General features: G+C 44.1%; 4 protein-coding genes across 7 annotated transcripts in view; 1 reads left to right on the top strand and 3 right to left on the bottom strand.

Annotated features, from left to right (window-relative positions):
• Window positions 1-5,462, bottom strand: part of LOC310964004 (phosphatidylinositol-binding clathrin assembly protein) — a 99,130-nt gene extending 93,668 nt beyond the window's left edge. For all 4 annotated transcript variants that reach the window (XM_083936965.1, XM_083936963.1, XM_083936964.1 and 1 more), the window contains exon 1: window positions 4,307-5,462. In XM_083936965.1, coding sequence (XP_083793091.1) covers window positions 4,307-4,436 — 130 coding nt within the window. In that variant the 5' untranslated portion in view covers window positions 4,437-5,462. The remainder of the gene's footprint in view (window positions 1-4,306) is intronic.
• Window positions 5,463-26,159: 20,697 nt separating this feature from the next.
• On the bottom strand, window positions 26,160-33,862 carry LOC310964364 (ras-related protein Rab-38). The gene is made up of 4 exons (XM_083937468.1): window positions 33,432-33,862; window positions 30,384-30,514; window positions 28,151-28,300; window positions 26,160-26,635 (listed from the first exon to the last, which is right to left on the bottom strand). The coding sequence occupies exons 1-4, from the start codon at window positions 33,622-33,624 to the stop codon at window positions 26,408-26,410; spliced, it is 702 nt and encodes a 233-aa protein (XP_083793594.1). The 5' UTR covers window positions 33,625-33,862; the 3' UTR covers window positions 26,160-26,407.
• A 3,563-nt stretch (window positions 33,863-37,425) lies between these two features.
• On the top strand, window positions 37,426-51,312 carry rab39bb (RAB39B, member RAS oncogene family b; the record flags this gene model as incomplete). Its single annotated transcript, XM_083937522.1, has 4 exons — window positions 37,426-37,522; window positions 41,982-42,244; window positions 49,429-49,609; window positions 51,067-51,312. The coding sequence occupies exons 2-4, from the start codon at window positions 42,030-42,032 to the stop codon at window positions 51,310-51,312; spliced, it is 642 nt and encodes a 213-aa protein (XP_083793648.1). The 5' UTR covers window positions 37,426-37,522; window positions 41,982-42,029.
• A 13,073-nt stretch (window positions 51,313-64,385) lies between these two features.
• On the bottom strand, window positions 64,386-70,234 carry vbp1 (von Hippel-Lindau binding protein 1). The gene is made up of 6 exons (XM_083937408.1): window positions 70,144-70,234; window positions 67,835-67,959; window positions 67,366-67,432; window positions 66,633-66,731; window positions 66,301-66,439; window positions 64,386-65,493 (listed from the first exon to the last, which is right to left on the bottom strand). The coding sequence occupies exons 1-6, from the start codon at window positions 70,222-70,224 to the stop codon at window positions 65,417-65,419; spliced, it is 588 nt and encodes a 195-aa protein (XP_083793534.1). The 5' UTR covers window positions 70,225-70,234; the 3' UTR covers window positions 64,386-65,416.
• Window positions 70,235-71,841: the final 1,607 nt, after the last annotated feature.

Genomic DNA, 71,841 nt, shown 5'->3' on the forward strand with positions numbered 1-71,841 from the left:
ACGGCGGACCCCTGAACCCTTGCACGCTGGCTGGCAGCGCTGAAAGGCTTCTGTCAGGGTTATGCAGTTATTGGGTCTGGATGCAAATATGCCGGTGAGATCATTCGCAGCTTGCTGTCAGACAGTCACAGCTGCTTGCGGTGAATTTGTGCCAAGGGGGGAGCTATAGAAAATGATGGTTGTGTGTGTGTGTGTGTGTGTGTGTGTTTGCGTGTGGGCGGGGGCGGCTCCGACTGTGTGAAAGATAGATAAACAGACAAAGTCAGCAGCAACACAGCAACACAGCCTAACCTAGGTTTTAACTGTGGAAGCCTGTCTGGTTTCCAGGTTTCTCTCTTACAAATGGCTCTGCAGGCACTTTCAGTACGCGGGCTGTCTGGAGACTGCCCTCAAACCTGTTGCATCTTGTTACCAGATGTACCTAGATCGTGCCAATATCCAGTATCCGTGGACTGCAGTTCGGCCCTGGCCTCTCCGTGCATCTTAAGCGTGTCTCGATTGACAACTTCTACTTCTCTTCTGTTGTTTTTGATCGTTTCTGAAAGACTGTGGCCGTTATTAGGCAACTCCTCATGGGTGCAGATTTCAAAACCAACTCAGAACAAGAAGGGCGCTCACTCGGAGACCACAGACCTCTCTCACATAGTCAATGCAGTGGGGATATTCACATTTGGGAACTCATTTTTCAGATTATTCCCGACACCATGTGAATGCAGCACAAATGTCTGGCAATGGCGACAAGAGTGAAGAATGATTAGTGAATCAGATCTGCTCTAAAGTCGCTTCATCCTTCCATCTAAATTTCGGTTTCTCTGTGAACACCAACGCTGGTTGTGAAGAAGACATCCGTGCGATAACAATACCTGCGAAGTTGCAACTTGCTTCTTAGCAAAAACAGAAAAACATGTTTAATTTATGGATTATCCACCGATGATTTGCATTGGGAACAAGTTAATTGAATTGTCTTTATTGTCATTGTACCAGTACAACGAAATTTACAGCGCAATCCCTTAATGTGTAGAAATAATTTAACATTAAAAGCATCAAAAAAGAAAAGGCTAGACCTTTAAAAGACACATTTAAAACGACAAGCTTACACACCAACACACACACACACACACACAAACACGCACACCGTAGCAGCTAAAGGAGAAAAAACGGTAGATTGCAGAGACCCTGAGCATCATGTACTGTCATAGGTAAAGGTATTTGCGGTGTACCCAGCTACCTCACATTCTGGGACCATTGACACCTGTTCATCCCATTGTTCATTTAGTATGAATAAGGCTGACTGATTGACTTTTGCACCCAGCTACCTGTGTTCATTACATTACCAGATGTTTCGGCTGGCTGACCAGTTGACGGAGTAATAATCAAACCCAACGCCAGCCCGACTCACAAATTGACTACCCGTCTGAGCAAGTGAACCTATAACCTTCTTTTATTCGTGCCAGCTGCCCGTCCTCCTCCACAATACCAACGCCACAATGAACCCAATGTCCTGGATGTTATCTTCATGGGGGAAATCATCAACCGCACAAACAACACGGCAATCAGGCCTTCGAGCGGTGCGCCGCCTCACTGACCTCTCGCCGCGGCCCCGAGGTCGTTGCTCTCACAGAGCAATCGATACCCTACAATGATTAAGCTTGATGTGGCGTATTGGCTGTGAGGGTCTGGCCAAGTTCACAAAAGGAGCGGGGACAATACGGGACCTTTTGTTGGGGACGTCAGCAGCCGTGTCTCGAGAGCGGGGAGCTGACGGATAGGAGGCGGCTGAGCCGAGCACATCCATCAAACGCGTGCGTCCCATTTCCAGGAAAACGAGAGCTTGAGCGCATTCGGCCCCAGGAATGTCAGACTCTAACGTCCATGCACATTCAAAAAACATTGTAATACATGTGTTCGTTCGTTCATTCTTTGATTGGTGTCCCTCTTGCGTCATTGCCGCCTTTTACGTGACACGGTTTAGTGGGTTTTAACGCCAACTTCATCCACTCTACATTAACAAATGACAACCGGGAATCTAGAGGAATAACATCAGCCGCTAAAGATCCAGGAATTTGCGGTATGCGAGAGGTTTCCCCCAAAAACAAACGCCACCAAGGAATGAAATGTGATGTTTCCTGAGATTTCTTTTTCTACAGTACACAGCCGTCTGCTTTGTGTCTCTCCTTTTGGACATAACGTGAGCACAGTGTGTCCTTCCTGGGCTGCAGGTCTGATGAAAGACCTGCTTTCTGTTGCTTCTGTCACTCGTGTTGTCATCTCTGCGTGTGATTCGCCTTGATGTCTGTACAACAGGAACCTGCTAGGATGGTTTTGTAACCGAGCTCCGGCCCACGGAAAAAACAAGACGCTTTAAGAGCCGTTTGTTTTTCTCGGTTGTGTTTTAATAGGAACTGAATCGGCGGTGGTGATAGATCAAGTCGTTAAGTCGTAAGCCACCTTTGCATGTGCACTGCAGACCTTTAATTATCTAGACATCACCAGGAGGAGCTGTAGGCGAGACTGAAAATGTCTGAATCGGTTGGATCGGACGTCAAACGGACTTTACCCTGCCAGCTCCCCGCTACAAAAATGTGCCCACAATCGCAGTGAGCGTGTGGGCGCGTGAGATGCATAATGACGTGAGATTTACATAATGACGCCAATGAAAATGTCCAAGTGGAGAGACGACCAGATTCAGGAGCTTCTGTGACGCCGAAAACAGCAGAAAAATACAAGGAACGGCGAGAAACTCGGTTGTTTGTGACCAAATTAAGAGCCGGCTACCTGACCGCGGTGTAATCCGCGCCATGCCCTGCCTCCTGTACGCTCTCTCTGGAGTATTTCCAACAGGTGAGCTCTTGTCGTATGCCACCATGGGCTTAGCGGCCAGGCGCGGTACTGCAGCACGCGCCTGTTTGTGGCGGTCCTGTGCCCGAAAGCACATTCTGCCATTCGCTCACATACACGCGGGGAAGAGGATACCAATCATAATTATCTTCAGACCCTCTACTAAAATAAAATGTATGTGGTTATAATTTTAGACCCCACGAGTTATGGGCAGGAGGAGGAGGGTGCGTGGCTAAAAAGAGCCGTAGTGAAAAACCTCCAGCAGCTTAGGTCCCGTCTCCGTAGAGCCCAGTGCAAGGCTCCGGCAGAGCATGACTCTTCTGCTCAAACTTTTTTTGCATTGTGTCCGTTGTTTTTTCTATTAATTTTCGTGTCTTTTCTATTATTTTTCGTGTCGTTTCTATTATTTTTCGTGTTGTTTCTATTATTTTTCGTGTTGTTTCTATTATTTTTCGTGTCGTTTCTATTATTTTTTGTGTCGTTTCTATTATTTTTTTCGTGTCGTTTCGTGCTTGGCGCTCGGGCGTGGACTCGGGAGCGCGAAGATTTCAACATCGAGTAAGCCCTCTCGCGTTCACGAGAACCAAAAATGGCGACGGCCTTAAGGGAGAGCGGGCGACACTTTTCCCGTCCGCTGTCCATTCTTTTTTCTACGTCCGTGGGTGCGAGGGGCAGTTAACTGACGGAGCATGCGCATACGCGTTAACCGATCTTGACCTGGTTAAGGCGTATACATTCGCGAACACTGAGGTTACAAAGGAGATAGAGGTCTATTAATCAGGTTAGGAGAACTCCGACTTTAACCGGGGTGAGGTAAGAAACTGGGGTATTGCCTTAACCCGAACATAATCTGGTTTTTAATTATAATCGATTAGAAAACTTGGATCAATCAACAAAAGAATCATTAGTGGCAGCTTTAATTGAATGCTTAGGGATATTTGGCTGCTTATCGAGCAGTTTTAGGACATCTCTTTGGGGCTTTCGGTAACTTAAAAAGAGGCACTTGTCCTCTTATAGATGGCGTCTGTAGAGAAAATCATTACTGGGATAAAAAGCGTCACCACAGTTACAATTGTTAAAGTGTCACTCACGCAAACAGGCTGAGCTGCATGTTATAAAGGAGCATGAAGGTAAAATATTTTATCTTTGACTGCACAACCAGTCAGGTAGTGTGTGTGTGTGTGTGTGTGTGTGTGTGTGTGTGTGTGTGTGTGTGTGTGTGTGTGTGTGTGTGTGTGTGTGTGTGTGTGTGAAGGAATGTGTGTGAGAGAGAGAGAGAGAGAGAGAGGAGAAAGAGAGAGTGTGTGTGTGTGTGTGTGTGTGTGTGTGTGTGTGTGTGTGTGTGTGTGTGTGTGTGTGTGTGTGTGTGGGCCACTGCATTTGAAGCCCTGCAGCTCCCTGACAGCTAGACCCTCAACTAGACATCTGAAATAAATAAATAACTAAAATAAATAAAAGATGTACTCACAGTCGAGGTGTTTCTTCTTGGGTCCACTGACTTCATGTGTGGTGGCTTTGCACACAGCCTTGCTGATAGCCGACCCGGTCATGCTGTGCTGCGCTGCCGCGATCCGATCCGTGATAGATTGGCCCGACATCTCGCTCCTGTGTCTCTCCTCAATCAAGCTAAAACAGCACAATAACGACACAACTGTACGTGACTTCACTTGTCAAGTGGAGGTAAAGGAGGGGGGGTCGCGATCAGACAGTGTTTTTGTTCCAGGTGCGTTCAAAAAAAACCCGTGCAGTCTGCAGCAATGTCTGGTAGCACCACCAGGGAAAAAGGAAACTCTGCAGGTTTGACAGTGAAAACCACAATCAACAGCTGTTTTGCGATTTTAAAAAAAGAATTGTTTGGCAACTGTTTTGTCCGACTATCTATCTAGGTAGTAAACACAACACGACGTGCACTGATCTGAGTCTGTGTTAGCTAATGTTGCCGTTGCAGTGAAGAGTCCCACTGTGGAAGTTGTTGTAAACACTGGAAATTACTTGATGGCCGCAAATACACATAGCTAAGTTTAGTTATACTTTGTTTTTTTTACCACTTCGGGAGGTTGTTTTTCTTTTTCAACAACAACAACAACAAAAACAAAAAGTAATCCCAAAAAAAAATAACAAATCTCGACAATCCCTCCAAAAAAGTAGTTCCTCCTCCTCCACGTCACTTGGACTGTTCTCACTTAGATATCACTGCTCGCGTGGTGAAGTGTGCGTTAAACCGACCGACCCCCGCGGGTGTGAAAAAAAAGTCACTCACAATTGAACAGCGCATTGTTTTGACTTTATAAGAGGGGGTTTCCGTGTGACTGACAAGCCGGGACAGGTGCCGTTTCCCCCGGTGAGAAGAGACGCGGAGGAGCGGTTGGCGGTTGGGTGTTAGCCGTTAGCTGTCTGTTAGTCTGCGGAGGAATCCGTTAAGTTACGACAAAACAAAACAAATGACAGCTCCGTTGACTTCGGTGTTTCCGGTGACCGTCCTCGGGTTCAGTCGGTGCTTTCCTCCCGCTGTCGACTCCACATTATCGCCGCGTTTGAACACCGACAGCCCCGTCCTCTCTGCTGCTGCTGCCGCCTCACAGAAAGTCTCGCCAGTGGTTTCTCTTTACGGACTGACTGGCTGCTGCTCCGCCGGACAAAATGGCAGCGTAAAAAATCAGCTGATCTCACAACTGTGCTGCCTTCAGGGCCCCCCTGCTAGCCTCGGAATTTAGAGTACTTGAATCCCAAGACTTTCCACCTAGTTTTTTTTACTTTCTGTACATTTCTGTTTTGTTTTTCCACCTTTTTGCAATATTGACTCCCTGTCAGCACTTGTGTATATCATATCGTATATGTACGGTGGAATAAATCCAAGTAAATTTTATTTACAGTAGGCTAGAAGTAGGAAAAAGTGTCCAGAAAGTAATTTTGAGGGATGCACCAATGCTGTTTTTTCCGATCCAATCCGATACCTGGGCTGAGCGTATCGGACGATACTCGATACCGAGCCAATACTACTGTTGCATGAATTAACCGTAAACTTTGCCATGTGAGTGAAGGCATCAGGCTTCAGATAAACATTTAGCCTTAGTTTAAAAAAAGTAACAAATTATCACAGATATATATATTTCATATTCATTCATCTTCAACAGCTTGTCCCTGTCGGGGTCGCGGGGGGGCTGGAGTCGATCCCAGCTGACATCGGGCCTGAGGCGGGGTCCACCCTGGACAGGACGCCAGTCTATCACAGGACACATAGAGACGAACAGAGACAGACAACCATTCACACCTACGGGTGATTTAGAGTCATCAATGAACCGAACACCTGCACGTCTTTGGACTGTGGGAGGAAACCGGAGAACCCGGAGAAAACCCACGCAGACACGGGGACAACATGCAAACTCCACACAGAAGAGCCCCAGACGGGATTTGAACCAGGAATAAAATGTTTATCACCACCCCTCACAACTTTCCCGTTGCAGATATTACATGGTGCAGTCTGAATATCAAATTCTAAACAATAATAAAAACAATAATCATTTCGATCTCCAGTGTATATATATAATTTACAGGCACAGTTGGTGTTACATGGTTATTGCTGTTATAACGTAGTAAATGTGTTGCCAAAACCAAACAAAAAACATTTACATACAGTACAATCCCTCTAAGCGTGCTGTATACACTGTCATATCCATCTACCTTATGTACCTGTTCCCTTAATCATTCTGTATTTCTTCCAGCACCATTTGCAATATTGTCTTACAGCGTAGTTTTCATTGTTTTTATAGCTGGTATGTTTATTGCTTTATAAGCAAAGTAAAAAGTGTCAAACTTCCTGTATATATTCTACACATACCTAGCCAATAAAGTTGATTTTATGTAACAATGTGGTTTCAGAGGCTTTGAGGCCAATCACTGAGTCAAGTGGCAGAAAATGCCTGGGTTACAGTTTCATTATTACATTATTGTGTGTCAAAGTTGACTGATTTATCATGAGCAATACCATAAAGGGCTAAAATAGTGTAAAACTCTAACAAAAAATATCAAACTGTATTAAAAGTGTTAATATTTTAGTACAAAAAAGTCTCTTGAATGACTGCAGGCACATATCGACAACAACAATAGGACAGAAAATAAAAATACAGTGTTTTATGACTGCTTTATGTGATCTTAATGCTGCGTTGCTGTATTTCCGACAGCCCCTGAACGCCTCCGCGGTCCATTGGACGAGAGCTGAGGAGCGAGTGGAGCCTTTAAGGTGTCCCCGTTTAAATTTCAGCGCAATGGATGAAACAAAAGTGGCAAATTTCACGCATATTCACATAATAAGACGTTTCCGCTCCAATAAAACATCAGAGGGACTCTCACCCCCGCGGCCCCGTCTCTGTGCACGCGCCCCTCGCGCCGCACTCATCCACATTTAAGGTCGTATTCAGTGATTCCTCAGACGCCGTGTCCTTGTTTGACTCCAGACTGTGTGGAACACGGTGTGCCGACGGAGTCAGCGGGGAAACCGCACCGTGCGCGACCCCCGTGGGCATCAAAGCGGATCCGAGGGCTGAATAAATCAAATATATCCTCACTGCGTTTCCACGGTTTCACACACACGCGCGTGTACGGGATGTAATTGGATTGCAGGCTGCTGTTTTTCCAGTCATCATATAAGTGGCTTGCATTGATTGCAGCTGCACATGTCATGATGCAATAAATCTCAACTGTGATTTTGTGTGTGTGTGTGTGTGTGCGTGTGTGTGTGTGTGTGTGTGCGTGTGAGGACCTGAAGGTGAGTTATGGGAGAGTGACACCATAACTCGCACATAACTAAAGGTGCATTGGTCCTGTAGGAGGTTTCAAATTCAGCTGCAGTTTGACGAAGGGGCAATTGTTGAAAAATGCGTGCTAATGTGGCCCCTGGGAGACAAAATGTGTGCTAAAGTGCCCCCTGGGAGCCAAAGCGTGTGCTAAAATGCATTCTAGGAGCCAAAACGCGTGTTAAAGGGCCCTCTAGGAGCCAGAGTGTGCCAAGGTGTCCTCATGGGAGCCAAGATGTGTGCTAAAATGCTCTCTAGGAGCCAAGCCGTGTGCTAAAGTGTCCTCATGGGAGCCTAAATGCGTGATAAAGTTCCCTCTAGGAGCCAAAAACACGTGCTAAAATGCTCTCTAAGAGCCTAAATGTGTGCTTAAATGCCCTCGAGGAGCCAAAACGTGTGTTAAAGTGTCATCTAGGAGCCTAAAGTGCCCTCTTTCCGCCCCTGCCCTTCAAAAAGTCTGTGCACGCCACTGCTCACACATAACTGAAGGTGCATTTGTCCTGTAGGAGGTTTCAGTTTCAGCTGCAGTTTGAAGTATTTCCCACCCAGGTGAGGAATACTTCAAACTGCCCCCAGCAGCAGCAGCAGCAGCTGCAGCAGCAGCAGCAGCAGCAGCAGTAACACTAGCAGCAGCAGCAGCAGTAACACTAGCAGCAGCAGCAGCAGCAGCAGTAGTAACACTAGCAGCAGCAGCAGCATCAGCAGCAGTAACAGCAGCAGCAGCAGTAACAGCAGCAGCAGCAGCAGCAGCAGCAGTAACAGCAGCAGCAGCAGCAGCAGCAGCAGTAACACTAGCAGCAGCAGCAGCATCAGCAGCAGCAGCAGCAGCAGCAGTAACACTAGCAGCAGCAGCAGCAGCAGCAGTAACACTAGCAGCAGCAGCAGTAACACTAGCAGCAGCAGCAGCAGCAGCAGCAGCAGTAACACTAGCAGCAGCAGCAGGAGCAGCAGCAGCAGCATCAGCAGCAGCAGCAGCAGCAGCAGCAGCAGCAGCAGCAGTAACACTAGCAGCAGCAGCAGCAGCAGGAGCAGCAGCAGCAGCATCAGCAGCAGCAGCAGCAGCAGCAGCAGCAGCAGCAGCAGTAACACTAGCAGCAGCAGCAGCAGCAGGAGCAGCAGCAGCAGCATCAGCAGCAGCAGCAGCAGCAGCAGCAGCAGCAGCAGCAGTAACACTAGCAGCAGCAGCAGCAGCAGCAGTAACACTAGCAGCAGCAGCAGCAGCAGCAGCAGCAGCAGCAGCATCAGCAGCAGCAGCAGCAGCAGCGGCAGCAGGTGAATTCCTGGAATCCACCGCTGCTTTCGACCTCCAATGACCTCCACTCTTCTTCCCCCCCGACCGGAGAGAAAAGCCTCTCCGAGCTGTGATGATTTATACGATGAACTGTCGAGAGCTAACACTCATTTCTGATCAGCACTTGGACTCTGAAAGTGTGTGTGTGTGTGTGTGTGTGTGTGTGTGTGTGTGTGTGTGTGTGTGTGTGTGTGTGTGTGTGTGTGTGTGTGTGTGTGTGTGTGTGTGTGTGTGTGTATGTAATCCACCTAAAAGCAACTGTCAGCTTAATAACCGGGCTCATCTGGTTTCTGTTTCACATGTGTCTGCTAAAATCTAATGAGGTATGTGTGTGTGTGTGTGTGTGTGTGTGTGTGTGTGTGTGTGTGTGTGTGTGTGTGTGTGTGTGTGTGTGTGTGTGTGTGTGTGTGTGTGTGTGTGTGTGTGTGTGTGTGTGTGTGCAGCAGAAAAGAAGAAAGAGCAACCACAGTAGAGATGGAAGTGGTTAGCGCCTGCACAGGCCACCAAAGAAGGGTTCAGTTCCCCGGTTTTCATGCTCTGTGTCACAGCTGAAGGTACGCCAACACGCAGCCTTTTATGTGCCACCACAGCTGCGACAGTCGACTGCATCCACTGCTTTTCATTAGAAAACAGAAAGAGAGACTGTGTGTGTGTGTGGGGGGGGGGGGTTCGCAGACATGCCTCTTGCAGCAGCTACAGCCTTTGTGAGATACATCTGACATTCAACGATGCTCAAGCAGATTGGGGTCGTACAAAATGAGCCATGCACATGAAGAATAGATGTACACGGCGGCACAAAGATTGGCGTGCAGACAGGGGAAGGTAAGAGTCTCCACCTGACTTGAAAGGGAACTGCGGCACCCAGAGGAGATCGAGGTGAACGCGCGAATACCCAAACCCCTCCATCCTGCTCTTCTGTTTATGAGGCGTCAGTGCCAAACGCCGATTCGCCCTCAAACCTCATTCCACCTCTCCAGACTCTCAGGACTCATCCCTCCCCTCTCCCCCTGACTCGGAGTGCAGCGTCGCCATCTGCAGGTGGAACGGCGGAACTCCCCGTTTCCATGGCAACTGCTCGGATGCAGGGAGCCCCCGCCAGTAGCCCCTGGCAACAGCCTCCTCTGGACCGGGATTGGAGTCGCATCAGCATCTGTCAATCACGGGACCTTTGCCCGAGGCCAGCGTGCTCAGAGAGATAGGGATAAACCCATCGGACCCAGAGGTGCACACACTTTATCCGCGCTGTGCAAATGAACTACGTCAGCGCCACATAATGACAGCTCTCCAGTGTCTTGACCTCTAAGCTTCACTTATTACAGGCCGTTCATTATTATGATTATCATGATTACTATGGCATACGTGTGCTTTAGTCTCCTGTGACCCAGATGTTACATGACTCATTTTTATAGCACCTTTCATACAAGAAATGAGGCGAAAAGTGCTTCACAACAAAGAAACTACACGCGCTTCACGTTAGAAAAGACCCATAAAGACAACAATATATGTGGAAAATGAATGTAAGATAGGATAAAAGATAAAAGCCACAGGTAAAATTAGGATAAGGTAAGAATAAAGAACATAAAATACATCTTTAAATGGATAAAACCCACGTGATGATACTCTAAAAAATGGTGCCGCATGATTCAGAGTCAGATTTATAATAATGCTGATTAACCTGAGGCTGTTTTGACTTTCTGTACCTCCGGGATATAACTTGCACTTGCATAAGCTTTTGAAACTTACTTTGTATCCGACAGGCAAATTTTATTTTAAGAGCACATTTCATACCCAAAAGGCGACCCGGTGTGTTCACAGACTACACCGGTGAAATCACAGTAAATAAAGCAGTAAAAACATTTAAAGCAAGCAATCATGGGATAAAGAGAGTTTTTAGAAAGGAGGCAGAAACACAGAGAACGTCAATCAAAGCAAAATAAACAATAAAATGCACAAAGATTAAAACTTTGAGAATCAATTAAAAGCTTCGACTGGATTTGAAAGGAGCCAGTTGTGTCAGGTGTGATGACGGAGGATACACGGAGGAAGGGACCCAGATGCAGACACGGAACTCAGGAGACGGTATTAACAAATTTAATAAAACTTATTTACAAAAGGTGGAATAAACACAAAGGAAAAACAAGAAGAGAACTTGATACAAACTGACACGATGAGTGGACACAAGAGGAACAGGTGCACAGGGAGACATCAGGGTATGTTGAGGGTATAATCCGGCACTGAGTGAGGCTCAGTACCGGGTTAATATACAGAGTGGCAGGTGATCAATGCCAACGAGGATCACCTGCCAGGAAAACCAACTCAAACCAGAGAAACAAAAGAGAGCACATACAGAAAAACACCGACAGAGGGAGACAAAAACAACGATTCAAAAGGAGAGAAACTGTCCAGAACTAATCACAACAAGTTGGGGCTTAAGTTTAACAATAACAATAATAATAATAATAGTAATAATAATCTATTATATAGGACTTTTCACATTTGTTTAAATGATTAAAACAGAGCATCAAAGCTTATTTCATCTCATCTTCAGTCCCTTATCCGGGGTCGGGTCTCGGGGGCAGCAGCTTTAGCAGGGGACCCCAAACTTCCCTTTCCCGGGCCACATTAACCAGCTCTAACTGGGGGATCCTGAGGCGTTCCCAGGCCAGTGTGGAGATCTAATCTCTCCACCTGGTCCTGGGTCTTCCCCGAGGCCTCCTCCCAGCTGGACGTGCCTGGAACACCTCCCTAGGGAGGCGCTCAGGGTTCATCCTTACCAGATGATCCTGAACCACCTCAACTGGCTCCTTTCAACGCAAAGGAAGCTTATATCAGTAATAGTAAAATCACAATAAAGTTTTTCTTCTTTTATTCACTCAAGAACTAGAGCATCTTTGTTTAAGGCGAATAAAGTGACTTAAAGATTAATTCTGTCGTGAAAAACGGATAAAAAAGGCAATGAAGCTTCTGGAGGACAACCACAACACTGACGCACGCACAGGGGGGGCATGACGCCATTGACAGGCAACCAAATGCGACTGTTACCTTGAATAAAATGAAACGCATTGTTGGAAACACTTGGGACTCTTTATTGTCGAGCAGCTCAACGAAATATCGAACATTGGAGGGGTCATTTTAAGGTATTTTTATGCAGAAATGTGACCTTCAAACTCTAGTGGGCCTATTCAGAAATGGCACTATTGAGCATGTGAGTGGCAGGAAATTTGTGTATGTCGTGGAAAGAATACGGAGTTATATCTTCATGGCCAGATTAACTTGTTTGAACATCGACCCCGACCAAACAGCAGACTGTTGCTGTGTCCCAAATTGCGCACTTCCACCCTCAAACTGGCTTTTTTGAGGGTTTTTTCAGCCACACAATCAAAAACGGCCGGACTGTTGAGTGTGGATCGGCGGACACTCAACGCCCTCAATCGCCGCCATTTTGTCTACGTAGCGGAAGACTTAATTTAAACTGGAAAATGGCGATACAACCGTCTGCTGTCCCTCGGTCACATACAATGCGGGGAACATAGTCTGTTGTCTGTTAACTACAAACAGACAACAACTAGAGTGATCTACACCCATATACAGCTCGAAATATTTATTCTCTTGGAGGATTTCTCTCGTCGACCGTCGGTGGAAGAAAGTAAACAGCTCCAAAGAGTAAACACATATCTCACCGGTTAATTATGAGAATTATTTTTGGACGACTTAGCATAAACTAGCTGTAATAAAAAATAAATCATACTTTCCCTCACGTCAGGCTGTCGAGCAGAACTTGACAGCTTTTCAGAGCAGCCTGACAATAAATGATGAAAACTGAACGAATCAATAAAAGCTGTCAACACATGAGCTGCTCTGTGTCCTGCTCCACATCGATATGCTGTATGAGTGTGTGTGTGTGTGTGTGTGTGTGTGTGTGTGTATGCTTAAGCCCAGGCTTGCTGCGGAGCCTCCCGCCTGCTCTGGTTTCTCTCAGATCACTTATTCATTCATGCAGCTGTTTTTTTAGAGATACGAAGCTGTTGAACTTTGGGAATGAAAGAATTTAATTGGATCCTTTAAGACGGAGACTCGATAGCCTCGGTCTTGCGGAGCCACTCAGCCGGTGACTCAGGCGGACTGTGAGGGGACTCATCTTTGATCTGAAGGGCTGTTTTCTCATTCATTCAAAGACAGACACGGAGAACACAGAGGGTCAGAGAGAGAATGCTAGTTCATGGTGGATTTATTTCAAAATGAATGAAAAGATCAGAGCAGAGTAAACAAGTCTCTGTGCGTGTCTCAGACGGATAAATAAAGGAGAGTGGCCTTGCAACGTTTTAGATTTGTTCATAGATGTCACAACAGAATGACTCATCAATTCATTTTGTATGGCAAGAACTAGAAGTGTGTTTTCTTTACCTGGTGTGATAAACGTGTGTTTAAAGTATTTGGTGAAATCACAGTCAAACAAACACGGGGCTTTGTGCTCTTCCTAGATTCAATTCAAAGAGCATTTCAAGCCTCTCGAGCAATAAAAAACGTACATGAATAAGTAATGCATGACTGCTTAAATTGAATGAGTAATTTGTGATTTCAACTTGTAGCAGCTGAAATGAGAGGTTATCGCATTAATGACCACGCCATTTTCAAACACTTGGTTAATTGTTTTGAGACTAAAAAACCAATTCATGCAAATTAATTATTAAAGCTGCACTAAAACCTATCTCATCTCATCTCATCTCGTCTCATCTCATCTCATCTTCAGCCTCTTATCCAGGGTCGGGTCTTGGGGCAGCAGCTCCAGCAGGGGACCCCAAACTTCCCTTTCATTAACCAGCTCTAACTGGGGGATCCCGAGGTGTTCCCAGGCCAGTGTGGAGATCTAATCTCTCCACCTGGTCCTGGGTCTTCCCCGAGGCCTCCTCCCAGCTGGACGTGCCTGGAACACCTCCCTAGGGAGGCGCCCAGGGTTCATCCTTACCAGATGATCCTGAACCACCTCAACTGGCTCCTTTCAACGCAAAGGAGCAGCGGCTCTACTCTGAGTTCCTCACGGATGCTGAACTTCTCCCCCTCTCTCTAAGGGAGACTCCAGCCCCCCTCCTGAGGAAACACATTTCGGCCGCTTGTACCCGCGACCTCGTTCTTTGGGTCATGACCCAGCTTTCATGACCACAGGTGAGGGTAGGAACCAAGATTGACCGGTAGATCCAGAGCTTTGCCTTCCTCAGCTCTCTTTTCATCACAACGGTGCGGTAGAGCGACTGCAGCACCGCCCCCGCTGCTCCGTTTCTCCGGCCAAACTCACGCTCCATCGTCCCCTCACTCGTGAACGTGATCCCGAGGGACTTGAACTCCTTCACTTGGGGTAAGGACTCATTCCCTACCTGGAGCTCCCTACCGGGGAACATGACCCCATTTAATTCAAGTGAACAAATTGATTTAGTCGAGTGGATAAACTGAACTGCCATTGGTCAGACATCCCTTCCATGTTAGTCATTTAACTTTTGATAAATGAATATAAATTCATATGAATTAGTTTCTTAACCAAGTCATTATGAGACCATCCTGCTGACGACATTTTCAGTCGATGCCCTGGCGTTTGCTAGAAGCAGTTCTCTGCAGTTGTGTTTTCTGTAGTTGACTGAAAACGACCTATGTTTTCTAACCTGCGCTTGTCACCATTTTTATGGTCATTTTTCCCTTTATACTACCGACAAAGATTTGATTGGTTTGGTCATTTTTCAACCTGGGAAACAACAATTCAGAGGTCCGTAATCACACTACAATTACTCATTTAAGATCCCTGCACGTGATACTTACTTGGCTCCAAAAATTACAAACTACATTTACACTTCTTCTATAACATAAAACAAAGCCGATCTATAAACTGCAAGCAAACACGTTGTCACACGTTACATGACATGTTGCATGTGAGACATTTCTCATATTAAAATCCCTGCTGTCTTGTTTATAGAGCCGATTCACGTGTGTGCAGATTGTCATTTTTACGTGTGAATGAAGGGAAACATCCCCTGTGACTTGTTAGCTAGCTTGGGAGTGAGTGATACTCAGTGAGTGTGAGATGAGATGTCTGAGAAGGCTGATGGCTTCACACAATCCCAGCCAGGACTTCTGATTCAGTGCCGACCGCGATGGGCTGGCAGCAGCCAATGCAGACGTATCTAAGGACCCACAGGTACATGCAGCTGGACAGGACGACGGTCAGGCCCAGCAGCAGGACACTGATTAGGGACTCGGTTCCCCCATTGAACAGCTTGACGAGGGAGAAGTCATCACTGGATGTCTGGGCTAGAAGAAGCAGGAGCGAAAAGGTAAAAATTTCAATGATGGCTGACATGAGGTGAAAAAGAGTGTAATGCCTCAAATAAGAGCGCCTTAACTTTGCCAAAAAACTCGGACTTAATGCAAACATCAGCATGCTAATGTGCTAACAGTGACAATGCTGGCATGCTGATGTTTAGCAGGTGAAATATTTACCATGTTCACCATCTTAGTTTTAGGTTGTTTGTATGCTAATGTTCGCTAATTAGCACTAAACACCAAATACAGCTGAGGCTGTCATTAGTCGTACAGGTATTTGATCATTCACCAAAGTATTGGAGAAACTAAAACTTTGACCTGAGGATGGCGCTAAATGAAAAGTCAGACGATCTTGTAATTCATCCTGACAGGAACATGAACGTGTCTACCAAACTTCATGGTGGCAACAGCAGAAAAGGCCGGGAGGGATATAGGAAATAAGTTCTTTGATATTTTCTTGCGTAAGTGAGAACTGTGACTTGATGATAGTGTTGTAAAAAAAGTCAACGGACCACCAAAGTTATCGTGGTTCATCCTGAGGAAATCTGAATGTCCACGTACATCCCAAAATCCATCTAATGGTGTTGCATTTCACACACAAAAGAAGGCAACCTTGTGGTGGTGCTTAAGTAACAGTGAAGATATAACCAGACTTAATTGCCCGGCAACCATGAATTTAATGGCAATCCATCCAATAATTGTGGAGATTTCAGCCTGGACCAAATTGCCATCCATCGAGCCACCGTGCTAGCTATAACATTAAGACTAATGGATTCTGGTTCAAACACAAAGAACCACCATCACTGTAGTTGAAGGGTACTCGAATATGACAGGGTGAAGATATAATGCACTAAGAGAGAGTGGTCAGGGCCTCCTCGCATGATGTTATATGAGCTGAAGCACTTAATAGCACTGGAAACGGCAGAAGATTTTTATTTTTTTAAACTGACGTATGTCTTGCCTGTTGATGAAAGGATTGGCCGTACGTGGACATGCAATCGCACGCCTCATCTTTTCCAGTTTCTCTTTTCCCTACTTCATACTATCCGTCCTGATCCAGTGCGGTTCTGCAGTTTGATTAATGTTCGCTAAAAGTAGAAATTGGAAATCGAGCCGAACGGTAAAATCATTTCTGCCCCTGTAAGTACTCGACACAGTACAAAATGTGTCTGGCAAGAGGCCTTTTATCTTTGAGTTTGAGCCACAGGCACAGAACCTGTAATTTTCCATGAATGCGTCTGAGGTTTGAATCTCTTTCCAAAATCATGCTTAGAAAATTGGAAAAATAATTGCGTAATTGTGCCTGTCTCGTTGGTTAGCTGCAGGGACAGAAAGAGATTCAATGGGAGTGTTCGACTGTTTTTGTGTGGATCCTACTTTTGACATAAAGATTGTTATAAGATATTAACACTGTTAATATCTCTATATAAGTAAACACCTTATTTCTCTTTTTATAGGTTCTATGGAGCCTGCCATCCTGTCTCGATGGAAACCCGAAGATTCTCTTGCAAGATGGTTGAGGTCAGACATTGATCTTGAATGGTTAAAGTTAGATGGTTGAGGTTAGACATTGACCTTGAATGGTTAAAGTTAGATGGTAGAGGTCAGACATTGATCTTGAGTGGTTAAAGTTAGATGGTTGAGGTTAGACATTGACCTTGAATGGTTAAAGTTAGATGGTTGAGGTTAGGCATTGACCTTGAATGGTTAAAGTTAGATGGTTGAGGTTAGGCATTGACCTTGAATGGTTAAAGTTAGATGGTTAAGGTCAGACATTGACCTTGAATGGTTAAAGTTAGATGGTTGATGTCAGACATTAAGCTAAAAAATGACTTTAAAGTTTGCCTGCTGTCCAAACAAACGAATAGTTTGCACATCTATGATAAATTAGGGTTTACTGGTTTGCCATGTTATATTTTCTTTATCCAAATCATTCATAACTTCCATACTTTAAGGCTGAAAACTGTGCTTAACTCATGTTACAGTGATCTCACGTTTACTGCACTGAGCCTTTGCAGGGCAGCAAACAGACGCGTCGTTAGACTAGAATACCACAGGGATAAAAGCCTCTCTCAAGGTCAATTATTATCAGTTTGATTGAAAATTTGTCTTTTAATCAGTTGCATTGGGGCATCCAACACACAAAAACATTGTTATTTATTTATTTATTACCCTTTATTTAACCAGGAATCTTCCCATTGAGATTTAAAGTCTCTTTTCCAAGGGCGTCGTGGCCGAGACAGCCGCATAAACGCACAAGTTTCACATTTAAAACCAAAACGACGCACAACTAAACGTGATAAATCAACAAAATAGAGCAATATTAAAAAAGCAGATCAGTGCTCAGAGATGGTACATGTGCAAATTGTATTCAAATGCACTCACCTCGGCTAAAGTGTAGAATCAGCAGGAGACTGAGGAGGGTTTTAAGGGCAGCAGCCATCTTGATGGTGGACTGGAGTCACTGGGAAACAATATAATTACTTAGAAATTATGAAATAAACATCACTGTGTAATTATCACACGTTTGAATTGTAATTTAAAAATTCAGAACCATGTGTAACTAATGTTAGCCCGTGTCTGCGTGGGTTTTCTCCGGGTTCTCCGGTTTCCTCCCACAGTCCAAAGACGTGCAGGTGTTCGGTTCATTGATGACTCTAAAATCACCCGTAGGTGTGAATGGTTGTCTCTGTTCGTCTCTATGTGTCCTGTGATAGACTGGCGTCCTGTCCAGGGTGGACCACGCCTCACGCTGATGTCAGCTGGGATCAGCTCCAGCACCCCCCGCAATCCCGACCCCGGGATAAGTGGTTGAAGATGAATGATGATGATGATGTTAGGCCTTCGTAAAACATCTATGATAAGCAGACTAAGGTTGTATTTAAATATAATTTAGTGCATTTTTAAAGTGTCTTTGTCAAAGGGTTGGAGGATACGGCTGTAAAGCGTCGTCCAAATTTAGTTAATATTGCCGTAATGTAAGTTTGGCTGCTGGTTTTATAGTATAAATCATACAATGTGTACAATATGAAGCTTCACGCTGGAAATAAACACTAGAAATCGTGTGGTTTCGATGCTCTGAGCGATAAAACACGACACAGCTTCACATTGAAGTCGGACTTTGTGAACCGGGGCCACGAGAGGAGCACGTGAGCGCAGAATTAACCACGTTAAACTGTGTCACGATGTAAAGTTTGATTAAAAAACTAAAACTGCAATTCTCAAGAGAAATTCCCTCAAGTATTTCCAATGACATTTTCTCAGAAGATTGAGTCGATGTGCTCGTTATTGTCTCTTAGACCACGTCATTGAGCGCCACCAAAATCATCATGAGTATCATTAAAAGACATAATCATAGTGGGTCTACGCCCAGACGCTGCTACTCAAGTCATGGACACGAGGAAGAGCTGCAACTGAGAGTACTCAGTGTACAGAGATGTTAAATGCATGTGGACGAGAATAGCAACACACTTCTAGTTCTTACAGAAGCATTGGGGAAAGACGTCACCTTTTAAATGCAGTGAGCACTCCTGAGAAATGTCCGTGTAAGGTCCTATGCATTATTTTATTATGTTTGTTTTGCCTTTTTTTAAATAATTATTGTTATTATTTCAGCCTGTATGTGATTTCGGTCGTGTTTTCTTCCTTTTTTGTTTGTTTTCTTCCTCTCTTTTCTAAAAACGTGATAAAATATCGTTCAGAAAATAATAAGAAAATGCAACAGGAAGGAAAATCAGTGGACAGATGACACAGTGCTGCTTTTTAGAACATCATCCTTGTGAATCCAGAGTATCACAGACATAAGTCTAATTCAAAACACAGCACTGAAATCTCCTTTTTTTACAGTTAAATATAAGTTATTAATGCGACAAACAGACGTAAACAAGCCTACAGTGGATTTTCTATCACGCTGACGTGAAACAACAAACCAAACACTTCAAACTAGATGTGATTCAAACTGAGCCATGTGGAAAGTAAAATAATAAACCTGCAGGGAAATGAAACACATATCAGATGGTCGTGTGTGAGGAGACGATGCACACGAGAAATAGGTCACGTGAATGGCAGATATTGTCTTTTTTCCCCAACTTACAGAAGAGAAACTGCCAGATGTCCTTCCTCCTCTGCTGCTGTCAGTCCTCGAGGACGCAACAGGTTTCGTGGAAAAGACACCAATAATCCATTTCTTCTCAGAAGGACGGAAGAAGATGTAGCCGGTGGCGAGGTCTTGCATCCAGCATCTGCACAGGTTGAAAAACTGCCTTCGTATCTGGAGGAATCAACAGTGACCCCTATTATTAGTGCAGACAACTGAGAGGAGAACTGAGAGGACCTCCCCTCCCCTGCCCTCCCCTGCCCTCCCCTTCCTTTCCTTTCACTCAGTGCTCTTCCTTTTTCTTGCTTCTCCCACTGATTTCAGTCGCTTTGCAGCAAGGGTGATAATGAGAATCAGGAGAAAACAGAGATGTGACAGAGCGGAGAGGAGTATACATCCAAAAATAGAAGCATTGGGAGCCAAAAAGACTGCTTTCCAACAGGTTCCCCTCCTACACTGACGAGATGTGAAGTGCAAAGAGAGGAAGGGACTTAGAAAAAGAGCGCAACACGGAGACTTCTTCAATAAAACAGAAACAGCACATGAAAAATATAAAGTGTACACTCGGTCACACATTTCAGCTGGAAACCACTGCCAACACATGCACATTTACCACTTGTGGCTCCCTCTAGTGGTTCAAATCCCTCTCAGACAGCCCTTTTCAGATGATGACAGATGACTGCCCCCTCTTTCCCGTCTTCAGGATTTCAAGAGGATTGGACAAAGTGCCAGGAGGAGACAAGAGGACGCTTTGTATCTGTGCATGCAGAGCAGAAATGTGTGAGCACAGCATAACAAAGGCAGGGCTCATTGCAGGATTTGCGTTATAATAATATTCCTATTTTCTTTGGACCCTCCACCAGTATCTCAGAGTGTGACATACTGAATTGGTACACTCTTTGATACACTTTTTTCCTTATAACCAACTGGTGGTCTCATTTAAACGTTAATGGAACAACACATCGGCACATCAATAGTCGTCGAAGGAAAAGTGTTGACATAAAAAACAATGACTGTCGTTCTCACACCAGGGGTTCTAAAAAGTGCCTGAATGAGGCTTTGATTAAAAGAAAACCCCCACCTCATATCTGAGATTTCAAATAAATGAACAATACTACGTTCTTAACAACCTGCTGTTAATAAACGCACAGGTTTTTTTAGATTACCAGCTATTTTCTGGATTTGGACAACACCCAACGAGTCTACAGTCACGCTGGCATCGCTGCAGGCTCTACAGATGCCGTGTGTTGCATTTTAATTGATAACAGTCCAATTTAAACAACTAAAACATCATGTTTGTACCAAGCAGCAACCTCCGGAGCTGAAAAATGAAGCCAACGTGGAAGTGCCAATAAATGCAGTTCCTTGAATGGCCACTGGAGGCACCTCCGAAAGCGAGTCGAACCCCTTAGACCCCCATGTTCTGAAAAAAAAAAATCCACGGATCTACAGACGTCTCTTTCGCCATGTCAGTCAATGGGAAATGTCTTTTTGGGCCCAATGGTAGCATGAAAGTTGTTATTTCACTGTTTGGCCGCCATGTCAGATGGCTTTAAAGTCACTGTTGTACATATAACTATGCGTAAAGTAATGCACTGTAACTTGTGTGTATTTCCAGTATTTACTACTATAGAAATTATGTTCGGAGCAAAGACGTAAATCTGTGCGTAGGGAGGCAGGATGGGATGGTAGTTTGGTCCCAAAACACCATTGGGGATAGGTGTTTGTGTCCCAGAAGTACTAAGCCAAACAATGACATTTTCTTTAATCCTAGTCGTTCTGATGCCTAAAGGCTCATGTATGCTCTACGTTTGAAACTCATAAGGACGGAGCCTTCTGTCCGTACTCTGCGTACATTTCAACCGTATTTCTGCATGTAAGCTTGCGGATACGGAACGATACGGGCCAAGCGCTGCAGTGCCACTGGAAAGCGTGGGGGCAGTGTCGACATTGTACACGGTTAATATGCCAAGAATATCATACGCAACGCCAGTAAGTGAATGGTGACCGCCAGTCTCTCAGCCTCACTGACCAGGGCATTGGGTCACATGGTGAAGAAAGTCATCAAAAGCCTCCACAAACGTCCTGAAATACTGAAAGTGACGTTAGTTGTCCATTTTCTCTCATCTGTAAAACCAATGTCTGGAATTCTTCGTCCACACTCTGGGATGGATTTAGTGTCTCTACAACGCTGCCTGTGACTTTGCCTCCTTCTCAATAGACGCAGGATCAATATCTCCTCCATCAACGCCATGTTTTGTCTCATCTCATCTTCAGCCTCTTATCCGGGGTCGGGTCGCGAGGGCAGCAGCTTTAGCAGGGGACCCCAAACTTCCCTTTCCTGGGCCACATTAACCAGCTCTAACTGGGGGATCCTGAGGCGTTCCCAGGCCAGTGTGGAGATCTAATCTCTCCCCCTGGTCCTGGGTCTTCCCCGAGGCCTCCTCCCAGCTGGACGTGCCTGGAACACCTCCCTAGGGAGGCGCCCAGGGTTCATCCTTACTAGATGATCCTGAACCACCTCAACTGGCTCCTTTCAACGCAAAGGAGCAGCGGCTCTACTCTGAGTTCCTCACGGATGCTGAACTTCTCCCCCTCTCTCTAAGGGAGACTCCAGCCGCCCTCCTGAGAAAACAAATTTCGGCCGCTTGTACCCCCGACCTCGTTCTTTCGGTCATGTTTGTTGTTTATTGGAGTAACTTTTTAATCTGAACGACGCCCTCTAGAGGATGTTTTGCTCAACGTAAAGGACGCATGAAAGTATGAGAGCAGTGACGATAAGAGCATTGATAACGTACGTCTCTAATTGTCACCTTTTGTTGCTTAAATGTAACCCTTGCGATCCATTATGGTCTCTGTTTCATGGCGTTAAAGTGTAACTGCACCCACTTACTCTGAAGAGGGGAGGCCGAGAGGAGGGGGGGACCCAGGAAATGCCCATTTTTTTTATAAATTTGGGGAGAAATGTCAATATTAACACATGCATCAATGTGTTTCATCACTGTACAGTCTTACTTTAGTAATTACGTGTTTTAGTAATGTCATATTTCATCAGACATCTTTCAAATTGGAGTGGAGGGATGGTTGACACATCCGCTGTGCTTCTAGTTGACATAAGACACGCCGTCTTCCTCCGATTGAGTAACTGAGTGAGAGAAATATGTGGAGACGTGGACAATATCTGTTTTTTTTCTTTCCAAATCACTGGTCTTGTGTCACAAAAGTGTGATTCATTGCTTTCCTGCAGAGCATTTACAGCCCACCCAAGGTGAACCTTTTCAGCCTGAGGTTGGATTGTGAGCGCTTGAATGCTGCAGAGAAAGAAACACTTTTCCCCACAGAAAGTGAGAATTATTCATATTCTGTTACAGTGAATGGAGAATGCATTTACACGGTTGGGTGCAACATTATAGTGCATCAGGCAGAACAGAAAGTACAGAGACCGGCATCTGAACGACACACGGACACACCGTTTTTGACATATTCCATTTGATTCAGGTTTGTTTCCCAGTTTTTATATTGAACAGAGCTTTGCAGCTATAGGAACTGACAAACAAAGAGAGAGTGAGTGACAAGAGGTCAACTGCAAAGAAGGAGAAATGAGGACGGAGGAAGATGAACTCTTTATGAAACAGTTCCAGCTAAGATTTTTTTTTTCTTTCTACACAATTAAATTAATAAAATAACGGAAAATGAAATCATCCCTAAAAAGAATGAACTTCATGTGATCATTCATTCATTCATCTTCAACCGCTTATCCCGGGATCGGGGTCGCGGGAGGGCTGGAGCCGATCTCAGCTGACATCGGGCGTGAGGCGGGGTCCACCCTGGACAGGACGCCAGTCTATCACAGGGCACATAGAGACGAACAGAGACAGACAACCATTCACACCTACGGGTGATTTAGAGTCATCAATGAACCGAACACCTGCACGTCTTTGGACTGTGGGAGGAAACCGGAGAACCCGACAAATGTAATATATTAAAGTCAATCAATAATCCTGTACAGTGCTTCAGAGTCATTTGTCTGAATGAATGCTGATTGTAGCGTATTTTTGGGCTTCACAGTGGAATATCGGAAACCTAAGATGGATGGATTAGCATGATACTCGTTGGCTCAGAAAATCCATCTGGGAACTCTGGTTTGGAGATCTTTTGGGAAGGGGCGAAAATACTGGTTGCTGATTGGATAAACCATCTGTCTATCACCAACATACGGGCCAAAATCAACCAATCAGATCAACGAAGCGCATGGCGTGCTAACAGCGTCGGGGCAAAGCTCAGAAAGTAAACAACATGTCGGTAAAGGATATTTATGTGTAACGCGAATCTACAGAAAGGCCCAATTTCAGGTGTCCTGTCCATATTCCAACAGAAGGATTCATTCATTCATTCATTTTCAACCGCTTGTACCTGTTGGGGTCACACGGGTGGGGGGGGGGTCCCAGCTGTCAGGCGGGGTTCACCCTGGACAGGATGCCAGTTTATCGCAGGGCACATAGAGACGACATTCGTGGAAGACGCCATGTTGTTTACACTGAACACTCATTTCTTGTTGCGTCACACTTAAACTCACCTCAAAACCAACGCAGATTGGACGTTCGTTTGGCAAACGGCTCCAAATTTTCTCTGTTGCACGTTACCAGACTGATCTGCGAGTAAAATACAACGGAGATCACAGGATCGGGATGGTGTCGTGAGGCTAGGATAGCGTGGGATAGCCTCACTCCTGCTGACTGAGGGCTGGATAAACAAGAGGGGGGGGGGGCTCATTAAAACATTGCTCCACTAGTGGAAGAAAAAAAGTGAAACCCTCGGCTGAGGCTCTGTAACTAAACACAAACTGTGGTGAATACATTATGCAAAATAAATCAACACTATTGCCTCAGGAAACTTTCTGGATGTGCCACGCGTCAGACTGTGTTGTTGCATTTAAACTGTATTTTTATGCTCTCAAGATACAAAACAAACCCCTAATTAATGAACAAATCAAGAGTCAGTCACGTGGCTGCTTGCAGAGCACTGTGCCGGACACAGACAGGAATCAGAATCAGAATCAGAAAGACTTTAATAATTCCAGGGGCGGATGATTTAAACAGGCGCTGTCTGGTCCCCACTTCAACTGAAATTGAAATTCCTGGTTTTATTTTGGACGGTGCCCTCTCATTCACGTCCCACATCAAAAACATCTCACGCACAGCCTTTTTCCATCTCCCCAATATCTCCAGACAGCGGCCCTCCCTCACCCAGCGCTGCACCGAAACCCTCATAAACGCTCTGCTCCCTTCCCGCCTGGATTATTAAAACTCCCTCCTCACCTCACCGGTCTACCACAGACACTCATCCACCGTCTACAAACCATCCAGAACACCGCTGCCACAATCAACACCCGCACCGAGTACTCTGACCATGTCACACCTGTCCTCCAGCTTGGGCTATTAGCTGTTCTGCACCTAGACTCACCCTCACTACACATACGCACTCTGGGCTCCATCGACACCTTCAAGTCCCACCTCAAAACACACCTTTTTAAATCGTCCTACTCCGTATTATTCTCCGTCCCTCATGTCCTTTTTATCCGGCGACACTGTGTCTGTTCTTTGTACGTATCTATATCTGCTATTGTATTTCAAGTTTTTTGCTTTGTGTTTTCTTTTATCATATAAGGCAGGGGTGTCAAACTCAGGCCCGTGGGCCAAATCTGGCCCGCGTGTAATTATATTCGGCCCGCAAGATCATATCAAGGTTCTCTGAGAGCTGGCCCGCGAGTATGAAGCACATACACGTCTACTTTTCTGTTAGCAAATATGAGCATCCATGCTACCAGTCTCTGCAGACACAGTGAATCCACCCCTCCCCAAAAACGACCCAAAGAAAGATGGAGGACAGGAGCTTTCAGCAGATGATCTGTGTGTGAAGGTAAAGAGCTGTTTGTCACCGTGGCTGTAACCAAAGAATCAAACAGAAGAAACACCACGACAAGAACAAGGAGCTGCACTGGAAAGGTTCAACGTTACACATCTGGAGAGAAGGGAAAACATGCATATCATTCATTCATTCATTCATCTTCAACCGCTTATCCCGGGGTCGGGGTCACGGAGGTGCTGGAGCCGATCCCAGCTGACATCGGGCGTGAGGCGGGGTCCACCCTGGACAGGACGCCAGTCTATCCAAGGACACATAGAGACGTACAGAGACAGACAACCATTCACACCTACGGGCAATTTTAGAGTCATCAATGAACCGAACACCTGCACAGCTTTGGATTCTGGGAGGAACCCGGAGTAAACCCACACAGACACGGGGAGAACATGCAAACTCCACACAGAAGGGCCCCAGCCGGGATGTGAACCTGGAACCTTCTAGCTGTGAGGCGACAGTGCTAACCACATTTTTTTTTTTTTTTGTAGATATTGAGTTTGGCCCGCAACTTTGTCCCAGTTTTTAAATTTGGCCCACTGTGAATTTGAGTTTGACACTGCTGATATAAGGTGACCTTCGATGTTTGAAAGGCGCCAACAAATAACTTCTTCTTCTTCTTCTTCTTCTTCTTCTTCTTCTCCTTATGAAATCATTGTAAAAAGACTGTGGACAGACCAATGTGTCTTTTCTCTTTTTATGTGTCTTGCTCTCGAAGCAGATAAACAAAGCAAAGCGTATTCTTTGTACAACAGAAGCATCAAAAAGACCTTCGACATGATCGGACGGCAAATGGAAAAGATGTCTGAGGGCAGAGAATTGCACTTTTATGAATATAAAACGGTTTTGCGATAAATTTTTTAATATCTGTTATTCACAAGCGGAGAGATTAGCTTCAAAAATGTCATCACGAAACAAGAAATCCAGCTGCGTCGAGACTAAAGAATGCTGCTGCGCTGATTAAAAAATATTTCCATATCTTTATAAAAGCCTTCTCTTTTCAGTGTCACCTTTCTCCAGAGTAATGGATTTGTTTTTGCTTTAGTGGGATACATTTTCGACTCCATATCTGTTATAAAAATACAATAATTTAACGATTATATAAAATAAAGATCCCAAACTATTAGACTGTTTCCAGATCCGTCCGTCCCCCCCCCTCCTTCAGTCGTTGTCCGTGTCTTTGGGCTTAAGCGAGGGGCACCCTGAACACCCACTGCTGAGTCCCTTCTCCTTTGCGTTGTAGTCAAAGTGAGGCAGAACCAGAACGCCGCCTTCCGGTTCGGTTTTGCCGGCGGCGGCGGCCGTGGCGTCGCGCAGGGCTCTCTCGTCCTCCACGGTCATGATGCTCTTCACCAAGCACGTGATGGCTGCGTCGATGTTGGTGTTGTCCTGGAGGGAGAGGGCGGAGGCGCAGGGTTAGAGAAGGATGGAGAGAGGGAGAGAGAGAGGTAGAGGTAGAGGTAGAGATAGAGATAGAGATAGAGGTAGAGGTAGAGGTAGAGGTAGAGGTAGAGGTAGAGGTAGAGGTAGAGAGAGATAGAGATAGAGATAGAGATAGAGAGAGAGAGAGAGATAGAGATAGAGATAGAGGTAGAGGTAGAGGTAGAGATAGAGGTAGAGGTAGAGGTAGAGAGAGAGAGAGAGAGAGAAAGAGAGAGACTGTGGCGGCTAAACTGACAGCTGAAAATTAAAATTACATTAGACCACAGAGATAGAGGTAGAGGTAGAGATAGAGATAGAGAGAGAGAGAGATAGAGATAGAGATAGAGATAGAGAGAGAGAGAGAGAGAGAGCGAGAGAGAGAGAGACACTGTGGCGGCTAAACTGACAGCTGGAAATTAAAATTACATTAGACCACACAAGATTTCTGTCTCAGCCTGATAATGAAGTCGTAAAAAAAGCTTCTTTTTCTCCCTGATTTGGTTGGAAAACAACAAAATCTGTCCATAAACATTTCAAGTTCACACAAGTTCACTTGTGTTTTCCTCTTCCACACACAGCCTGAAGTTTTTTAGTTAGTTTATTCATTCAGGAGATTGTTTTCAGGGTGAGGAAAATGCCGACTTAAAAAGAAAACGAGAAACCTAGAAGGGCTCAGCCCTCAGCCACGCCACGGCATATCTCACAATGTTGATGCCATGTGGATTCTCCCAGTTAGCAACTCATTTTTCAGATTATTCTGATACTACCTGAATGCAGCACATATGCCCCATCTCACAATGTTAACAGAAGGGTATAATAATAAATGTATCCGCCCCGTGATTTGGATACACTCACACAAAGGGGAATGGGGGTTTCCTCGACCCACGCTACACCTTTCCACCAAGTTACATGAAAATGGGGCCAGAAGTTTTCCCGTATTCCGGCTCACAGACAAACAAACAAAGAAACAAACAAGACGCCAAGCTAAAAACACAACCTCCTTAATGAACCAAAATATCCCTAAAAACAAAAGTTACACCTCAAATAAATAGTTACGTTCCGGACGAGCCCCCAAAATATGTTACGTCCTTTATGTGCGCCTGTTTGGACAGAGAAAATACAAGAAGGGACCATGCGCGGACATGATGATGACGTATGGACAGCAAGAAGCATTCGCCGAGGCCCAGGTAGTGTGAGTACAAACGGGCCTGGGGCGCGGGGGGGAGAGGGAGGGGGGACAAGTACCCTAAAGCCCGGGGCACGGTACGGAAGGACAGTGTGAGTGCGCCCTAAGTCTCAAGTTTGAACGTGCTAAAGGAGCACTGACGGAGGTAGAGAAGAGTTGACATGAAAATAAATATAATAAAGAGTAAATATAGAAAGAAAAGAAGCGTGTGAGACGTTTGTTAAACAGAGAGAAAAGACACAGAGTGACAGAAGCAGAGGACAGGTAGAGACAACATTTTCAGGATCACGTCTCACCTTGGCGGAGGTTTCGTACCAGCCGACGAATCCGTACTCTCTGGAGAAGTTCTCCAGTTTGGGCAGCTTGGGGCACAAACCGTGACTCCGCTGGTCGCACTTGTTGGCCAATAGAACGGCTGGAACCGGCGTCCCGTTGCCAAGGGCGACCTAAAGGAAGTATAGACGACGGACATTCAGTCACTCTCACTTACTCAGATGTATAAACCACCACAATACTCTACCTCAAACTCCATTTCTTTCTTATTCTACTCCACTAAATTCAGTTTATTCATACAAAATTTAATCAACGAATGAATTACACCACATTATTTATTCAGATACCCATCAGAATATATTAAGTAATTAAGATTCACTCCACTTTTACCAGCTTTAATTAATGCATCACTAATTCAAATCCAGTTATACAATGTTCTGCATAATAAGTACTTTACTTTTGGAACTTTAAGTGGATTTTAATGTTAATACGTTTGTACTTTTACTTCCTGAACGCAGAACGTTTGTTTTTAACAGCGTATTTTTACACTTTTACTGAAAGTAAGTTATATTCTGCCCGTTTTCAGGTTCAATCTTGTATTTTTGGTTTCTTAGGGCGCACTCACACTGTCCTTCCGCACCGGGCCAAAACCGGTTTTTCAGCTAAAGCCTAGTGCGTTTGACCAGTGTGAGTGCAACCGCTCCGCGCATAACTGCGGCCAGCTGGCCGTCCACGGCCCGTCTGAGAGAGGTGGGCTTTAGTAGAGCGCGTTTGCACATGTACGAGCACGAGCGCACGCACATGTACGAGCACAAGCACGATGCCCAAGGCGGTTCTGACTTCATTCATGTGCGCCTGTTCGGACAAAGAAATTAGAAGGATGGACGATGCGCGGACATTTAACAACAACAACAATGGCGGCGAAAGGTTCACGTTGGTGTGATGCGGAGGTGGAGTGTTTACTGCAGATTTGGTCGATGAAAAGATTCAAAAACAGTCGACAAGACGCACAAAAACTCTGAGGTCTACGGAAAGATCTGGAAACAAAGCCACGCATCGCCATGACGTCATCAATGCGTGTGACGTGTTACGGCGTGATGACGTATAGGCAGCAAGAAGCATTTGCGCGAGGTCCAGGTAGTGTGAGTACAAACGGGCCTGGAGGGGGGGACAAGTACCCTAAAGCCCGGGGCACGGTACGGACGGACAGTGTGAGTGCGCCCTAAGAGAACATGTTTACATGCTTTAATGTTCAAAAAACACATGATTGTTCTCATACAGTCTGCGTGAATATACACCTGTAAACACCCCGTCTAAAACGCTCTGATTTAGCGCCTTCCTTACGAAAATCCCAGTCTGCTCTGCCAAGTATGAATGCTTTTGTTGAATCCCATTTCTTCTGATGCAGGCAGCCCACAGAAAAACTGACTGGGGTGTCTTATTTCATAGTTCGTAGGTTAGCAGACACTCCAGAAACCCAAATCTCTACATGCACAAGCACTAAGAAGGTGAGTTTTGTCCCCCTTAAGAGTGCTTCTTCCACCCCTGACATCAACCATAGCACCCTGTTTGCTTGTTATAGTCGTACTTTTAACCCAATCTTCGAAACTCGCTTACACTTAGTCTTTCGAGACTAAGTTTCCTGACACTCCATATTAAAATGATTGTCTTTACGAGGCGATGAAGAGCACCTAAATGCACCGTCAGTGGACTATTTGAAATCTGATCTCCTGCTTTATTCATGAGCTCCGGTGTGGTGCCTTAAGTTATTACGTTCATGTTTATTTCTACATATTTATTTACGCTGCACGCGTCTCTGAGTTCTCGTAAGAAAAACACAACTGTAGAAAATACTGTGTGTGATTCACAAGCTTACTTTGCTCTGATCAAGCTCACTTTGTCTGATGAGGTTATTAAGAGACTTCCTGTGTAACGCAGTGAGTCACGATGGAAGCAGAAGTAGAGACGGCGAGGGGAGGGACGATGTTGATACAAAACTACAAACTGCGCCTCCCTAGGGAGGTGTTCCAGGCACGTCCAGCTGGGAGGAGGCCTCTGGGAAGACCCAGGACCAGGTGGAGAGATTAGATCTCCACACTGGCCTGGGAACGCCTCGGGATCCCCCAGTTAGAGCTGGTTAATGTGGCCCGGGAAAGGGAAGTTTGGGGTCCCCTGCTAAAGCTGCTGCCCCCGCGACCCGAGCGGGGAAAACTGGCCATTTCTCTCCTTCATGTCCTCTCATATGATCATATTAACCTTCGAGTCCAGGTCTCCTTTCCACTTGAGGACGGCCTGAAACGTGGCGAGTCTGGTCATGTCGAAGACGACGAGGGCTCCGACCGCCTCTCTGTAGTACACACGGGTCATGTGGCCGTAGCGTTCCTGCCCTTTAAAAGAAGAAGAAAGACGACAGAATATGAATAAATCCTGCTTCCATGGTTCGTGTTGTTTTTGTGTATAAAGGTTTGCATCAGTATAAAAGCCTGTTTCTGCCAGTGTGGAGGACAAAGATCCTGTAAGTCTTTATGGTTATTTTCACTCTTAGTATCCAAACAAAGTACCTGAAAATAAGGATTTCACTCAAAATGAATAGCTAGTATCTATAAATTGTCATTATTTTGCGAAGGTTCCTCATTATTTTGAGAAACTAAGTCATTATTTCGGAAATTAAGTCATTATTTTGAGAAACTAAGTCACTGACATGTCGTCAGCGACTCGATTACTTGACAAATAGAGATAAAACGCTGTCAAACCATGTAAAATGCACCTTCTGTTGCATGCAAACTTATGCACGTGTCCACTTGTGTCTAACTGAACGTATGAATAAGTCTCTATCCTGGACGCTAACTTCCTCCACATGACCCTAATATAGCCGTGAATCAGCGAGTGAGCATCTGATACACACACACACACACACACACACACACACGCACACGCACACGCACACACACACACAAGATGTTATCTTTCTCTTTTACACGCTAAACGACATTAGGTCAGTCTGAAAACCTTTAACCCTTCAAAATAACAGTTCAGAAAAGGTCACAGTGGCGTCTTTAAGTCAGAAAGTGAAACCTCTCGCAAGCTACAGTATAAGATGTGCACGTTCATTTTCTTCACTAAACACACGACAGAACTTCACAACACTGAAACAACATATCACTGTTGTTTAGCTCGCTTCCTGTTTGATGGCGCACACGATGCTATCAACCGTATCAACAGTAACACTATTGCTAATAAAAGCAGCAGTGGGTCCCAGGTTTGGTGGAACGCCTCCAAAGATCCTCTCTGTGAAAACCTTAACCTCTCCAACCGGAGACATTGTAAAATTTTCGGATCCAACTGTTATGAGTCGGTGGAGAAACATGTTTCCATTTAAGGAGAACGTTAAGTCTGGCGAGCAGGGTGGTGAAGGCCACGACACGTTGTGTAGTGAGGGGCAGACTTTTAGACGGAGGGAGCCCAAAAAGAGCAGTCAGGGGACATGGATCCAAATTTGTGTTAAGAGCCTGTTTGAGGGTTTGAAATATATCCGACCAGAACTCAAAAAGCTTCGGGCACTTCGCGAACATGTGTGTGTGGTCGTCTTAGGATCCCTTGTCTTCGCGGGAGTTCATACCAAAGGATCAATAAAGAAAAGTCTAAGTCTAAGTCATTAGGGGGAGAAGTTCAGCCATCCGTGAGGAACTCGGAGTAGAGCCGCTGCTCCTTTGTGTTGAAAGGAGCCAGTTGAGGTGGTTCAGGATCATCTAGTAAGGATGAACCCTGGGCGCCTCCCTAGGGAGGTGTTCCAGGCACGTCCAGCTGGGAGGAGGCCTCGGGGAAGACCCAGGACCAGGTGGAGAGATTAGATCTCCACACTGGCCTGGGAACGCCTCAGGATCCCCCAGTTAGAGCTGGTTAATTTGGCCCGGGAAAGGGAAGTTTGGGGTCCCCTGCTAAAGCTGCTGCCCCTGCAACCCGACCCCGGATAAGAGGCTGAAGATGAGATGAGATGAGATAAGTCTAAGTCTAAGTTTAAGTCTAAGTCTAAGTTTAAGTCATATCATTTAAGGGCATGCCATACACTCTGCTGGTGTGTGAGACTCCTGAGGACGAGGAGGAAAGAACATCAAATTATAAGTAATTGGGGAGGCGTGACAGGTTTTTATAAGCAGAACACAACAAGCGTTTCTTTTTAAAACACCTCCGCCGGCAGGTGACGCGGCGCACTGGAGGCTAAACTCAACATTTCACGTGAAGAAACAGAAGTTACCAACGTGTTCTAGGCGCTCGCTGCTCGTGTCATGCATCGTCACCGTGGGACGAAGTCAGCGAGGGAGAAAACGCAGATTAGTGTCTAAGGCGGTATTTGAGTCCAGTGTTGATACACGATCGACCAGGCGACAGAAAGAAGACGTTTAACAAAATATAAACTGTATAAACAGAGTATCTGCAGTGCATTTGAGCGTCTTATTACATTATGAGTATTCAAAACTCAAGTTTGAAGATATCTCTAATTACATTCAGACTAATAATAATCAACCTTTTTGGTCAAAGTGCCTTATATTCGCTGCGTCTACGCCCAAACACAAAATGCAATATATTTCAAATTACTATAAAGCTTCACACACATTACCTTCAAACTATGAGTTTAGAATATGTGTTGTTGACGTGTATGTCATATGTAAGTCAGAACATGTAACACTGTGCGTGTTCATTAACATGTTTATGTCGAAACATACTTTATTCTCTTATGAAATCCCTCAATATCACTTTTTTTTTAATTTAAAGGTGGTTACAGAGGAGGAAGTGGGTACACTCTCCTATACAAGTGGCTTTTTATGTTCAAAATGATACTTTTGTTTGTTTTTTTCGTAATCTATCTTTAATTTATTTACTAAGTGTGTCACCAATGTGCTGTTCATTGTATATGCTGTATTTTTGTACATTTAAATGGTTCAATAATAAAAAAGGAGGTAAAAAACGAACAAAAAAGCATTTTATATGTAAAAAAAGATAAAAAATAATTACCTTAAACCTAAAATATTAAGTCTGCCAGGAGATAAACACATTTAGGACAAAATTTGAAAAGCTGCATGTGCATAAAACCTCTTTATAAAGACTTATGCACGGTTTAATTCTCTTTATTCAGGTCGATTCATGTGTAATTTAACCATCTTCTAAAAGCTTAACCCATATTTGGTGCATGACTTCATACTAAATGACATTTAACTATGCAAATAAAGGCTGAATACAAGTTATTCTGTCTCTCCTGGCACAGCCTGATGATATCGGCTCATTTGCATCCACACTCTTACGCACCGGCGATGTCCCAGAGCTGCAGCCGCACCACCGTGCCCTGGTCCCAGTTGAGCACTTTGAGAGCGAAGTCCACCCCGATGGTGGCGCGGTAATGCTGGGAGAAGACCTGGTGCACGTAGCGCTTTATGATGGACGTTTTCCCGACTCCGAGATCACCGATCACCAAGACTTTGAGCAGGCGCTCGCGCTGCATCGCTGCCGTTCCGGTCGAGGGGCGCGCGTTACGCGTCTGGCACGGTGTCTCCAATTAGCGTTCCGCATGAAATGGAGGGTTTGGCCGGGGACAGACGGTCTGAAGTCATGTGCGGAGGCTGCAACACCGAGTTATACGTGTAATGTGTGACGCTGGAGTAAAAATAAGCTCTAAAAAGAACAATTTGAGCAAAGTTTACAGAGATAAAACCGCAAAACGCGCAATATGAACCCCGATGATCATATTATAAGAGGTTATTTCAATAAAAGTTATGTAAGGAGTAAATATTTGACTCTAAATGTCGCAACCTGGAGTCCCGCATAGACAAATAAAGGAGTTCCTGTTGGAGATGTGTTCAGGTTGTCGTGTTATCATCGTTGCCGTCCCAGCGAGTGTTGATCCGCGCAGGAAGTTTCAAAAAGCCAGAGACGTGAAAGACAAACTCCAGAGTTGTTCAGCCCGCGGTCTGTGTGCGCGCGTCTCCTCCTCGTGCTGCTGGGGAGAGAAGACACTCGGCCTTTGTGCTGCAGCTGTCTGCACGACCACACCCCCGTACTGTGTGTGTGTGTGTGTGTGTGCGTGTGCGTGTGTGTGTGTGTGTCTATGTAGTTCTGAATACAAATTACATGACCCTTGATCACACTGATCACACATTTTGGTATTTACCACCTGATTCTGCTGCTTTTTGCACAAAACTCTGGCACTTTAAAGGTTGAATATGTTGAATCTTTATTAAAAGCTATATTTTAAAATATATATACACCCACGAGCTGTTTTGAGGGGTACAGAATCAAAGTATGGCTTTTCCAAAAAAGTTATTTAGTCTGAATTAATATTTTAAACACATTTTGACGGGTTTGACAATGACTTTCTGTCCCGTTCTGTTTACATTGTAGCAGTCATGATTGACGACGGAGGAGGGGACCCACATGCAGACACGGAACTCAGGAGACGGTATTAACATATTTAATAAAACTTATTTACAAAAAAAGGTGCACTAACACAAATAAAAAACACGAAGAGAACTAGATACAAACTGACACGGAGAATGGACACAAGAGGAACAGGTACACAGGGAGACATCAGGGTATGTTGAGGGTATGATCCGGCACCAAGTGAGGCCCAGGACCGGCTTAATATACAGAGTGACAGGTGATCAATGCTAACAAGGATCACCTGCCAGGAAAACAAACTCAACAGAGAAACAAAAAAGAGCACATACAGAAACACACCGACAGAGGGAGACAAAAACAACGATTAAAAAGAGGAGAGCGACAGCCTGTCCAGAATCACAACAGTAGCAGCCAATAGCGTCGGGCGTTGCTGGTTGCCAGGGTTGTCTGTTGTTGCTACAGAAACAAGGAATCATGTTGAGTTGAGAGTTAGCTAACGGATTACACACCACTCAAAGAAAGAAGTCCAGCTGAATACTGGCTAAAGTTAAAATACCGTTGTCCAATTAACTTATCAGTCGTTACCTTGTATGATTCATCACTTGACACACTCGGCGAACGGATCTTCAACCGCTTGTCCCTATCGGGGTCAAAGGGGGGAAAGGGGGGCTGACATCGGGCGTGAGGCGGGGTCCACCCTGGACAGGACACCAGTCTATCACAGGGCACATAGAGACGAACAGAGACAGACAACCATTCACACCTACGGGTGATTTAGAGTCATCAATGAACCCAACACCTGCACGTCTTTGGACTGTGGGAGGAAACCGGAGAACCCGGAGAAAACCCACGCAGACACGGGGACAACATGCAAACTCCACACAGAAGGGGCCCAGCCAGGATTCAAACCAGCTAACCACCACTCCACCATGCCACCCACCTGGCAGGCAACCCGACTGCTGGAATTATGTTTTGTTGTTGCGACTACGGTCCTGAGACACTAGATGGCAGAGTTCTGCTCATTCTCCATATTCAACCTTTATTATCGATCAGAAGTTTTGATACTTACCACCTGATTCTGCTGCTTTTTTCTGCACTTTAATAACAAAACTCTGGCACTTTAACTTAACTGCCCTGACAATAAATGACTGTTTTACTTGTATTTTAGTATTCTTGTTGCGGCTTCCTTGACAAAACCCTTTGGCCGCTGAGAGTACGAGGTTGGGTCCTCAGGTTCGCGGCTTTGTGACGCGCTAGGAGGCTATGATTACATATACGCTGAAATCCAAATATGCTTTTGTTGCATTTATTATGAAAGAACAGCACAGAGCTATTACAGCGCAATAAAGATGGATGAATGGAATAAGGAAAACCAGCGGATTAAACAGACAAAAAAGTGATAAATGAACGAGTGGATAGCGGTCAACAAAAATTACGGCTACTACCCAACCATGTCTCTCTCATCATCTGTGTCACAGGTAAGTGTGCACCTTTACACACACACTTCCGCACGTGCACACACGCCCAATCCCACGTGAACCACCGCCTCTGCAACACACACTCTCAAGCACACCATGCTCCTCATCTTCAACCTGTATGTCTCCTACAATTCTTTTTTTAGATATAATATATATAACTCCTACTTTTTTTTATTATCAGGGACTAGATTGTTTTTATTCACGTGTGAATGTTCACGTCTCACGTGTGTTGCTCTGATATTTAAACTCTTGTAATTTAACACAACTGCTGCTTTGCAAGATTACAGTAAAGGTTGATTTGATTTAATTCATCAATCCGGCTCATTATTAATGAATGCTGCCATATCTGCTCTACCTTAAATGATTTATCATTAAACTAAGATAGTGTGTGATGATGATTGATCTAACTGACATGCCCGGAATAAACAAACAAATAAATACATTTATCATTAAATCCTTTTCTTGAATCCCTTAAATCTTAAACGAGTAAAGTCCTCACCTTCATGTCCTCAGAACTGTAGAAAATCCAACAAACACACAGGTTTCATTGCTCTAAGTGTAAAAGTGTAAAGAAAACTACACCTCCCACAGTAGAGCTCGTCCACTTCCGCGCATGCGCACTGATGCGCACTGGCGCAGTGAGTGTGCAGCTTCCCTCTTGTCACGCTGAAACAAACAAATAAACAAACAAACATTATGGCATTAATAAAAAATAATCACGACAATATTAATTTAGTAGATTAGAGCGTCTGTGTAATATTGTTAATGATGCATTTAAAAACACTGAAACACAGACAGAGATTTACCAAAGTCCTGCAGCAACTTCTACTCATCACAACATTATTGTCAACATCTAATACTAATAGCTTCATAATAATAATAATAACAAACATCCAAAATATCCGTTTAATTCCCTTAGACTAATAGTTTGCCTGATAATCCCTTTTCTATCCCCCGCACTCTGCTCAAGAGTGTTTTCCTTCAGTGTTGCGCCTCTCCACCGTCCTTTACGGCAGTGGTACTGATGCGGGATGAGTCAGGCTATATGATGCTGCTGCTGCTGCCATTTCATCAGCAGCGAAGCCCCACAAACACACAGCCAACACACGAGTGAGACCGCGGGACCCCCCCTCCCTCCTCCTTCTCCTCCTCTGCGCCGCGGAAACATCCACGCGCCTGGACACGCACGTGTTTATTCCTGGTTTTATTCCAGGAAACAGAAAAAGCTGCACTTGCTCCGGGTGCGTTTTCTCCTCTCGGCTCGGGCCTGACAGCAACAAGGAAATCAGCCCTGACTCCAGCGGGGCCTGCTGTTTTCCCCAGGCTTTACAGGACACACACACACACACACACACACACACACACACACACGCACACGTCGAGGCTTTTGTCGGTTGTTCTGCTGCTGCGTCCCGTGGATCGACCCAGACGGACCCGTCGGTGCCATGGAGCCCACATCAGCCTGGTCCTGAACAGCGCGAGGAAGCAGAGCAACCATCCTGGCCTAAGCTCCCACTCCTGCTTCAAGTAAGCTCTCTTCTTTCTCTCTTTTCTTTCTTTTAATAATCATTTATTCCCACATCATAAAGAATACAAGTGTTTCTCAGTCATCCTGTGTCTATAATCATAATAATAACCTGCAGTAAAAGTCTGGAGTCCTGATCTCTATTAGACTCTCCAGCCTGTTGTGCGTAAATAATATCATATTTATATTTATTGAAGATGTGATTTGAATGGTTGGATACCCTCTGTGCCATTGGGGACCATGAATCCCCCCCCCCCCCCCCCCCCCCTCACGCATCCGGTGTGGGAGCCCACACAAGGCTGCTATTCACCGGGGATTCAGACACTAATGTTTGCATACCGACCGAGCTACGCAACCCGACTCCACAGAGACACAGAGACAGGGGGGTGGTGGTGGTGATGATGATGATGATGAAGGTGATGATGATGAAGGGAGGCTGCATGTGTCTGGCTCCCTGCCCGCCCCATGGCCTGTTCAGGGAGCAGAGGAAAGACACATAGTAGAGTATTTAAGAGCCACTTTGGCTCAGGTTGCACCTAAAGACCACCCTCTGACTCCTGGTGTTAGCTTGAGATGGACTTCCTCATCCCCACAAACACACTGATGTTTATGAAGAACATAATAACAATAACAACAACAACAACAACAACAACAACAATATATAGTTTTAAGCTTTACATTTGACCTATTAGAAAAGCAGTGGTGGAAGAAGTTTCTTCACTTTCTTTACTTCAGTGGAAATAGAAATACCCCCCCCCCCGTGCCCACTCACACACACACACACACACTCACGCAGACACATGCACACACACACACACACACACACACACACACACACACGCACACGCAGACACACGCAGACACACGCACACACACACACACACACACACACACACACACACACACACACACACACACACACACACACACAAAGAGTCTTAAAGAATCTACTTTTAGTCCTTTTTTGTTTTTTTGTGTTTGTTTTATGTCTGTGATTGTTTTGCATCTATTTTAGTGTCTTTGTAGTCGTTTTGTGTCTCTTTGTAGTTGTGTCTCTGTAGTTGTTTTGTCTCTGTGGTCATTTGGTGTCTCTATGCAGTCATGTTGTGTCTCTTTGTAGTTGTTTTGTGTCTCTTTGTAGTTGTTTTGTGTCTAATTGTAGTTGTTATGTTTCTCTTTGTAGTCATGTTGTGTCTCTTTGTAGTTATGTGTCTCTTTGTAGTCATGTTGTGTCTCTTTGTAGTTGTTGTGTCTCTTTGTAGTTGTTGTGTCTCTTTGCGGTCGTGCTGTGTCTCTTTGTAGTTGTTAAGTGTCTCTTTGTAGTTGTTAAGTGTCTCTTTGTAGTCATGTTGTGTCTCTTTGTCATCGTTGTGTCTCTTTGTAGTTGTTGTGTCTCTTTGCGGTCATGCTGTGTCTCTTTGTAGTTGTTGTGTCTCTTTGTAGCCATGTTGTGTCTCTTTGTAGTTGTTGTGTCTCTTTGTAGCCATGTTGTGTCTCTTTGTAGTTGTTGTGTCTCTTTGTAGTTGTTGTGTCTCTTTGTAGTCATGTTGTGTCTCTTTGTAGTTGTTAAGTGTCTCTTTGTAGTCATCGTTGTGTCTCTTTGTCATCGTTGTGTCTCTTTGTACTTGTAATGCGTCTCTTTGTAGTTGTTTATTGTCTCTTTGCAGTCATGTGTCACTTTCTGATGGTTGTGTGTCTTGTTAAGCAACATTTAAGGATGATTTCCTGGTTATTATAGAATAAATATATAATATAGTTTAGTTTGTATCACTGACAAACAGGCAAAAGCATCTAAATATACGTAGCTCATCAAAGTGGAGCCAGTTTCAGATACTTTGTGTATATTACTGGGTAGATTATTAATACAGTTCTGCATCATAAATAAAGTAAATAAAGTCATAATCTGCAAATTGAGTAAAGACAGATGGGCATAGACAGCAGTAGACATCAACGATAGGAAGAATAGAATAAAATAGAAAATGAACTCAAACACAAGAGTCCATGTTTGTTAACTGCTGTGCATATTTTGCAGATTACCCTGGCTCGTAACTTTGTAATTTTAATCTAATTGTTTCTATATTTTATATTCTGTTCTATTTTTAGGGAGACTTTAACATCTGTCTAGGAACTACAGATGAAAAATAGCCTCTTGGCTGATTCTGGTGCATTTACAGTGATGTTCTTAATGTGCACCGTCCCTGTTTTCAAATAAACTAAACTTATTGTAAACAGCGTTCTCAGAGTAGTTATGATATGACGATGAAGTACGTCTGTCCGTCTGAATGCAGTGAGAGCTCTGCAGCATACTGGATCTAATCAAATCAAGTCCAAAAATGCTAAACTCGTGTCTGGTTATTAATTATAGTCACACAATAAAAAAAAGGCCAAAGCCTGGCATGAAAAAGGGGCATTAGTCTTTGTCCAGTAATCCAAACAGCGGGCTCATTAAAACATCAATTGACGCCATCGAGTGACGAGGAAAGCTTAAGAGGCTTTTCTCTCATATCTCGTGGTTTTTAATAAATCACGCACTGAATACAATAAAGCGTGTGTGTGTGTGTGTGTGTGTGTTATGTCAGTAACTGTACAGATGGAAAGTTTTTCCAGGAACATGTATAATTTCATCAGTGTTTATATGCAAAAGTAACAGTAGAGTTATGAATTGGAAAGATTAAAGTTATGTATGACAAATAATACCACGTTCCTACCCTCACCTGTGGTCATGAAAGCTGGGTCAGGACCCAAAGAACCAGGTCGCGGGTACAAGCGTCTGAAATGTGTTTCCTCAGGAGGGGGGCTGGAGTCTCCCTTAGAGAGAGGGGGAGAAGTTCAGCCATCCGTGAGGAACTCGGAGTAGAGCCGCTGCTCCTTTGCGTTGAAAGGAGCCAGTTGAGGTGGTTCAGGATCATCTGGTAAGGATGAACCCTGGGCGCCTCCCTAGGGAGGTGTTCCAGGCACGTCCAGCTAAGGGGAGGCCTCGGGGTAGACCCAGGACCAGGTGGAGAGATTAGATCTCCACACTGGCCTGGGAACGCCTGAGGATCCCCCAGTTAGAGCTGGTTAATGTGGCCCAGGAAAGGGAAGTTTGGGGTCCCCTGCTGGAGCTGCTGCCCCCGCGACCCGACCCCGGATAAGAGGTTGAAGATGAGATGAGATGAGATTTAGGAAAGTAGAAGTCATAGGGATATATGTTAGTGTTAAGTGATAAAATATAATATTATTACGCCATGGAAAGGTTCATTGGTGCCAAAAACAAACAAGTCTCAATGGATATATTGTAGGAATATTAGAAGACATACCTCATTGTATTATTATTATTATTCTATATAGGAATCCTATTTATTCTTGTCATATATATATATATATATATATATATATATATATGTGTGTGTATCCAGCGCCACAGAACTTTGCACTTTGGTTTTGTCTTTTGCACTATTTAGTATAATTTTTTTACACACATGTCTGATTGTATGTTGGTGTATAGTGACAATAAAAGGTAATTCTTATTATAGAAGAGTAAATGTCTTTAAATCTATTTTCCAACCTGTACATGTTTCATTAAACCACTTAAATACATTCTTTAAGGTTCTGACACATGGGAGTTGTTTTTTTGCAACTGCAGTGTGAGTGGTTTTTGGTTTATTGGGGAAATTGCAACAAATGTTACACTTGTCCCTGGTCTCCCCTACAGCACAACACGGAAATACTCAAAACTGTTGTAAATATAGCTGCTCAGTTATACCACTGATTATAAAGAGTATATAAATCTCTCGGCTTGTGTCTGTTTGTCACCACTATGTGTCTATTTTTTATTGTTGTGTCTCTTTGCAGTTATGTGTCTCTATGTAGTTGTTATGTGTCCCTTTGTAGTTGTTTTGTGTCTCTTTGTAGTCATGCTGTGTCTCTTTGTAGTTGTTATGTGTCTCTTTGTAGTTGTTATGTGTCTCTTTGTAGTTGTTATGTGTCTCTTTGTATTCATTTTGTGTCTTTTTAGGATCATTTTGTGTGTCTTGGTAGTCGTTTTGTGTCTCTTTGTAATCGGTTTGTGTCTCTTTATAGTTATGTGTCTTTTTGTAGTCATGTTGTTTATCTTAATAGTTGCTGTGTCTCTTTGTAGTTGTTATGTCTCTTTGTAGCATGCATCTCGTTGTAGTTCTGTGTCTCTTTGTACTTGTAATGCGTCTCTTTGTAGTTGTTTATTGTCTCTTTGCAGTCGTTTCACTTTCTGATTGTTGTGTTTCTTGTTAAGCAACATTTCATGATGATTTCCTGGTTATTATAGAATATTTCGTGTCTCTTTGTAGTCATTTCGTGTCTCTTTGTGGTGGTTTTGTGTCTCTTTATAGTCGTTTTGTGTCGTTATTTGTCTCTAGCCGAATAAAAAGACTATATAACTGAGGCCACACGTAGATGGATACTCTCATGTTGCGCTCTCTCTTTCTGCGCATGCGCACACAGACCGACAGACAGCCGCACCGGTGAGACGCGGACAGGCAAACCCGAGTCATGGAGGCGATATGGCTCTATCAGTTCCGGCTGATCGTCATCGGGGACTCCACGGTGGGCAAGTCGTGTCTGATCCGGCGGTTCACGGAGGGCCGCTTCGCCCAGGTGTCGGACCCCACCGTGGGCGTGGACTTCTTCTCGCGCCTGGTGGAGATCGAGCCCGGCAAGAGGATCAAGCTGCAGATCTGGGACACGGCGGGACAGGAGCGCTTCAGGTGGGAACAGCTGGGTGTGTGTGCGTGTGTGTGCGTGTGTGTGTGAGATACATGTTTATACTGAGCTTTATATACTGCAGCTATCTCAGAGCTGTATCTCATGATATCACAGCACCTTTATGTGAACTTGTGTGATCAAACATGGTCGTTTATGATGATATGGAAGAAGTTAAAGTATCACACTAAAAAAAAAAGATAGATATTATTGTGTTTTTATCACTAACAAACAAAAGCATCGTAACCCTTGGATGGTATTCGGGTCAAATTGACCCGTTTCAAGTTTTTGCAAGAAGAAAAATGGTAAAAGGTTTTTTTTTTCTACCTGAAACTCAGTGGCCTCAGCTTATTGTATGTGATAAACATGTACAAACAAAAAACAATACACACATGCTGCTATTCCACACACATTTACATCCTTCAGATGGTCTGCGGGTCAGTTTGACCTGCATACACACAGTAAAATGCCCACGTACACGAACACACACACACACGAAGATAATATTATAATATTATGATACAAGAACAGAGAAGCTGTTCGCTCTCACTGTCCCCCACTCTTTACCCTCTGTCACGTGTCCTCCTCCACCACCACTTGCATTTATTAAACATATGTTATCTCTCTATTGATTGAAGTTGAGACACAATATACTTTAATGGTTTATGAAGTCAAATTTGATGTCAGACTTGTTTTAAAACCCCAAATATGACCCGGGTCAATTTGACCTCAGGGATACCAGAGGGTCCCAAATGCGAAGGCCACACAAGGGTTAATATATGTATTATATCAAAGTGAGGCCATAAAGAGATGGTAAAGCAACTCAGAACTAGAGAGCGTCACCATCTGCTCCTCTTCTGGGTGAAGCGGTGCACAACATGGAGCCACTTTATGTTTCTGCAACAGCAGTTTATACGAGGTCGAGACAACGGGAGGAGAACTGGGTGATAAAAGAGAAACTCAGGGCGCACTCACACTGTGCGTCCGTCCCGTGCCCCGTGCTTTAGGGTCCTTGTCCCCCCCTCCAGGCCCGTTTGTACTCACACTACCTGGGCCTCGGTGAATGCTTTTTGCTGTCCATACGTCATCACACCGTAACACGTCACACGCATTGATGACGTCATGGCGATGCGTGGCTTTGTTTACAAATCTTTCCACAGACCTCAGAGTTTTTGTGCGTCTTGTCGACTGTTTTTGAATCTTTTCATCGACCAAATCTGCAGTAAACACTCCACCTCCGCATCACACCAACGTGAACCTTTCACCGCCACTGTTTGAAATGTCCGCGCATGGTCCCTCCTTCTTTTTTCTATGTCCCAACAGGCGCACAGGAAATGACGTCAGAACCGCCGTAGGCCTCGTGCTTGTGCTCGTACAGTGCGCACGCTCGTGCTCGTACATCTGTAAACGTGCTTTACAAAAGCCCACAGCTGGCTGCAGCTAGACGCGGAGCGGTTGCACTCACACTGGTCAAACGAACTAGACTTTACCCGTAAAACCTGTTTTGGCGCCGTACGGAAGGACAGTGTCAGTGCGCCCTAAAACACATAAATAGTGTTGAGAGTGTGCAGGTGAACTCTGGGAAATGTAGTGTCCTCGGAGCCAAAAGGAACTTGTGGTTCACCGCGCTTAAGTCTGATTTATTGTGAAACTGAAAGAGTGAAGTGTTTTCCCGTATCTTGTGATATTACACTGGAATAAATCTGCTTTTACAGAACTGAAAGATGAATGCGGACACGCTCTTAGCCGACCTTTGACCTCTCCGTTGAAGAGAACAAATAGATGTTTCTCTCATAGAGATCGATAAACAAATTAGCAAAAATATACTTAGGTGAGTTTTTTTAAGGCACTTTGTATGAGAGACACAAGGACAGGAGGGAGACAGCGCTCGTACACCTCATAAGAACAATTATTTGCACATAAATTAAGGTTATAACAAACATAATACACATTGTAAAACAAGTACGACTAACATTCGGAAATAACTGATGTGCCACAACGTCCTGTGTAGTTCCTCAGTGAACTATACCTGCTTTTTGTTGCTCCATAAAAATATAATAAATAATCTGTGCGAGGTTGAAAGGTCAACCTTACTTCTACCCCAAGTGAAGGAGTTCAAGTACCTCGGGATCATGTTCACGAGTGAGGGGACGATGGAGCGCGAGTTTGGCCGGAGAATCGGAGCAGCGGGGGCGGTGCTGCAGTCGCTCTACCGCACCGGTGTGACGAAAAGAGAGCTGAGGAAGGCAAAGCTCTGGATCTACCGGTCAATCTTGGTTCCTACCCTCACCTGTGGTCATGAAAGCTGGGTCAGGACCCAAAGAACGAGGTAGCGGGTACAATGGGTTTTCTCAGGAGGGGGTCTGGAGTCTCCCTTAGAGAGAGGGGGAGAAGTTCAGCATCCGTGAGGAACTCGGAGTAGAGCCACTGCTCCTTTGCGTTGAAAGGAGCCAGTTGAGGTGGTTCAGGATCATCTGGTAAGGATGAACCCTGGGCGCCTCCCTAGGGAGGTGTTCCAGGCACGTCCAGCTGGGAGGAGGCCTCGGGGAAGACCCAGGACCAGGTGGAGAGATTAGATCTCCACACTGACCTGGGAACGCCTCAGGATCCCCCAGTTAGAGCTGGTTAATGTGGCCCGGGAAAGGGAAGTTTGGGGTCCCCTGCTAAAGCTGCTGCCCCCGAGACCCGACCCCGGATAAGAGGCTGAAGATGAGATGATGATGAAAGGAGTCAATCTTATTTTCAACAGTACAAAGTTGTTTTTCTTTTTGATAGAGCTGGTTAAGAACGACACGTACGTTTGTGTGAAACTTGAAAAAGACTTCCCGAACTATTCCTTTGACAGAGAGGCTTCCTGAAAACACTACAGGATGTGTGCTAATCTCACAAAGCACTCATGTGTTCGCATTGACGAGATTTGACCGGTCTCTCTGAGGGCGCATATGAGTTTCAAGTGGCGGCTGCTACAGAACCTTTCCTCTCACTGAAGGTTGGGTTTGATTAACAACACCGAACAAAAACAGTGGCACAAAAACTCACATTTAATACGTCAATCAACAGAAAACAAAACGTTAATTTGTTCTTCCTTTAAAGCAGGTGTCTCAAAGTGATCCAGTAAAGGTCCGCTGTGGTGTTCTTGCTTGGTTGGAATGAAAACCTGCAGCCACAGCGACCCTTTACTGGGTCACTTTGAGACACCTGCCTCAGAGACATGAAGTCTGACTGTATTTAGTTCATTTAAATATTGCACGATCATGTAGCCGACGTTATGGAAGTCTTACAGCTTAACGGCGCAGCCCGGAGGTCTCAAAACTCGAATTACCACCTGTGACTAACAGAGCGGTTATTCAAACGAGGTTTCAGGTGAAACAAGAAGAGAACAAGACCCGCGGGGTTGTTTAGGATACGTAAACACATCAAAGAGCGTGTACATTTGAATGACACAGGCGATTTTAGCCTCTAAAATAAACCTGCTTTTGGGGGGGAAAGGTTTCTTTCTTCATGCTTTAGAAGTGACTTTAAAGTGCAAGTCCGGCAAAAATGGACCCCGTTGTCTTTTTCAGCATGAAAGTAATCGAATAAGCCATCAAGACAGTTTTTTTTACTGATCAACCAGGTGTAGAGAAACCCTGGAGAAGTCTGACTTCTCTCTCACGTTCACAGAGCTGTGAATGTAAGAGCGTGATCACACTGTCCTCCCGGACCACGACCCGGACTTTAGGGTACTTGTCCCCCCTCCCTCTCCCCCCCGCGCCCCAGCCCCGTTTGTACTCGCACTGCCAGGGCCGGCCAATGCTTCTTGCTGTCCATACGCCATCACGCCGTAACACATCACGCGCATTGATCGCGTGTGTGTGGCTTTGTTTACAAATCTTTCCACAGACCTCGGAGTTTTTGTGCGTCTTGTCGACTGTTTTTGAATATTTTCATCCGACCAAATCTGCAGTAAACACTCCACCTCCGCATCACACCAATGTGAACCTTTCACCGCCATTGTTGTTGTTGTTAAATGTCCGCGCATGGTCCCTCCTTCTATTTACATGTCCAAACAGGCGGACATAACGCTACTGCCGTAGGGCTCGAGCTCGTACACGTGCGCACGCTCGTGCTCGTACATGTGCAAACGGCTCCGCTAAAGCCCACCTATTTCAAGCGGGCCTTGGAGGGCCAGCTGGCCCCAGTTGAGCGCGGAGCGGGTGCGCTCACACTACTTAAAGGTACTAGACTTTAGCTGAAAAACCAGTTTTGGCCGCGGCCAAAAGGACAGTGTTATCACACTATAAGACTCTTCCCTTGAGTAAGACGCTGAACCCCCACAACCTCATTACTTCTACTTTTGAATGCCTGAAATATGCAAATATTCCCCATCAGTGTGTAGAGCGGTTACAATATAAAGCAGCCAGAGTGATGGATCTCACAGCCTGAAACGCATCTTCACACATGCTTACACACACACACACACACACACACACACACACGCTCACACTCACTCATCATCCTGACAGGAGGGGGCTGGTCTCACCTGTCAGCATGATTAGTGTCTCCATGGCAAACCGCCCCTTTCCTTCGAGACGAGTCAGAAACGTCAAATTAATCGGAGCGTTTTGCTCTTCAAACACTTTACTCTGTAAATGTTTGATTAAAAAAACAGCTACTGTTCAAGAAATGACTCAGCCGTTTGAAAATATTTAGGCGACATACACTCACCGGCCACTTTATTAGATACACCTGTCCGACTGCTCGTTAACGCAGATGTCTGATCAGCCAATCACACAGCAGTGCATTCAGGCATGTAGACATGGTGAAGAGTGTGTGTGTGTGTGTGTGTGTGTGTGTGTGTGTGTGTAGACGTGGTCAAGAGGATGTACTTCAGTTCAAAGCAGCATCAGAACGAGGAAGAAAGGGGATTAAAGTGACTTTGAACGTGGCGTGGTTGTTGCTGCTGATCTACTGGGATTTTCACCCACAACCATCTCCAGGGTTTTTACAGAGAATGCTCCCAAAAAGAGGAAAGATCCAGTGAGCGGCAGTTCTGTGGGCGCACATGTTGATGCCAGAGGTCAGAGGACAACGGCCAGACTGCTTGGAGCTCCTCCTCTTCTTCCTCCTCCTCCTCCTTCTCTTCTTCCTCTTCTTCATATTGTCTTCCTCCTCTTATGCTCCTCTTTTACCTCCTCTTCTTCCTCTTGTCCTCCTCCTCCTCTTCCTCCCCCTCCTCCTCCTCTTCTTCCTCTTGTCCTCCTCCTCTTCCTCCTCTGCCCCCCTCCTACTTCTCCTCCTACTCTTCTTCCTCTTGTCCTCCTCCTCCCTCTCCTCCTCCTCCCTCTCCTCCTCCTCCTCGAGCACAAATGCCTCGTTTTAGCCACACTGACACTTTATCAAGCAGCAGGTGTGCCTAATAAAGTGGCCGCTGAGTGTATTTGGGGGTTGTTTTGAATGATTTATGAACCTCAGACAGGCTCGGAGAATCGGAGTATAAAGAGACGGACTAACGCGTTGTTGGTTTTGACCTTTTCGTGGGATTTGTCAAAGGGCCCCTGGGCACAGACATGGAAGAGCCCCCCCCCCCCCCCCCCCCCACACTCTGTCTACATAGGAACAAGACACCCAAATTCAAGAGTTGACTTAGTCGTTTTGTATTTATTATGTTTCTTTGCCGTCATTTTAAGTCAATTTCTAGTTGTCTCGTTTGTCTTGTAATTGTTTTGCATCGAATTTCAGTCATCTTGCATCTTTTTCTGGTGGTTCTGCATCTCTTGTTTTAGTCATTCTACGTTCTCTCTGGTCATTTGAGATATTTTCTGTTGTTTTGTTATGTCTTTGTTATTGTGGTGCATCTTTTTGTGGTGGTTTTGTATCTAATTTTCATCATATGTTTCTCTGTGGTCTTTTTATTTCTATTTCTAATCAATTTATGTCGTCATTTTTGGCCATTTTGTGTCTATCTTCAGTAATTTATCGCATCTTCGTGGTCGTTTTGCATCGCTTTAGTCGTTTTTTTTTGTCTCTTTGTGGTCATTTTGTGTTTTGTGAGACTTTATGGGCCCCTGGGCCTGTGCTCGGCAGGCCTGTTCAGTAACCTTTCCATGCCTTGGATTGGCCCACTATGGTTGCCATTTTGACTCATGAACTGTGGCCATTTCGGGTATCTAAGCTCCTCTAGTACTCACATTTTAACATATTTGTTTTGATCTTTTTCCTGCTCCTACGAATGAATCAGCCTCTGATCTAAATCCACCTCGTGTGACGACTCAGATCTCATCTTTTGTCACTGTTGTTTCATCTGTGTGGTCTTTCCTTCCATAGATATATGCATATGTATATATTTGCATTTATATTTATGTATATATTTGTGTGTGTTGAATGAAATGACTCACTCCCTGGTTCTGTTTTTTTAGCCACCTACTCCGCTGTGTCGACTCATCCTCCCCTCTTCCTCTTTCATGACACATCTCTCTGTCCGCCTCTACATCAAGTCTATAATTTTCCTCCTCGTTTCATTAACGTTGACCTTCTCTCCGCAAGGACTCTGTGGGAAGAAGATAGACGCATCGCAAGGGAGCTGGTTGGTGTTTTGTGTGCGTGCAGCGTGTCACATCTTGTCACAATCCAGCGGCAACTCTCCTCCCAGTCGAGGCTGCGGCGTCAGTTTTGTCAAATCAAACACCGAAGCTCCTGTTTTGTAACTTTTTAAAGGTTGATATTGATATTGTTTCAAAGCCCACGCAGTCGTTCATCGTAGATAATCGATGTTGGCATTGCTGATGTATTTATATTTCACTCTGCAAACGCGATTAAGTATTAAATGCTCAAAGGACAAAACCGACATAATTTCACTTCGATTCCTTTTCCATTAATGTTTTTATAAAGACATCAACAAATGAATTAGAGAGAAAAGTGGCACGTTGTCTGAAAATTGAGCAATTTCAGTAATTATTGTCGCCTACAATTTATGACTGTTATTTAAGTTATTTCGCTCAAAGGAACATTTTTAAAATAACGCTTTCCTTGTTGTGTTCGCGTTAAAATATACAAGAAATTGACCATTTTCCCACTGTTCACTAAATGCATCATAATTAATCCAATTATATGTGCGTGAATGGAAAGCTCCGCAGGTGTAGCAGCAGCACTGAGGGTTAAGTTTATGGCTCTGATCTTTACATTCTCCTCTGTTTTGCTAACTCGGCAGGTCCATCACCAGGGCTTATTACCGTAACTCTGTTGGCGGCCTCCTCCTGTTTGACATCACCAACCGCCGCTCCTTCCAGAACGTCCACGATTGGCTGGAGGAGGCTCGCAGTCACGTCCAGCCCCACAGCATCGTCTTCCTGTTGGTGGGCCACAAGTGTGACCTGGAGGCACAGCGCCAGGTGTGTAAAGCTACAATGTATGATTTCAAGTTGCTTTGCTGAGTTTAAATGTGTTGCTCAGGATAGTGGTTGCTTTGAATGTTATGTAATATGCAATTTATCAAAGTCTGCAGCTTTAAAAATAACCGTGTTGGGTTCATATATTTAGATCAGCACACATTTTGATCAGAGGCAAGTCGTCACTGTTTTGTTTTTTCTATTGTCTTGGGACAGGAAGCAAAAATATCACTATTGAAATTTAGACAGGATGACACTGCAAAACACTACGCAACACAGTCTACATACATAATACAATGTTGAAGGAGCAGGATCCAAATACAAACAAAGCAGGAAATTGTAAAGTCTCCCACCTCAGCCTCTTTATTCTGATCCTGAGGGCAAAGTGGTCTCCAACCTCTGTCTGACAACTACGGGGACGTTTGAGCTAAAGAGCTCCTATAGCCAGATACACTTTGCATACTGAGAAGCTAGGTGGCTAGGCAGAGAATAAATCATGTCTGACCTTGACTAGCAGTGAAGTATGTTGTGCAGATAGGACCTTCTTAGATGCCAACGTCCTGTGTTTACTTTCTAAGTCCTGCCCCAGACACATCCAACCAATGAGCAGGGGGAGCAGCCTAATGTGGCTTTAAGTGATGCATTTTGGGGCACTTGAAGAAACCCAACCAATGGTTAAACCCATAGACTGTATTAGAAATGCGCGTAGTATCTCGGTCGAGGTTCCTTCTTCTCAACTTGATCCAATCGTATTCGTCTACGGGAGTCGCCATCTTGTCAGACTTTGACTGTGCCTCAGTTCCTCTTACCAATAAAAGGCATGTATGTGACGTTGGGGGGAGGGAGATATGTCCATCTAGCTGATGTTTACCTCCGAGGAGAAGTTAGGGCCAGAGGCTAGCTGTCACTCAAGAGGCCACGCCCCTAATTATTCATAAACTTTAACCTACAATAACTAGCCTGGTACAAAAAGTGCTGTCATGGAGATATGACCTAAACATACAGACTAGAATTTTGTTTTTGTGTCCCAGGTCTTAAACAGGTTTAATGATGCTGTGTAAACGGCCTGTTTAACATGGGGGTCAATGAGAAACTGCTCTGTTATGCAACCTGCTCCTAGTGGACACTCAGAGAACTGTGACTTTTGGCATTTCTTTATTGGATCAACCAGGAAATTGCTGTGGTTGTGGCTTGGGAAAAACGTAAAAAGGTTAACCTCAAAAGTCCTCCACTGATTCAGACCAAAGCGAGTAAACTATTGGTTTGAAAACGGCCTTAATTCCTGAGTACAGTTCCTGGGACTGTCCGGTTGGAAAGAGGCAGTGCGAAGTAATTTTCAGATCTGTATTTAAGACCTCAAAAGTTCTACGGTGATTCTCAGAGTGTGTGTTACAACAACTAGCTCTTGAGTGCCCAGTTTCAACATTGGGTATTTCATCTCATCTCATTTGATCTTCTAGGTTACCCGCCAGGAAGCAGAGAAGCTAGCGGGGGCGTACGGGATGCGCTACGTCGAGACGTCTGCCCGTGACGCCATCAACGTGGAGCACGCCTTCACCGAGCTGACCAGGGACATCTTCGCTCTGGTGCGGTCCGGTGACATCACAATCCAGGAGGGCTGGGAGGGTGTGAAGAGCGGGTTCGTCCCCAACGTGGTTCACTCCTCGGAAGAAGTGACCAAGAGCGACCGCCGTTGTCTGTGTTGATCTGGGACGAGTTTTGGGACCGAAGGTGACAAGGGGAGTGGATCCAGGAAGCATTCAGAGGAAGAGCGGCTGACGGACTGAGGTGTCAGCCCCCTGACTGAAACTGTTGCTAACCCTCTGTTCTTTGTTCAGACTGGATACGGAACAGGATGTTTGAGGACTTTCAGTGAAGGTAGACGGCAAAGAAGACCACTTTGAATGTGGGTGGATAGCCGAAGGGGTGAATGATTTTACTTTTTTCTCTGAGAGGAAGGATCACAGATGCTCATTTACTTGCGAGGGCTCCCATGATTCAATTCCTCTAGTTTCCGTTTGGGCTGCCTTGCTTGAAAATCCACCCCCTGAACGCCCGAGGAAGGCCTTAGCAAGAGCATTTTGGTTCTTCGCCAAAATACGATAAAACTCTAATCATCTCTTCCCTTCACCTCGCCTCCCACTACTTCCTAATCTTCTCCTCTCTTCCAATATGCAATTACATGATCACATACGAAACGATCACTTTTACGTTGGTGTCCGACATCCTCCTAGCACATTTCTTTCGTCAAGTCGGCACCCCTAGATTCAACCTCCCTTGTTAACAAGAGTGGTGTTTCTCTTGCGCTGACATTTTCTGCTCCACGCTCCACTATCAGGGGTCAATGGAGGAGTCCTGGAGGTCCTAAATTTATAAGGGGAGATTGATTTCCCTCCTGGAGCTCGGATTTTATCACCAGGGACCACATTATTTCTCTCTGAAGCAATTTAGGCCTCCAGTGAGCTCAATGACATTGACTCGGTAGTTAGATCCATTATCATTCTGCTAAATAAAGCACTATAACAAATCATCGTCGCCCATCCAGTTCCTAACGGACTCCTTATGCAGGGAGAGACAACGTGTACAGCTGAACTGACCGAGGTGGACTTGTTGGACTATAGCTTCACAACACCTCATTGTCTGCCTTTAACTGGGGACTTGTTAAGGTGGACTAATGAGTGTTGGAGCCATAAAGCACCTTAACAGCCAAGTCCACATCAACTGTGGAGTCTCATTTGGGACTTCTGAAGGGTGCACATAAAGTGGGGATAATTTATTTCTTGAAAGCAAAGCAAACAGAAGGGACAAGGCCACGGACTCCGCAAAAGGACAACATTATCCACAATGCACGCATACAGGCAATATAATAGAAAGTCCAATTGGCAGGCATTAAATCAACCCAACACAGAAACAGGTACGGAGAAACTACAAGGTTAAATTTCATCCCGAGCAAGTGGTTTATATGCCTTTTTTATGTGTGTGTGTGTGTGTGTGTGTGCGCACAAAGCTGTAATATCTCAAACGTTTATGTTCACTTCCACTCATGTTTCAGGTACAATACAGTCACAGTGCTACAGGTTGATATACCAAGCAGTTACATGAGAATTTTCTACAGTTTAAAGTTGCAGTCGGCAACATTTGTTTGATCATATTCACTGAAGCCGACCCTATGCTCCGATAGAACAACATAAATCATCAGATTTTAGAAAAAAATGCGCCTCTAAGTGCACCTAGAGCCTGATTGTTTTGCAAAAATCCACCGCGCGTGTATCATCCTCTCCACTCAGTGTAGAGCTGACTCTCAGTCACAGTTCGTGCACACGCCACAGACCCCTCCCTCCCCCCTGGCGCATGTTACAATATCACATGCCTCAAGCTAGGCATACGCTAAATGACGTTAGCAGTCGCTATCTATTAGCAAGTTAGCTAGCCCACCTCTTTGTAGCGTGTACTTCTGCTTCTCCTGTTTGTCGATGACAGAAGACACTTTCGCGTTCACAGAAATCTGGTGCACGCGCACTGACGAGCACTCGATGGGATGGAGATGAGGAGCCCGGTGGTAGAGGGGGAGGGGTGTGAGAGTTGTAAACATTTGAAATTTGACTGAGTCAACTCGATCTGCCAGACTTGCCGACTGCAGCTTTAAAGATCCTACTCACACTTAGAAACGACACGTGTTTTGGGTGATCGGGGAGCTAGCTGAGGCACAAAAAGGCCAACTATAAATGCAACCAAGACGCACTGAAACCTGATTGCTTGAACAACCTTGTAAGGTCATGACGAAAAGGTGTAAATGCATCAGCCTTCAAGAGCCATACTCTCTGTTGCCAAGCAATACAGACTAATACAACCCTCCTGCAATAAGTCCTACTCTTCATGGAGATTTATGTTCAGTTTTTGTTGAAACTCATTGACGTAAATGGATTGGACGTAATATTGGGAACTCCTCTCAGCAGGAAGCACCATAATTTAACAGGACCATAAACTGCAGCCTCCAAAAAAAGAAATCCATCACACTAAATTATAACCTTCATGAAGGTGGTACTTATTGCGCCCGTGAAGATAAGCCACACTTTGGTCTCGCCAATGGAGATGCACAGGGACTGACTAGTGTAAATGGGACCAACTCGTAGATCCTGAACTTTATCTTATTGGACACAAAGCTGCTGCCACGTTAATGAGACACACAGTGAACCCAGTATGTGTTTTTCCGCCACCAATTAAAGACATAACACCTGCTGTGACATCACTGTTTGGGGTGTGGCTAACATACTTTTAAAGGTTTAAAACTGCCATTTCTTTTTTGCCCTATGTGGTTCTGTGTGAAGATATCTTGAAAGTAGGCATTTATTTTTTATCACATTTATGTTTTCACGGCCAGTGACTGACATTACTTTAAACGCCAAGGAAAATCAGAGAGTGCATGAAAACTGTTCTATAAAAGGTTTTTTCAAGGAACATAAAACATCGTGTGTTGGCCGATTACACCAATAAGATTACTATTAAAAGCACACATTGTTTTGAGATTAGTGCCGGACTCAATATGAAGAGCTCTTTTACAAAACGAGATAAAAGCCAAATTTAAAAAAAATGAGTTTGTCACGCCACTTTGCTGTTTACAGAACCTTTTCACTGCTTCATCAGTGTTTCTGCCAAATCTCTATATTTCCTTGTTTAAAACGGTCTCAAGACGCAGTTCCTTTCCAAACCGCGACCAGCGCCAAACCTATTTTTAGCCTAAATGCGATACGTCCTCTCGACCAATCAGAATTCAGTGAGCGTTCTATGCGATCCAACATGGCGGCGCTCTGAAGCGGGAGAGTTTTTTGTTTCGTCCGTCCGTTCAACGTGTTCAGACTGAGCCATAAAACCACGATACAAGATACATTGAATATTAACCAAATGTGTGGGTCTGGGTAAAAAATGTAATTTTCCTGAAAACTCTTAAAATGGATTTATAGCGTTTTGGAAAAGAGCTCCTCATATATTACTTTGATTTGTGTTTCCGTGAGCCACATCGACTAATATATTTTGTAGCATTTGCTACAATCCAATAAATTATTGTCGTTTAAACACTGACAGGAGACAGAGACTTTTAGTATAGTTAGCATAGAAATGTATCTTAGTACCTGGATCGCGTGGTGTAGAGCTGTATTTCTATACGTGTTTTTTTTGCATCATTTATTTATTCTCACACTCTTTTTGGCACAATCCTTAATCAATATCAACCCGTTCTTTGATACATTTCTTTTAAAATCAATATATCCGATGCCTATTCCTCTGCAGTTCATGATCCCAGTGAGGAAACATGGGCGCACTCACACTGTCCTTCCGCACCGCGCCCCGTGCTTTAGGGTACTTGCCCCCCCTCCCTCTCCCCCCGCGCCCCAGCCCCGTTTGTACTCACACTACCTGGGCCTCGGCCAATGCTTCTTGCTGCCTATACGTCATCACGCCGTAACACGTCACACGCATTGATCGCGTGTGTGTGGCTTTGTTTACAAAGCTTTCCATAGACCTCTGAGTTTTTGTGCGTCTTGTCGACTGTTTTTGAATCTTTTCATCGACCAAATCTGCAGTAAACACTCCACCTCCGCATCACACCAACGTCAACCTTTCACCGCCATTGTTGTTGTTGTTAAATGTCCGCGCATGGTCCGTCCTTCTATTTACATGTCCGAACAGGCGCACATACTGCTACAGCCGTAGGCCTCGTGCTCGTGCTCGTACACGTGCGCACGCTCGTGCTCGTACATGTGCAAACGGCTCTACAAAAGCCCACCTCTCTCAAGCGGGCCGTGGATCGCAGTTAAGCGCGGAGCGGGTGCACTCACACTGCTTAAACGTACTAGGCTTTAGCTGAAAAAACGGTTTTGGCCCGGTACAGAAGGACAGTGTGAGTGCGCCCTAAGTGCTTCGTTTTCTCACACTGTTTGCCTTCTCTCTACGTCTCCAAAGAGTTCAGCCCGTGTTATCTTCTTTTTACGTGATTGTATCAGCGAGGGGAAAAGGTGAGATTTTTTACACTGAGTTTTCATGTGACAAACGCGTGAAGAGAGTCAAAGCAACACACACACCCTGTTCCTTACGAAAAGCTTCGTCGAGGTGATTTAGATGTTTGAAGGATTGATGGGAAATGATCTGAATGACTGTGCGCTCCCGCAGCTTTACACACTCAGTATTGTTGACTGAAATGCCTCCAGACAAAAAAAACACATCGACCTACAAAGATCCTTCCAGAAATATATATATAAATAAATATTCTCCCTGTTGCCCTTGTATTTTTGAAATCGGACATTGAAGGGTACTTTAAAAAAGAAGCCTGCCTGCTCTATCATCACCAGTGCTTTCTAGTGAAACACTTAGACGCTCTCAAGTGAACGCCATGGAGGAGACGGATCAGTAGTGTTAAGGTTTGCGTGGGTGGGTGGTGATGTTCGTCTGGTGCCGTCCCTCCTTATGGGAGACTCTTCCACCCGATGTCAGCCAGCTGCGTGATCTGCTCCGCTGTACTGCACCCGGTTGGATGTCTCTGAGCTCCGCTCTATCTTGCTTCCACTCTAAAAATACCGTCTAAGCAAGTTGGAGGAAATATGCTAATTAGATTTCTAGCTTAGAGCTCGATGAGAAGACTAAACTGCTCATATTCAAAGCTCTAGCCAAGCTAAAAGATATTCGTTCTCTAATACCGCGTTCAGACCGGATGCAATTGACACGTTGAAATTGCAAGTTGTACCAGTTGTGTGTTGGCGGCGCCCCACCTACTGTACCGGAGGTAACAGTTCTAATCCTGAAGCAACCATCAGCTGATTCCATCTCATCTCATCTTCAGCCTCTTATCCGGGGTCAGGTCTCGGGGGCAGCAGCTTTAGCAGTGGACCCCAAACTTCCCTTTCCAGGGCCACATTAACCAGCTCTAACTGGGGGATCCTGAGGCGTTCCCAGGCCAGGGTGGAGATCTAATCTCTCCACCTGGTCCTGGGTCTTCCCCGAGGCCTCCTCCCAGCTGGACGTGCCTGGAACACCTCCCTAGGGAGGCGCCCAGGGTTCATCCTTACTAGATGATCCTGAACCACCTCAACTGGCTCCTTTCAACGCAAAGGAGCAGCGGCTCTACTCCGAGTTCCTCACGGATGCTGAACTTCTCCCCCTAATCAGCTGATTCTATTAAATCACAATTTGATCCGAGTGAAATAAGCTTAATTAACTAAAGACGTCCCTCATTTGAGAAGCCTTGTCTTTCTGGGAAGCCCGGTCGGCTGCTAACGCTCTGCCTGTTAGTGTTTCAGTGTCACTTGACTCTGCAGGCTGTGAGTGAAGCAAGTTTGTTTCCTTTCAACAAGTCAAACTTCACTGAACTTTAAAACCCCAGGCAATCCGCTCCGTCAAGTTTGTCCCAAGCCGCTTCAGTCTTTTATTGATCTGAGGATTAGTTTGGTGCAAACAAAAGATGTGGAAATTCAGAGTTGCTGACAGAAGTCACCTCGGGACCCGAGACGTGGGATCAAGGAATGGAGCATTGAAGTATGATAGAAAGCAGTTTCATGTTTGACAGCAAAGCAATCGGCTTGTTTCCATAGAAACGTATTGAACAGGGTGATTTACTTGCACTGCGCTGCTCCTGCCGAGGCTCCTTTAACGCTTCAGACTGCTAGAGTCTCTGTCAACAGAAGTGAGCCCTCACAGACGCTGGGAACAGGGCTCTGCTGTAATTCTGTTGTTGCAAATTTGTGTTTGACAGAAACACACCGACACACAGAGTCAGAAAGATCCATGAAACACTCATATCTGTACTTTTATCTCATAAAAAATCCTAAAATTCCACTTTTTTTGTTTTGTGTGTGGGGGGGTGTGATTGACTTTTCCTGGTCATGTCTAGATAATAAACCTAAATTTGCGTAATTTCCTAAATTCTCCTACCTTAACCGATCGTGGTCAATGCCTCCTTATAACCACCTTGCCGAAGTTTCGCAAATCTGGGGTCACCAAGTTGACACGACTGCTATTTCATGGCCAAGACCGGTTACTTCCTGGAACCTTGTCATAATTAGAGCATCAAATTTTGTGACTTTTTGTTTTCCCCTGTTTCCAGTCAGTATGCTAAACTAAGCTAGCTAGCTCCAGCTTGGCACTCTTCCTACAGATAAGCTCCCAGTTTGTATCTCTCCTGCGTTATTTTAGTCACAAGTCTGAGCATTATTTCCCTGAAAGATAATTACCAGACGATGTTTTAAAACACCCAGCAGGTTGTTTTTGTATTAGAGTCCTCGGAGGAATAATCTGGATGAAATAAAATCTACTTGCAGAAGAATTTTCAACAAATTTCACAAGTTACAACTTTGTTTCCTAGTATCGTCTTTGGTGTCTTGTAAAACAACAATCTGTTGTTTTTTTTCAGACAATGCTGAGTAATTATGTTTCAGAGCCACACATGCGTTTATGTGATGCAAATATAATGTGAATGTGATACATAAGAGGCATACATTTGGGCTAATCCGTATGACAAACATGAAATACGCTTAGCTTAGCATAAAGACACAAAACAGGGTGAAACAGCTAGCTTGGTACTTCTAAAGACAGCAAAATCTGCCTACCAGCAACTCTGAAGCACATTATTTAAGACTCCACGCAGTAAGTAGTGCAGCACACAACTCATAAAACCCCAACTTGTTGTTTTTTATGCATTGTTTTTTGTATGGACTAGCAGTTAGCCAGTATTTTCCATACAGATTTGGAGGTGGTGTCAGTTTTCTCATCTAACTCAAAAGCTTCATCATTCCTTTGCAACGTTTGCCGTGAATAATGTCCACGTTCATAAAAGAAAACGCATCTGCAGTGGAGCCTGACGTGGATGGGAAATAAATCTCCATAATTGGTGAAATTGTGCGTATGTCGACGATGCGCTGGTCTACTTAACAAAATAATTTGGAGGCCTAATTTTATTCCAGTAAACTGACAAAATAGAAAGCTAAAATTATTAGTTTACTGTATTTTAATCAAAATTGCACATGCCAATTATCATTTTCTTTGACTTTGCACAGACACATTGTTTTTAGGGGATGAAGGGAAAACCAGTTGACTCTTTTTTACCCTGCCACTCTGACAGCCAACATGTCTGCCATCAAAAGCATGCATCTGTTGGGTGAAGACTGATATTTCCTGCCCTCAGTGTAACCCTTCATCTCACAGGAGCCGTGGTACAACAACAAAGAAAACATGTTTCACGTCTTTTTAACTCTGCGCTGTACAGACAATACTGTATATCACTGTCCTTTATCCTGCCGGGTTCAATCGGACAGTTTCTCTGCTCTAGTTATCTCTCAACAAACTGAAATGTACTAAAAAATAATAAAATGTGACTGGAAAAATAAACTCTCTCACTGCTGTTTTCGTCTTTAGGATATTGGAAAAACTAAGACTATTACTGAACTTATTCATGACTTCTGAGGATTTCTTTTGTTTCCATTGTTTCAAGGCAGCAACAACATGTAGAGTCGTACAGTTGTAGAGTATCTGAGCAGCGCTGGAAAGTCACTGTGCTTCAGTACAATTTTGAGGTGCTGGTTCTTCAGTTCAGTGTTTCCATGTTGTGCTACATTTTACTTTGATTCCAGCACATTTCAGAATTACTGCACTTTCCCATCCGCTACATTCATTTGACTAAAAGACAAAGGTTAAAGAATGTGTTTTGTCTTCTTTCTCCTCCCATTTATCATCTCACCATCACACAGATTTATCCTGTGACCCTTTGGAGGGCTGCGACCCCTATGTTGGGAACCCTGGACTGTATATAAACTAGTTCAAGATGTTAAAACTAACTCCACTTCGACCAGCTACAACAATAAAATGCTGTTCAGACATTTGTGTGTATATAACTTTACTTTAACTCTACTTTCTTTAAGTGCATTTCATTGATAATACTACGTCTACTCTTCTGACAGTGTTATTTTGAATCTAGGACTTATTTATAAGAGTTTATATTAATAATTTTTTGCTGTTTTTTTAAATAGAACGTGTGCTCGTGTGACGTCACATTCCCTTCACTCTCTCATCTCAGCTCACAGACGAACCGAACTCACTGAACTACTGAACTCACACCAGAGCATTGTATCAAAAATGGAAGCAGAACCACAAACAAGTGCCGTATCTGAGACGATCCCGGAAAAGGAAAACAACTCTGAGGTCGCCATGGAGCAACCTCAGACACCTACGGAGTCTGCCCGTCCTCCTGCCTCTGACCCCACACTGAAGGCAGGAAGTGACGGCCAGCTTCGGTTGTTTGTCGACCTGTTGACGGTTAAAGTGATGACCGAGTGTCACGCCATTGAGAACCGCCCACAGGAAGAGGGGATCTCCCACACAAAGAGACTGGTTAACCAGACTATGGAGGGACTCTCTGGCGTTAAAGGCATCCGCCCGGACATCAAGCGCACCAAGAAAGTGTGCAAGGCGGTGCTGAAAGACCTGCAGAAGAAGTTCGGTGGTAAAAGGCGGCTGGAGTCTCTGATGTTGTTACAGGACCCAGCTGTGGACGCAGCCATCGTCCAGTCTCTGCAGTCCCACATCAAAGAGCTGTGTGACAGGTTGGCAAAGACGGATTTCTCCCGGTGCTGGTGGAAAGACCTGCTCCAAGTCCTGGCTTTCAGTGTGGGTTTGCTCGCTGCCTTCTTTCTAATCGCCCTCGTCCCATGAAGGAGGAGACAAGCGGTTCCAGGAGGAGGTGTGCAGCACTGCAGCAACGTCCGCTGCCGTGAGGCCGAACAGTGGTGATCACTGTGGCCCAGCAGAGTATGTGCTTCACCCTTTAACTTGCTTTGTTATTGGCGCCGCACATGGTCATAGAACTAGAGTTACATCAAGGTAACTACAATTTGCGGGTTTTGTCCGGGTGCTCCGGTTTCCCCAAACTCCCAAGTTGAACAATAAATTTGTTGAATTTAATCGTTTATGTCAGAGGAACTTCTTACATTAGTTATATGTTGTTTAGCTGACCGTGACACATAACACACACAATGTTTACAGAGTTAAAAATCTTTATCAGGGCCCAAAAGTAGATATAAGGCTATAAGGAGATATATTATGTACTATAGTGTCAGCTTGTTCTTTTTTTTAATATTGATAATTAAAAGTGTTCAAGTAAATTAGCAAGTTACATTAACAGCAGAGTATATGTTTTACCTTCTGCTTTCTGTTATTTTGAGGTTTCTTGTAAAATATAAAAGATAGTTTCGTGCACCAATCCACATAAAGCTCGTCATGTCAACACGGTGTCCCCGTGTCTGCGTGGGTTTTCTCCGGTTTCCTCCCACAGTCCAAAGACGTGCAGGTGTTCGGTTCAATGATGACTCTTAAATTGCCTGTAGGTGTGAATGGTTGTCTGTCTCTGTTCGTCTCTATGTGTCCTGTGATAGACTGGCGTCCTGTCCAGGGTGGACCCCGCCTCACGCCCGATGTCAGCTGGGATCGGCAACAGCCCTCCCGCGACCCCGACAGGGACAAGCAGTTGAAGATGAATGAATGAATAAAAGGTTTTCTTAGGATCACTGTGGCGCAGACGATGAATTCCCACTGTCATCGTCATTCAACAGATGTTTTAATTCTTATATGATAAAAAGGTTTAACAAGTAGAAGTTAAAAAGAAGGAAATGATAAAGATGATAAAGGCCTTTCTAACTCTTAACATGCCAAACTTTGTGTTGCCTACGCTTAAATTCAATTAAACGACAGCACCTGAAGGCAACAGACACAGCACAAAAAGCTTCTGCACCCGAGAATCTGTGCATTATTGTTAGGAGTGAGCCGAGGAGAATTACGCATCTTGTTCTTCAGTCAAAGGCGATTAGATGAGACTAGTCCGTTCAGATTGCAGTTGGATTTGGATCTGATTCAGTAGCACATTTAAAAGTGGCCTAATTCTGATCGGAAAATGTCAGATTCAATGCGACTTGTGCTGTTCACACTGTCAAAAGCAAACCAGATATACAGTGGGTACGGAAAGTATTCAGACCCCCTTAAATTTTTTACTCTTTGTTAAATTGCAGCCATGTGCTAAAATCATTTAAGTTCATTTTTTTCCTCATTAATGTACACACAGCACCCCATATTGACAGAAAAACACAGAATTGTAGACATTTTTACAGATTTATTAAAAAAGAAAAACTGAAATATCACATGGACATAAGTATTCAGACCCTTTGCTCAGTATTGAGTGGAAGCACCCTTTTGAGCTAATACAGCCGTGAGTCTTCTTGGGAATGATGCAACTAGTTTTTCACACCTGGATTTGGGGATCCTCTGCCATTCCTCCTTGCAGATCCTCTCCAGTTCTGTCAGGTTGGATGGTGAACGTTGGTGGACAGCCATTTTGAGGTCTCTCCAGAGATGCTCAATTGGGTTCAAGTCAGGGCTCTGGCTGGGCCATTCAAGAACAGTCACAGAGTTGTTCCGAAGCCACTCCTTCGTCATTTTAGCTGTGTGCTTAGGGTCATTGTCTTGTTGGAAGGTGAACCGTCGGCCCAGTCTGAGGTCCATAGCACTCTGGAAAAGGTTTTCGTCCAGGATATCTCTGTACTTGGCCGCATTCATCTTTCCTTCAATTGCAACCAGTCGTCCTGTCCCTGCAGCTGCAAAACACCCCCACAGCATGATGCTCCCACCACCACACTTGACTGTAGGGATGGTGTTGGGCAGGTGATGAGCGGTGCCTGGTTTTCTCCACACATACCGCTTAGAATTAAGGCCAAAAAGTTCTATCTTTGTCTCATCAGACCAGAGAATCTTATTTATCATAGTCTGGGAGTCCTTCATGTGTTTTTTGGCAAATTCTATGCGGGCTTTCATGTGTCTTACTCTGAGGAGAGGCTTCCGTCGGGCTACTCTGCCATAAAGCCCTGACTGGTGGAGGGCTGCAGTGATGGTTGACTTTCTTGAACTTTCTCCCATCTCCTCACTGCATCTCTGGAGTTCAGCCACTGTGATCTTTGGGTTCTTCTTTACCTCTCTCACCAAGGCTCTTCTCCCCCGATTGCTCAGTTTGGTTGGACGGCCAGCTCTTGGAAGAGTTCTTGTCATCCCATACGTCTTCCATTTAAGGATTATGGAGGCCACTGTGCTCTTGGGAACTTTAAGTGCAGCAGAATTTTTTTTGTATCCATGGCCAGATCTGTGCCTTGCCACAATTCTGTCTCTGAGCTCTTCAGGCAGTTCCTTCGACCTCATGATTCTCATCTGCTCTGACATGCACTGTGAGCTGTAAGGTCTTATATAGACAGGTGTGTGGCTTCCTTAATCAAGTCCAATCATTAGAATTAAACACAGCTGGACTCCAATGAAGGTGTAGAACCATCTCATGGATGATCAGAAGAAATGGACAGTACCTGAGGTAAATATACAAGTGTCACAGCAAAGGGTCTGAATACTTATGTCCATGTGATATTTCAGTTTTTCTTTTTTAATAAATCTGTAAAAATGTCTACAATTCTGTGTTTTTCTGTCAATATGGGGTGCTGTGTGTACATTAAAAGGAAAAAAAATGAACTTAAATGATTTTAGCACATGGCTGCAATTTAACAAAGAGTAAAAAATTTAAGGGGGTCTGAATACTTTCCGTACCCACTGTAAGTCACGAGTGAAGAAATCAGATTCACTTGTAACTGCAGTGTGAACGGAGTCAAAGTGTCTCATACGTGGTTTTCAAAACACATCAAATTCCCATTATTTCTTTTTAAATACAGTTTGCTGTGTTGTAGTTCCACACATCACCACCATGTGGAAGCACTGAACCTTTAGACATCAGTCACAGGAGATTCAGAGAGGATTCGTTCAGTCAAAGTGTTTCACATTTCCTCTGCTGGCTGCTTTTTTCTGCTTCTATCCAAAGTTTGAAGCTGGAGGAGGACAGGGTGAGTGAAAGTGAGAGACCAAGCTTTGAGAAAGAAGAACAGGAGGGGCAAACTGGAGACAATCTTACTTTTAACTGTCGGTGCAGAAGGACCACGTGTCACACAAAGCATTTTTTTCACGTCTAACTCGACGTTTAAACAGGGAATTAATCAAAGGAACGTTAATTACAGCTGCAATGAATGGATTCGTCGATCAACAGATAATCGATAATCCATCAACCCTCTCAAATATGCAGATTTCTTGTTTGCTCTTTTTGTAATATCATATCAACTGAATACCTTTATGTTTGGACTGACAAAACAAGACATCACCGCAGACTTTGATATTGGGACGGACATTTTTCACCGTTTATTTTAGACGGAACGATTCTGCGTGAAAGTAATGATGATGAAACAGCAGCCATAATGTTTGGGCGCACTCACACTCTCCTTCCGCACCGCTCCCCGTGCTTTAGGGTCCTTGTCCCCCCCTCCAGGCCCGTTTGTACTCACACTACCTGGGCCTCGGAGAATGCTTCTTGCTGTCCATACGTCATCACGCCGTAACACGTCACACGCATTGATGACGTCATGGCGATGCCTCGCTTTGTTTACAAATCTTTCCGTAGACCTCTGAGTTTTTGTGCGTCTTGTCGACTGTTTTTGAATCTTTTCATCGACCAAATCTGCAGTAAACACTCCACCTCCGCATCACACCAACGTGAACCTTTCACCGCCATTGTTGTTGTTGTTAAATGTCCGCGCTTGGTCCCTCCTATTTTCTATGTCCGAACAGGTGCACATAAATTACGTCAGAGCCGTCATAGGCCTCCTGCTTGTACACGTGCGCACGCTCGGCCTCGTACACGTGCAAACACGCTCTACAAAAGCCGAAAAACCTGTTTTGGCCCGGTGCGGAAGGACAGAGTGAGTGCGCCCTTAATCCATCAATTAACAGGCCGAGTTAAAAAAGTGATTCATAAAAAAAAGAATTGACTTCGCTTATGGATGCTCTGGGATTATTTGCATGACACTTCCCGTCCTCCGTACTGTAAATCGTCGACTGCAACTACTTTAAATGAAAAGGACAGTTACGAGTTCTCGTCAGAGGAATAAACACCACACAGAACCAGGTGAAGGTCTTGTCTCTTTGCCCAAATGTTCTTTGTTTACTTCATTCATCGTTTCATGAATACAGTGAGAGACAAATAAATACAGACAGAACAGCGGCTTAAAGGAGAAGAGGAGGAGGAAGAGGAGGAAGATATGGTCGTGTGTGGAAAGTACGAGGGACGGAGGAGGAGCAGCGGGTGTGAAGCGGGACCAGAGTCGATCCCTCTGAAGTGAATCACGAGTCTTCCGTCTGCTGTGATCTTTGTCATCCTACGAGCCCGATTCTACGGAGTATAATGGCGACAGGATGCGTTTCAACAATTAACAACTCAAGTAAAAAAGTCCCATTTGTGCACGCTGTCGCAGGTTGAGCAATGAACAAATCAGTAAAGGAGGAAACTGGGAGGAAAGAAAAGAGGATGCGAGAGAACCGTCACTCATCAAACTGACAAAGACAACAGGAACATACTGAAATCAGTCAAAAGGAATAGAAAAATTGCCTCGTTGCCTTTTGCTTTTTGTTAAGTTTTTTACTTGAAAAAATACTTTAAAAAGTAACAAATCAACAGAAAACAGTAGTGGTGGACGTTTGAGCCTGACTTGACAGAGGGCACATTCAAAATAATCTAAATTATGAAGTGATTTATTTAATATCGATGAGTTGAATGAAGCAAGAAATATTTGAAACGCGCCCTCTTATCTGCAAAGCTCTCGGGCGAACATACACATGAGTCAGGGGCGTGGAGGGGGCAGGGTTTGTTTTCTCGGGCTAAAGGAGAAGACAGTTAGCAGAAGGGGGGGCGCTGTCCTGTCGATATTAAGACTTGTCGGCTGATTTGAGGAGGTTTTCTTTGCTCCTTCTCTTCACGTCCCAGTTGTAGACCCGTGCCATGTCTGAGGGGAGCAGTGAGTTAAGGAGCAGCAGCGGCAGCAGGAGCAGCAATGACAGAGACAGTAGTTTAAAATGTGCTGGAGCTGGATATGCAACCTGTAGGTCTAACACTATCAAGACTAAACTCATTTAAATAGACACTTGCCGTCCTCCATACTGTAAATTTGGCGACAGTTTGCAGTGAAACAAGCAGCAACAGATAAATGATTCAACAACATTGATGATTTTTACAGCAACTAAACACTTTTAGGTTTTCTTTGTGTGGTCAGAAAAAAAGATGCAGTTTAAAAGGCCTCACCTTTGTTGACATTAATCAGAAATATAACCATCACATTAACGCGTAAAATGACCCGACGAATTTAAACTACAGCTTTAAAATAAGTAAATAAAAATGTTACTGCCCATTTGTCAACTACCCATAATTCTGCACCGATGCTGGCATCATTTTAGTCTGCGCAGTTGTTCAAACAGTTCTTTTTGCACTGTTGTTGTTTTGTTTTATGTGTACCCGACTACCCAAGTGCCCTTGAATTGCCCCTCGGGGACGAATAAACTTTCCTCAATTGAATCCATACAAATGTAGTACCCAGGGTTAGGCCAGCAGATGTCTCCCTCTATGCATGAATCAAATGCTCGACTGTTCTCAACACAACTGCTTCTGAGTGATTCACACTTGAAGCTTATTTTCAAACCTCATTATGCAAAATAAATAAATAACATGAGTTTCTGTTACAAAAAACAGCAACAGCAGCTCCACAGACCTCTGCGGTAAGCCCAAACCTGAGCGGACTGCATAGGTGGAAGGATACTGACTTCAGTGGTGGTGAACTGGTCTCGCAGGAAATCCAGATCGTCCTCGAGCGTCTCGAGGTTACGAGTTGCTGTGGATTGGTTCTTCTCGAGGAGAGCCTGGGCTTCGTCGATGTCGTACTCTAACATGACGTTTGCCTTTTGGGGGAATGTCGGGAAGATTAGGGGGGGCGTTCCTCACCTCTGACCTCTCCTGAGCCTCAACGTCATTCATCATTCTTAAGCTCTTTTCTCTTTCTGAAGTAGAACTTTGTAACTTTATCGTTTATAAAGTAAAACTGCTTTCACACATGGTTTGGCGATGAAGTAAAGTCGAACCTGAGCTACTTACCCCTAACCATAGGCAGACTTTGTTGGTGGGCGGCACCGAGGCCTTGCAGTAAATACCGTCAGTCAACAGGAAGTGTGTCTCCATGGGCATTGTGGTCTCCTGCGGGGAAAACAACAATAAATATGAAGTTGAGATCCTTACACTAAGGAGCTAGATTAAAAGCTCATGAGTTATTTTCACATTTCCAGCCACAGTATTTATTAATAGGCTTATATTTATACCCAAATAGGCTCTTTATCATGGTTTATTGGGAGAAACCAAGCATCCCCCCCAGAGCCAGCATGGAATAATCCATTGCTTCATAACTACATTTTGCGTAGTCGAATCCGGTCCTCGGAGCGAATCATCCAATAGTCGAGTACTCGGGGTCACCCCTAATCACGACACAGCATGTTTTCTGGTATTTTAATAAAGAACTAGTCTGTTAGACTTGGGCGGGGTCTAGTTCTTTTATACCGTCTTGACTTTTGGTGTATTTTATTATATTTTCTGGTCATTTACGTTACACGTTAACTAACTAACAACAAATCCAATCAGCAGCACGTATAAACCAAACGCACCAGCATCTTACAGCACAATCTGCTGATGTCACACAAGTTTGGTGCAGTAAAAATAACAAAACATGAAATGACTTAAATTATCATCATTTAAGATAAAACCATAAAATAAAATAAAGTGTTGAGAAGAGATTTGAAGGAGTATTTGAACGTCGGTTTACAAAGACGACACACACCTTTTTCTTCTGCATGTGTCGTAGGATTTCTAGCGTCTGTGTGATTTGTGGGATCTGGCCTTGCAACCTACAGGAGAAGAAAGAAAAGCATTACTGTAGTTATGACATTAATACACAGTCTTTAGGAGCTACTTTTAGCGCTAAAATTCTTGTGAATTACACTTATCTTAGTAAGTTAAGAGCCCTAAAATTAGGTATGAAACACCCTTTACTATTAAGAGTTACTCCTAAATCAGGAAGTTTGGAGCTACTCTGAGCCTTCACATGTTTTGCGAATACGACTCCTGGTGAATAAATGATGTATGTATACTTATGTATTTAGTGCTGTTTTTTAACACTTTCACTGGTTAGAAAAGGACACGTCAGTCTTCATTTACCCCATCAAATATTTAATATTATTATTATTATGCAGTGCCTAAAGTGACAGTATTTAATGTGAGTGGACTACTGGTGTTTTTGTCGGCGTTACCTGAGTTTCTTCTGAGACAGGTTGAGCTCCATGTATTTATATTTCTGGTACTGCTCGTCCAGCTTCCTCAGCACCGCGTCTGCCGAGTCGTTGCCCGGCTGCTTCATAAAAGAGTCGACATCCTCCTGAAAGACCCAGCAGAGAGAGACAACACATTAAATACTGACTACGTTTGAGTCAATAACAATATGTTAGTTTTGTTTTTTTATCACAATAAACAACAGAAAACAAAAGATTATTTTATTATGAGTGATTCAAGGTCCAGGACCAGACAGCTCTCCCACGCTCTCTCCTGTGGATAAACTACAGTATGTTACAGCAAACCAAATGAATTTTGCAACAAAAAACTTTATTAGTTGATTGACGGACGACTATATTTGATGTTTAAGGTCATTTTTCATGGAAAAGAGGAGAACATTTTATAGTTTCTCCTCCTCAGATGCTTTTTTATTGTATTTATTATTTATTTTTTTTAGTCATTTGAATTCATTCTTCATCATTTTGAGGTTTTAAGAAAATATTTAGATGAATCCAGGATGTAGTTAAAGTTTTATACAAAATAGTAAATGAGCCCCATCTCTACAGACTACAATAGTCAAATCCAGGGTTTTCCAAAATCACATTTGAGCACGTTTGAAGCGTTTCTAGGTGAATTTTCATGCTTTTCCAGCTCCTCACAGCTGTGGTAAACTACACATTTGTATACAGAACAATACTCAGTATTTAGTTTAATTAGTATTGCACTTGTTCATCACATTGTAATCAATGTTATTGTCCTAAAAACAGCTAACATGATGATCAAGAGCTTTCTACAGAAGGACGACAAATAAAAGGGAAATTAAGACGTCCACAGATTTATAATATCCAAACTGTAAATGATCAAAAATAACATAAAATATGCAAAAATGTAAGAAATTGTTGTGTTCAGTCCCTCAATTATGGATATCTTCTTTCCCCTTTATTGTGCTTTATCTGCCATCACAAATAGCACAAATTTGAAGCACTTTCATAAAAATCAAAGCACCATACTAAAATGCAACCCATACAAACCCCAATGCACAGTATTAATAACCCATTATTATGTAACAGTGGCAGGGGATATTTCTTCTTGAATTACCTTTAATAATTTAAGTACACTAAAAATTTAGGGTATATAACGCTACATTTTAACGTGAGTTTACTTAAATTAAGCTTTGAATGCAGGGCACTGGACTATTTTCAGTTTATTATCTGTACTTTTACTGATATAAAGGATGTTAATACTTCTCCCACAGTATTAATATTACCCAACGATGAATGAAGGAAGAGTTTGGAGGCAGCTAAAGTTATTTTAGCAAGAGCTTAAGATAAGATATTCTTTTATCAGTCCCACAGATTTCCTTATTACAGCAGCAAAGTGGACAGCAAACAAAGAAGCAGCATCAACAATAACGTTATCCACCACTTAAGTGAAATCATTGAATCTTACTGATAATTTCTGCCGTATACACACATACCTATTTTATCTTTTGTTTGTCTACACTTAACTTATCTGATTTAAATGTCCGTGAATATTTTTGTACCTGTATTCTTATCTCTACTTTATATATATTTAACTAAGTTAATTGCTTTACTTTCTAAATTTATTTAACTAAGAGTTTATTGTTTAATTTACTATATTTATTTAGCTTTATTTAGTTTGTTCATCTAATACTGTATTTTTATACCTCCTTTGTGTTTTTGTAAGCTGCTGGAAGATGTATCAATAAAGAGAAGTTTAAGTCTAATAAGAAACACTTAATAATAATAAAAATATAAACACAGGGAAATGTAAAAATTAAGAGTAGCAGGACAAACATGTTCAATGTTTTGAAATATTTTAAATTTACACAAAGGCACAGAGGAAAATATCAGTATTGCACAAATTCACCTGAGCTCAGTATTTCACACTGAAGTGAACATTACAGTGCAGTTTTTGTCAGTTTTGGTGTGTGTGTGTGTGTGTGTGTGTGTGTGTATGTGTGTGTGTGTGTGTGTGTGTTCATTCATTATCACAGCAGGCTAACAGGCAGCCGTTTAGCTAACTTAAACACTGTAAAGCCTAAAGAGGAAAGGAGGTGCAGTGGAAATAAGACACTGTGATGTCCATAGATGGAGATGAGGAGCCGCCCAGCCTGCACACACAGCAGCATTAGCTCTCATGCTAACTGAGCTAGCTAGCTCGTAGCCAGCATGACTCGCGCACAAACCGGCTACAACAATAAAACTGTTTCTTTTCACTCCATTATAAACAAGCGACTAAACAGGGAGGAATGCCAGCCTTTACGCACCACAAAGATAGCTTCAGGGATCCCGAGGTGCTTTCTCTTTGTCGCCTGGACAGCATTGCTGTTGTCTATGATTGCCGCCATCTTGGAAAAGGGTAACTCCTTCCTTCCCTTACGTACACGTCTGTGCGTCACTGCGTCACTGCGTCAACCGCCTCAAGAGCGACGTCAGAAAATCTACTTTTTTTTGTTGCCAAACTTCTATTTATGTCTATATGACGGGGGGCAAACGGTTAAATGAATTAAATTTACCAAATGCAGGGATAAGATTCAAATTTAATGATGATGTTCTTTGGGATAGTTGACTACTACGTGTTTACTTCCTGTTGTAGTGAATTTGAATGACACCAACTGACAGGAAGTTAACAGCCGAGACTGTTGCCTAGCAATGGAATTCCATTTAAACGGTTTTTATCAGAGTTTCAGTTACAAATTGGAAAAAAGTAGCCAACGGCCAAATACAGAAGAGGAAACAAATGACTAAATCTATGAAAGGTGATTCACTACATTGTAGGCTACTGTTTGTTACCTTCTCCGTATAAACAACTCACTGGAAAAACATAAATAAACAAAAAAACACCGGCTGTAACTACCAGGCTAGGGTTAGCCATATTACAGGAGTTTCACCTTACTGTTTACAACCGGGGCGGCCATCTTTAAATGTCAACTCAGGGGTTATGTGGATTGTTCGACTTTCTCCGACCTTGGATCTAAAATGACTACGAAGAGATGCTAAATGACTGAAAATAGTCACAGAACGACAACAGAGAGACCAAAAACCAAGACAAAAATGATAAAAATAGATGTAAAATTAATACAGGGAGAAATAAAACGATGACATAGAAATGCTAAATGTCTAATAGTAGATCTAAAACAATCACAAACGAAAAAAAACAATCACAAAGCAACTAAAAAGTAGCCGGATGTGGCCCGCATTCGGCGCCAGACCGCCGTTCTCATTTACGTAGTAACTTCTCGCCGGTTGGCTCCCGTTCTTTATTCATTGATATTTTCGCTGCCTGTTTGTTTGTTTGTTAATTATTGTTTTTCTTGTTCTTCTCCTCTTTAGCTCCCCGAGATCCCGTTCCCTTGTCCGCATACCCGTCTGTTCGTCTGTTACCCATTCCTGTTACCCTTGACTGTCTCGTCATCCGCCGTGTTGTACTTTTCCCCCTGTAATTGGATTCCCATGTTTTCCTTGTTATTAAATATTCGTTTGTACCGTTCTCTGTGTTCCCTGAACCGCTCATGACCGTATGAGTGCTTCTTTAAGCGCCTCCATGCTCAAAAATATGTGGAAACTACACACTGATGGGATATGACGGTACATCAACACATGTTTTACGGAGGGTCATATTCAGACAGGACTAGTTTTACCTGAGGTTTTTTTTCTGACCATGTTACAGACATTCTCCGGAATAATTAGTGACATGTCGCGTTCAGACAGGACTAAAACCTTGGGTAAAAAGGACTTTACCCTACGCCCCGCACGTAAAACTAATCCCTTCTGAATAGGGCTTTCGGGTGTTCTTACGTAGACCCGGTGGAAGGGGCGCGATCATACACCGCGGGCCGTGACAACGCAGCCTGAAACAGAGGCTTCTCAGCGGCCAGGTTGGAAGTTAATTGTAAACTGTACCTTCCTACTTGTAATAAACTCTTTAAACTTAAAGTGCCGGCTTTTGCTTCTGTCCTGTTTTA

This window comes from Echiichthys vipera (genome assembly GCF_963691815.1).
Source record: "Echiichthys vipera genome assembly, chromosome: 22".
In the NCBI taxonomy this organism is placed as follows: domain Eukaryota; kingdom Metazoa; phylum Chordata; class Actinopteri; order Perciformes; family Trachinidae; genus Echiichthys; species Echiichthys vipera.

Coding starts and splice junctions, on each gene's coding strand:
- LOC310964364 (XM_083937468.1), bottom strand. CDS start 33,624: ATGCAGCGCGAGCGCCTGCTCAAAGTCTTGGTGATCGGTGATCTCGGA. Junction 30,515..33,431: donor GCAGCTCTGGGACATCGCCG/GTGCGTAAGAGT, acceptor CTTCTTTTAAAG/GGCAGGAACGCTACGGCCAC. Junction 26,636..28,150: donor GGTACGAAACCTCCGCCAAG/GTGAGACGTGAT, acceptor CTCTCCCTCCAG/GACAACACCAACATCGACGC.
- vbp1 (XM_083937408.1), bottom strand. CDS start 70,224: ATGGCGGCAATCATAGACAACAGCAATGCTGTCCAGGCGACAAAGAGA. Junction 67,433..67,834: donor CTGTCTCAGAAGAAACTCAG/GTAACGCCGACA, acceptor CTTCTCCTGTAG/GTTGCAAGGCCAGATCCCAC. Junction 66,440..66,632: donor AAGTCTGCCTATGGTTAGGG/GTAAGTAGCTCA, acceptor TTCCCCCAAAAG/GCAAACGTCATGTTAGAGTA.